This window comes from Hippopotamus amphibius, chromosome 15 (genome assembly GCF_030028045.1).
Source record: "Hippopotamus amphibius kiboko isolate mHipAmp2 chromosome 15, mHipAmp2.hap2, whole genome shotgun sequence".
NCBI lineage: Eukaryota > Metazoa > Chordata > Mammalia > Artiodactyla > Hippopotamidae > Hippopotamus > Hippopotamus amphibius.
The window spans coordinates 9,816,344-9,888,432 of record NC_080200.1 but is presented as its reverse complement, the minus strand read 5'-3'; the positions used below and the strand labels follow the sequence as shown (position 1 = coordinate 9,888,432).

General features: G+C 38.0%; 3 protein-coding genes and 1 pseudogene across 3 annotated transcripts; 1 reads left to right on the top strand and 3 right to left on the bottom strand.

Annotated features, from left to right (window-relative positions):
• Positions 1–26,406: 26,406 nt before the first annotated feature.
• On the bottom strand, positions 26,407–27,336 carry LOC130837047 (olfactory receptor 18-like). The gene has a single exon (XM_057709813.1). It carries the CDS (start codon positions 27,334–27,336, stop codon positions 26,407–26,409), a length of 930 nt encoding a protein of 309 aa, XP_057565796.1.
• A 9,755-nt stretch (positions 27,337–37,091) lies between these two features.
• LOC130836913 (olfactory receptor 18-like) lies at positions 37,092–38,056 on the bottom strand. The gene has a single exon (XM_057709569.1). It carries the CDS (start codon positions 37,920–37,922, stop codon positions 37,092–37,094), a length of 831 nt encoding a protein of 276 aa, XP_057565552.1. The 5' UTR covers positions 37,923–38,056.
• A 4,278-nt stretch (positions 38,057–42,334) lies between these two features.
• LOC130837444 (acyl carrier protein, mitochondrial-like) lies at positions 42,335–42,769 on the top strand (annotated as a pseudogene).
• A 5,709-nt stretch (positions 42,770–48,478) lies between these two features.
• LOC130836834 (olfactory receptor 18-like) lies at positions 48,479–49,450 on the bottom strand. Its single transcript, XM_057709430.1, has one exon. It carries the CDS (start codon positions 49,406–49,408, stop codon positions 48,479–48,481), a length of 930 nt encoding a protein of 309 aa, XP_057565413.1. The 5' UTR covers positions 49,409–49,450.
• Between the last annotated feature and the right edge of the window lie 22,639 nt (positions 49,451–72,089).

The window sequence follows — 72,089 nt, the reverse complement described above, 5'->3', positions numbered from 1 at the left end:
TCTCTTTCAGTGCCTGCAACAGGCAGCAGAGAGACGCCCTGTGAGCCACCTAAGGCGCTCAGGGATAACAAGCACCCTCAGGCACTCGGGCAAGACTAGATTAAAATCCTTTGGAACATTGGCAGCAGGGAGGCTGCCGAGAAAAAAATAAATAAAAAATAAAACCGAAGAGAGGCCCAACTCTAAGACTTTCTGTTTACACCTGAGCCACCGGAGTCCCTCTGCAACAGGCACCTCCAAGCCCGACTGAAACAACAGTGTGCCACTGCTCACTCATTCCCAGGGGAAGGAGCCACTATTGTACCCTCTCCCTCCCCACACAGTGACGCTTACAGACAAACAATAAAGGAACCTCTGCTGGTCACAGAATAATGCAAAAAAAACCCAAGGCAAGTAGAAGGACACTTATAGCTGAGGCTCCAAGGAAACAGAAATATTAGTATCAATCCTAATGAACTGGTCCATTCTGGGATCAGTTCTGGATTTTTTTTTTCTTTCTCTCTCTCTCTCTCTCTTGTTTTTCTTTATTAATTATGATCTTAGCCATAAGGGATCTATAAGTTTTATAACATAATGTTTTTAATGATATTTTTTATTCTATTTTTACTTTTCTGCCTTTTTATATACTTCTGTATCTAGCTAAGTTTTTGGTAGTATGGACAATATATCTCTCATACTTTCCTTTCATCCCTATCTTTTATACATTTCTATTATTTTCTTTTTATTTGCATATTTCCAACCACACTGTGCTCTTCTGTTCCCCTTTCTTCCAGCCTTTTTAAGTTTATTTTATCTTAGCATACTTATAAGCAACACTATCGATTTGCTCAGATTCCTTGCTCTATTCTCCAGATGATGCATCACCTTGGTATTTAATATTAGGTTTTTGTCTTTATCTTAGTTCTCAGTACAATTGTATAATTTCATTCTGAGTATCTCCATCCTGTCTGGTGGTACTCGAGCTCTTTTCTATATTTGATCCTAGCTTACAAAATCTCCCTGGATTAGTGTTTGTATGTGTAAGGTGTTATTTGTTTGTTTGTTTGCTTTTGTTTTTGTCACTGATTTGTTCTGTTTCAGTTGTCAATTTCTGTTGGGTTTCTCTTTGAATATCTGATAGCACACTGGGGTTCTCTCAGGTCTTTCCAGAGCCTTATGTCCTAATGGATTCAGTAATTGTGTGTCTTATACATGTATGTGTTTCCTAGATTTTGTATCTGTTTAATCCAATACTTGGACATTAGTCTGAGGCTTGGGCAGTCTGCTATAAACACCTCTATCGCCAGGACAAACAATTCCAAAAGTTTGGACAACCATGAGGAAGCAAAGAAACACCATGCAGGCAAAGGAGCAGGAAAAAACCCACAAGACCAAATAAATGAGAAGGAAGTAGGAAAAATGCCTGAAAAAGAATTCAGAGTAATGATAGTAAAAATGATACAAAATCTCAATAACAAAATAGAGAAAGTACAAGAAACAGTTCATAAGAACTCAGAAAAACAAACAGCAATGGATAACAAAATAACTGAAATTAAAAATACTCTAGATGCTATACCCAAACAGAATGACTGAGGCAGAAGAACAACTAAGTGAGTTGGAAGATCATATGGGGGAAATAAATGCCACAGAGCAGGAAAAAGAAAAAAAGAATAGAAGACAGTCTCAGAGACCTCAGTGATAACATTAAGCACACCAACATTTGAATTATAGGCATCCCAGAAGAAGAAGAAAACAAGAAAGGGTCTGAGAAAATATTTGAAGAGGTTCTAGTGGAAAAATTCCCCAACATGGGAAAGGAAAGAATTAACAAAGTTCAAGAAGCACAGAAAGTCCCATACAGAATAAACCCAAGGAGAAATACACCAAGGCACACATTAATCAAACAAACGACAATTAAACACAAAGAAAAAATAATAAAAGCAGCAAGAGAAAAGCAACAAATAACATATAATGGAAAACCCATAAGGATAACAGCTGACCTTTCTACAGAAACTCTGCAGGCCAGAAGGGAATGGCAGGATATCCTGAAAGTCCTGAAAGAGAGAAACCTACAGCCAAGAATACTCTACCCAGCAAGAATCTCATTCAGATTTGAGGGAGAAATCCAAAGCTTTCCAGACAAGCACAAGTTAAGAGAATTCAGCACCACCAAACCAGCCTTACAACAAGTGCTAAAGGAACTTCTCTAAGTAGGAAACACAAGAAAAGGAAAACACCTACAAATACAAACCGAAAACAATTCAGAAAATGGTAATTGGAACACACATGTCAATAATCACCTTAAATGTAAATGGATTAAATGCTCCAACCAAAAGACACAGACTGGCTGAATGGATACAAAAACAAAACCCTTCGATATGCTGCCTACAAGAAACCCACTTCAGAACAAGGGATACATATAGACTGAAAGGAAAGGGATGGAAAAAGATATTCCATGCAAATGGAAGTCAAAAGAAAATGGAGTAGCAATACTCATATCAGACAAATTAGACTTGAAAGTAAAGACTATTACAAGAGACAAGGAAGAACACTACCTAATGATCAAGGGATCCATTCAAGAAGAACATATCACAATGGTAAATATCTATGCCCCCAACATAGGAGCACCTCAATACATAAGGGAAATGCTAACAGCTATAAAAGGGGACATCGACAGGAACACAATAATAGTGGGAGACTTGAACACCCCACTTACATCAATGGACAGATCATCCAAACAGAAAATAAAGACACACAAGCTTTAAATGACACATTAGGCCATTTCAACTTAATTGATATTTATAGGACATTCCATCCAAAAACGACAGACTACACTTTCTTCCCCAGTGCACACGGAACATTTTCCAGGATAGATCACATCTTGGGTCACAAATCAAACCTCAGCAAATTCAAGAAAATTGAAATCATATCAAGCATCTTCTCAGACCACAACGCCATGAGACTAGATATCAATTACAGGAAAAAAACTGTAAAAAATACAAACACATGGAGGCTAAACAATTCACTCTTAAACAACCAAGGAATCACTACAGAAATCAAAGAGGAAATCAAAAAATATCTAGAAACAAATGACAACGAAAACACAAGAAACCAAAACCTGTGGGACAAAGCAAAAGCAGTTCTAAGTGGGAAGTTTATAGCAATCCAGTCCTACCTTAAGAAACAAGAAAATTATCGAACGAACAATCTAACCTTACACCTAAAACAATTAGAAAGAGAAGAACAAAGACACTCCAAAGTGAGCAGAAGGAAAGAAATCATAAAGATCAGAGCAGAAATAAATGAAAAAGAAAGGAATGAAATCATAGCAAAAATAAATAAAACTAAAGTCTGGTTCTTTGAGAAGATTAACAAAATTGATAAACCATTAGCCAGACTCATCAAGAATAAAAGGGAGAAGATGCAAATCAACAGAATTAGAAATGAAAAAGGAGAAGTAACAACAGACACCTCAGAAATACAAAACATCATGAGAGACTACTACAAGCAATTATATGCCAATCAATTGGATAACCTGGAAGAAATGGATACATTCTTAGAAAAATACAATCTTCCAAGACTGAACCAGGAAGAAATAAAAACCATGAACAGACCAATCACAAGTACGGATATTGAGGCAGTGATTAAAAATCTCCCAACACACAAAAGCCCAGGACCAGAGGGGTTCACGGGCGAATTCTATCAAACATTTCGAGAAGAGTTAACACCTATGCTTCTCAAACTCTTCCAAAATATTGCAGAAGGCGGAACACTCCCAAACTCATTCTACGAGGCTACCATCACCCTGATACCAAAACCAGGCAAAGATGTCACAAAAAAAGAAAACTACAGACCAATATCACTGATGAATATGGATGCAAAAATCCTCTACAAAATACTAGCTAACAGACTCCAACAGCACATTAAAAAAATCATACACCATGATCAGGTGGGGTTTATCCCTGGGAAGCAAGGATTCTTTAATATATGCAAATCAATCAACGTGATACATCATATCAACAACTTGAAGGATAAAAACCATATGATCATTTCAATAGATGCAGAAAAAGCTTTTGACAAAGTTCAATATCCATTTATGATCAAAGCTCTCCAGAAAATGGGCATAGAAGAAAATTACCTCAACATAATAAAAGCCATATATGAAAAACCAAAAGCCAACATCGTTCTCAATGGGGAAAAACTGGAAGAACTCCCTCCAAGAACAGGAACAAGACAAGGGTGTCCACTCTCACCACTATTATTCAACATGGTTTTGGAAGTTTTAGCCACAGCAATCAGAGAAGAAAAAGAAATCAAAGGAATCCAAATTGGAAAAGAAGAAGTCAAATTGTCACTCTTTGCAGATGACATGATATTATATATAGAAAACCCGAAAGACTACCAGAAAACTGCTAGCACTCATTGATGAGTTTAGTAAAGTAGCAGGATACAAAATTAATGCACAGAAATCTCTTGCATTCCTATACATTCACAATAGAAGAGCAGAAAGAGAAATTAAGGAAACTCTCCCATTCACCATTGCAACAAAAAGAATAAAATACCTAGGAATAAACCTGCCTAAGGAGGCAAAAGATCTGTATGCAGAAAACTTTAAGACATTGATGAAAGAAATCAAAGACGACACAAACAGATGGAGGGACATACCATGTTCCTGGATTGGAAGAATCAACATCATGAAAATGTCTGTAGTACCCAAAGCAATTTACAGATTCAATGCAATCCCGATCAAATTACCAATGGCATTTTTCACAGAACTAGAGCAAGAAATCTTACGATTTGTATGGAAACGCAAAAGACCCCGAATAGCTAAAGCAATCTTGAGAAGGAAAAATGGAGTTTGTGGAATCAGGCTTCCTGACTTCAAACTATACTACAAGGCCATAGTGATCAAGACAGTATGGTACTGGCACAAAAACAGAAAGGAAGATCAATGGAATACAATAGAGAACTCAGAAGTAAGCCCAAACACGTATGGGCACCGTATCTTTGACAAAGGAGGCACGAGTATACAATGGAAAAAAGACAGCCTCTTCAATAAGTGGTGCTGGGAAAATTGGACAGCAACATGTAAAAGAATGAAATTAGAACACTTCCTAACACCATACACAAAAATAAACTCCAAATGGATTAAAGACCTACATGTAAGGCCAGACACTATAAAACTCCTAGAGGAAAACATAGGCAGAACACTCTAGGACATGCATCAAAGCAACATCCTTTTTGACCCACCTCCTAGAATCATGGAAATATAATCAAGAATAAATGAATGGGACCTCATGAAACTTAAAAGCTTTTGCACAGTGAAAGAAACCCTAAACAAGACTAAAAGGCAACCCTCAGAATGGGAAAAAATAATTGCCTATGAAACAACAGACAAAGGATTAACCTCCAAAATAGACAAGCAGCTCAGGAAGCTTAATACCAAAAAAGCAAATAACCCAATCCACAAATGGGCAGAAGACCTAAATAGACATTTCTCCAAAGAAGACATACAGATGGCCAACAAACACATGAAAAGATGCTCAACATCACTCATCATCGGAGAAATGCAAGTCAAAGCCACAATGAGGTATCACCTCACACCAATCAGAATGGCCGCCATCAGATAATCTGGAAACAACAAATGTTGGAGAGGGTGTGGAGAAAAGGGAACTCTCCTGCACTGTTGGTGGGAATGTTAGTTAGTACGGCCACTATGGAAAACAATTTGGAGGTTCCTTCAAAAACTACAAATAGAACTACCATATGATCCAGGAATCCCACTCCTGGGCATATACCCAAAGAAAACCATAATCCCAAAAGAAACTTGTACCATAATGTTTATTGCAGCACTATTTACAATAGCCAGGGCATGGAAGCAACCTAAATGCCCATCAACAAATGAATGGATACAGAAGATGTGGCATATATACACAATGGAATATTACTCAGCTATAGAAAGGGATGAGATGGAGCTATATGTAATGAGGTGGATAGAACTGCAATCGGTCATACATAGTGAAGTAAGTCAGAAAGAGAAGGACAAATATTGTATGCTAACTCACATATACGGAATCTAAAAATGGTACTGATGAACTCAGTGACAAGAACAAGGATGCAGATACAGAGGATGGACTGGAGAACTCGAGGTATGGGAGGGGGCGGGGGGTGAAGGGGAAACTGAGACGAAGCGAGAGAGTAGCACAGACATATATATACTACCAACTGTAAAATAGTCAGTGGGAAGTTGTTGTATAACAAAGGGAGTCCAACTCGAGGATGGAAGATGCCTTAGAGGGGGCAGGGAGGGTGGGGGGGACTCGGGGGTGGAGTCAAGGAAGGGAGGGAATATGGGGATATGTGTATAGAAACAGATGATTGAACCTGGTGTACCCCCCCAAAAAAATTAAAAAAATAAATAATAAATAAATAAATAAATGGAAAAAAGGAAATCTATGATTGGAAATGAAAAGTGTAAAAATCACAAACACATGGAGGCTAAATAATGTTACTAAATAACCAATGTATCACTGAGGAAGTCAAAGAGGCAATAAAAAATACCTAGAAACAAGTGACAATGAAAACATGATGATCCAAAACCTATGGGATGCAGCAAAAGTAGTTCTAAGAGGGAAGTTTATAACAATACAATCTTACCTCAAGAAACAAGAAAAATCTCAAATAAACAACCTAATTTTACACCTAAATCTATTAGAGAAAGATGAACAAAAACAAACACAAACAAATAAACAAAAACAAAATTAGTAGAAAGAAGGAAATCACAAAGATCAGAAGAGAAATAGACAAAGAAAACAATAGCAAAGATCAATGAAACTAAAAGGTAGTTCAAAATTGATAAGCCTTTCACCATACTGATCAAAAAGAAAAGAAAAATATATATACAATGGAATATTATTCAGCTATAAAAAGGGATGAGATGGAGCTATATGTAATAAGGTGGATAGAACTACAATCTGTCATACATAGTGAAGTAAGTCAGAAAGAGAAGGACAAATATTGTATGCTAACTCACATATACGGAATCTAAAAATGGTACTGATGAACTCAGTAACAAGAATAAGGAGGCAGATACAGAGAATGGACTGGAGAACTCGAGGTATGGGAGGGGGCTGGGGGTGAAGGGGAAACTGAGACGAAGCGAGAGAGTAGCACAGACATATATATACTACCAACTGTAAAATAGTCAGTGGGAAGTTGTTGTATAACAAAGGGAGTCCAACTCGAGGATGGAAGATGCCTTAGAGGACTGGGGCAGGGAGGGTGGGGGGGACTCGGGGGGGGTAGTCAAGGAAGGGAGGGAATATGGGGATATGTGTATAAAAACAGATGATTGAACCTGCTGTACCCCCAAAAAAATAAAAAAATAAAAAAATAAAAAAAAAGAAAAGAAACGAAAAGAAAAGAACTCAATTCAGTTAAACTATAAATGAAAAAGGAGAAGTTACAATGGACACCACAGAAATACAAAGGATCATAAGAGATTACTAAAAACGGTTATATGTCAAAATAATGGACAACTTAGAAGAGGTGGACAAATTCTTAGAAAAGTACAACCTTTCAAGGCTGAACAAAGAAGAAATAAAAAATATGAACAGATCAATCACAAGTAACTAAATTGATTCTGTGATTAAAAATCTTCTGACAAACAAAAATTCAGGACCAGATGGCTTCACAGTCAAATTCTATCAAACATTTAGGGAACAGCTAACACCTACCCTTCTGAAACTCTCCCAAAGTATTGAAGAGGAAGAGACATGCCCAAGCTCATCCTAAGAGGCCACCTGGTACCAAAAACAGATAAAGATATCACAATAAAAGAAAATTACAGGTCAATATCACTGATGAAAACAGACACAAAAATCCAAAACAAATCGCTAGCTAAATGAATCCAAAAACACACTGAAAGGATCACACATCCTGATCAAGTGGGATTTATCACAGGGATACAAGGATTCTCCAATATATGCAAAACAATCAATGTGATACACCATATTAACAATTTGGAGAATAAAAGCTATACAATCATCTAAACAGATGTGGGAAAGGCTTTTGAAAAAATTTACACCCATTGATGATAAAAAAATTCTCCAGAAAGTGGGCATAGAGGGAACCTACCTCAACAAAATGAAGGCCATATACAACAAACCCATAGCAAAAATCATTCTCAATGATGAAAAACTGAAAGCATTTCCTCTAAGATCAGGAACAAGACAAGAATGTCCACTCTCAGCACCATTATTTAACATAGTTATGGAAGTCCTAGCCATGAAAATCAGAGAAGAAAAAGAAATAAAAGGAATCCAAGTTGGAAAAGAAAAAGTAAAATTTTCACTTTTTGTAGATAAAAGTATATACTATACTTTCATATACCATGTGTAATACTATACATAGAAAACCATAAAGATGCCACCAGAAACTACTAGAGTTCATCAATGAATTTGGTAAAATTGCAGAATAAAAAATTAATACACAGAAGTCTCATGCATTCCTATAAACTAACAGTGGAAGATCACAAATAGAAATTAAGGAAACAATCCCATTTACCATTGAATCAAAAATAATAAAATACCTAGGTATAAACCTACCTAAGGAAACAAAATACCTGTACTCAGAAAAATATAAGATGCTGATGAAGGAAATCAAAGATGACACAAACAAATGGATAGATATACCATTTTTTGGATTGGAAGAATCAATAATGTTAAAATGATTATATTACCCAAAGCAATCTACAGATTCAATAGAATCCCTATCAAATAACCAAGGAATTTTTTTCAGAGAATTAGTACAAAAATTTTACAATTTGTGTGGAAACACTAAAGACCCTGAGTAGGACTTTGTAGGTGACGCAGTGATAAAGAATCTGCCTGCCAATGCAGGGGACATAGGTTCGAGCCCTGCCCTGGGAGGATTCCACATGCCGTGGAGCAACTAAGCCTGTGTGCCACAACTATTGAGCCTGTGCTCTAGAGCCCGTGAACCACAACTACTGAGCCCATGTGCCACAACTATTGAAGCCCACGTGCCTAGGGCCCGTGCTCCACAACAAGAGAAGCCACTACAATGAGGAGTCTGTGCACCACAATGAAGAATAGCCCCCACTCACAGCAACTAGAGAAAGCCCATGTGAAGCAATGAAGACCCAATGCAGCCAATAAATAAAATAAATTAAAAAAAAACAAAAACAAAAACAAAAAAATGCTGAGTAGCCAAAGCAATCTTGGGAAAGAAAAATGGAGCTGGAAGCATTAGGCTCCATGACTTAAGACCATGCTACAAAGCTACAATCATCAAAACATTATGGTACTGGCACAAAAAGATAAATATAGATCAAAGGAACACAAATACAAAGTTTAGAGGTAAACCTACATGCATATGGTCACCTAATCTATGACAAAGATGGTAAGAATATACAAGGGACAAAAGATAGTCTCTTCAATAAGTGGTGCTGGGAAAACTGGACAGCTACATGTAAAAGAATGAAGTTATATCATTCTCTAATACACAAAAGTAAACTCAAAGTGGATTAAAGACCTAAATGTAACAGAGGATACTATAAAACTTTTAGAGGAAAACAGGGAGTACACTCTCTGACATAAACTTCTGTGAGGTCTTTTTTGATTGTCCTCTTAGAGTAATGAAAATATAAACAAAAATAAACAAGTGGGACCTAATAAACTTAAAAGATTTTGCACAGCAAAGGAAACCATAAACAAAATGAAAAGGCACCCCTCAATGGGAGGAAATATTTGCAAACAAAGCAACTGACAAGGGTTTAATTTACAAAATATGCAAAGAGCTCATGAAGCTCAAAAGAAATCCCAATGAAAAAATGGACACTAGACCTAAACAGGTATTTGTCCAAAGAAGACATACGGGCAGACAAAAAGCACATGAAAAGATGATCAACATCACTAATTATTAGAGAAAAGCAAATCAAAATCACAATAAGGTATAACCTCACACTGTTCAGAATGGCCATCATTTAAAAATCTACAAACAATAAATGCTGGAGAGGGTGTGGAGAAAAGGGAACCCTCATACACTGTTGGTAAGAATATAAATTGATATGGCCACTATGGAAAACAGTGTGGAGGTTCCTTAAAAAACTAAAAATACAGCTAACATATGATTTTGCATTCCAACTACTTGGCATATATCCAAGGAAAATATAATTCAAAAAGATACATGCATCCCAATGTTCATTTCAGCACTATTTACAATAACCAGGACATGGAAGCAACCTAAATGTCCATCAAGAGAGGAATGAATAATGAAGATGTGGTAAATATATACAATTTAATATGTCAGCCATAAAAAAGAACAAAATAATGCCATTTGCAGCAACATAGATGGACCTAGAGATTCCCATACTGAGTGAAGTAATTCAGAAAGAGAAAAGCAAATATACGATATTGCTTATATGTGGAATTTGAAAAATGGTACAGGCATTACATTTAGGTTTTGATCCATTTTGAGCTTATTTTTGTGTATGGTGTTAAGGAATGTTCTAAATTCATTATATTACAAGTGATGTCCAGTTTTCCCAGCACCACTTATTGAAGAGGCTGTCTTCTGTCCATTATATTGTTGCCTCCTTTTTTGAATATAATGTGACCATGTGTATGTGGGTTTATCTCTGGGCTCTCTATCCTGTTCCACTGATTTATATATCTGTTTTTGTGGCAGTGCCATACTGTCTTGATTACTGTAGCTTTGTACTATAGTCTGAAGTCAGGGAGCCTGATTCCTCCAGCTCCATTTTTTCTTCTCAAAATTGCTTTGGCTATTTGAGATCTTTTGTGTTTCCATATAAATTGTATAATTTTTGGTTCTAGTTCTGTGAAAAGTCCCAGTGGTAATTTAATGACCGAAATGTAAGGCCTGACACTATAAAGTCTTTAGAGGAAAATATAGGCAGAACACTCTCTGACATAAATGGCAGCAGGATCTTTTTTAACCCACCTCTCAGAGTAAAGGAAATAAAAACAAAAATAAACAAATAGGATCTAATGAAACTTGAAAGTTTTTGCACAGCAAAGTAAACCATAAATATGATGAAAAGACAACCCCTGGAATGGGAGAAAATATTTGCCAATGAAGCAACTGACAAAAGATTAATCTCCAAAATATATAAGCAGCTCATGCAGCTCAATATCAAAAACACAACCCCATCCAAAAATGGGTAGAAGACCTAAACAGATATTCCTCCAAAGAAGACATACAGGTGGCCAACAAACAAGGATATGGAGATATATGTATAAATACAGCTGATTCACTTTGTTTTACAGCAGAAAGTGGCACAACAGTGTAAAGCTATTATACTCCAACAAAGACAGAAAGAAAACAAATACATTGCACAAAAATAAAATAAATTAAATAAATAAATAAAATACTCTGTAATGGTATAGATGGGAAAAGAATTTTAAAAAGAGTGGATATAGGTATATGTATAACATATTCACTTTTCTGTACACCTAAAACTAACACAACATGTTTAATCAGCTATACACCAATAAAAATAAATTAAAATACTTCTATATATACCCACATATATAATTGAATCACTTTACTGTAAACCTGATACTAACACAACATTGTAAATCAATTATACTTTAATAATTTTTTTAATTGAGAGGGTGTATCTCCCTCTCTATGTATTTTATTTAGAAACTGTCTGTTTGAATACTACCTATCATTAATATAGTGTGCTTTTGGGTTATATGGTGGGGATGCATGCGGTGATGGTCTGTTGCAACTTTTTATATCTTGTCTTTGCCATTCTCTTGGCTCAGAGTCTACAAATAAGCAACTCAAGTTTTATCTCTCATTAACTGATGTGTAGAAAACTAGAAAATATACCCAATTCTGAATGAGATGAAGACAAAATGCTAATTACATGTGTGTGCATAAAGTCAGCTGAAAAACTGAGGAGTCCAAATGAACAAATGGCAGGAGTGTACAGAATTATTAGAAATAGAGAAGAGTGTATCAAGATATTTTTGAATGCTAGAGTGTTAAGAAAAGTGTAATAAGAAATGGAAATCATTTCATAGTGGGAAAAGGAGATCAGATACTAGGATCACTACCAAAATGAGTTTAGAAGCCATAGAATATGAAAGTGAAAGATATGTTTGTGATTTATTTTTTGATTTTTCCAATCCTCCCACCCTGCTATGATGAATATTCTTGAAGGAAACAAAAAGTCAACACCTTCCTATATCCTCTTTTTAGATGTGCAATTGAGAAATAGCTATCCTCATTTTTTATCCCTTTGTTATTTGTGAAAATTATAAACCCATTCTGTATTTTGTGACTTAATCTTGTGCATAATATTAGATGGGCAAAATTAGACTCTATTGAACATTTGTACCAATAGAAATAAAATACATATTCCTTCTCTCAGGAGTTTATAGAGCACTCTATATAAGGTGCAATGCTTCAGGGAAGAAGGAAAATTGTGAATGTAATTATTATTATATTTTTGATTTTTTAAAAACTTACAGAAGGGCATATGTATAGTAAGAAATTTGACCTCACCCAGAGCGAGGTATAGCCTTCATCCCAACTCCTGGAATGTTTCCTTTAAACCCTTGAAATTTCCCTAGTAATAGGAGTGATTGCTTATTCATTGTAGGCACTATGGACAATATCTTATAGTTTATGCTAATGAAATGACTCCAAATAGGGGCTAGTCATGCCAAAATACAAACCATTAATGGATTCAAGCTTTGTGCAAAGTGACATCAACCTAACCTCTAGGGTGGGAGGCTGGAAATTGAGTTCAACTGTATGGGAACAATTCAGCTAATCATGTTTATTTAATGAAGCCTCAATAAACATTCTACACACTGATGCTCATGTGAGATACCTAATTGACAGTATTCTTTTTGAGTTTTGTCACACACTGCAGCCAGGAGGAGGTAATGGGTCTGGACTCTGTGGAGGGAAGACATCTAAAAACTTCACCTATGGAACTTCCAGATCTTGCATATGTGTATCTTCCCTTGTCTGGTTCTAATTTGTGTTCTTTTGCTATAATAAAACTATCATCAGAAGTGTAACACTTTCCCGAGTTCTGTGAGTCATTCTAGTGCATTATTGAAACTGAGGGCATCCCACCAGTTTGAATTGTTCTACAGAATTATTGAATGTTAGGGATCTCCAGAATTTGTAGCCAACTGGCATGAAGTGAGGGTGGCCCTGGGAACCCCTGAACTTATAGCTAATATATGAAGTGATGGCAGTCTTGTGAGGAGTGTTTCCCTAGACTTTGTGATTTGGCCAACTCTTTGTAGAAAGGAATGGCAGTGAAAAAATTCAAGCCAAGTAGAAACCTATCAAAGGCCTCTGAAAACCATGAGGGAGCTCTGGAGCTAGAATGATCCCTTAGAGATGGCTTGAGTTGGGGCAAAGGAGCCAAATGCTTACACACAAACCCCCACATCATATAATCAACGGATGTGGAATGTTAGGTGCCTCTCTGTAGCTGAGGGAGATGTTTCTACGAGTTGATTCCTGAGGGCTGAGTAACACCCAGAATTTGGAGCAGTATGTCTCTCATTCCTGAAAGGAGATTTTTTTTTTTCCTGTGATAAAATAACATAACATAAAATTTACCCTCTTAAAAATGTTTAAATGTGCAGTCCAGTTGCTTTAAGTACCTCTGTTAGGGGAACCACTCACCAAAACCACCTGCCCTGGCCAGGCACAATAGTAAGCACTTGCATAAGCAACATTACAATAAGAGTTCCTGGTAAGGAATGTGGGACTAACAAGCTATCACCAACTGAAAGAATTCAGAAAAGGTCAAAAGGAGAGAGGAGACACCAGTCTATATGTCTCACCAACAACCAGAATCCTTCTCACTGCTTCTCACTACAATCCACCTTGGCTGAGTAATGCACACACCGCCAGGAAGGACCCTGAGTCAGAATGATTGGCCAGAGACAACCCAGAAACTAATGCCATTACCGTAAAACTTCAGTCTGCAAGCCATGAGGCAGAACAGTTCTCCTGTGTTCCCTTACCCTGCTGCTCTCCACCTGGGCACCCCTTTCCAATAAAGTCACTTGCTTTGTCAGCACAAATTTCTCCTCAGACAAATCATTTCCAAGTGTTAGACAGGAGCCCACTCTGACATTGGAAAGGGTCTTCCTTCCTGCAACAAATGGCGACTCTGGCAGGACCTCTTCTTCTCTACAACTGACATCCTGACCACTCAGTGTACTCAGGGACCAGCTTGTCCTCTGAGGAACTAGACACAGCAGTCACAGCTGGGATTCTTTTGTTCCTGGTCTCCTGATGTGGATGACTAGCCAGAGTGCCCCAATCGGGTAAGGAGCAAGAGACTTTGTTGACCTCTTTCCCCTTCCCTTTCCTCTTTTCAGTCCTTCCTATCCTACCCTCTTTTCTCTGTCCTAACACAGGAGTCTGGTTGAACTGTCTCAGCCTGATCTGAGGGTCAGAGCCTGATCACCTCTAGTGGACAGAGAACTCAAATTCTGGTCTGGTGTCTGGTTTCTGGTAGGGCTGCATTCTGGTCCTCAATTCCTAGAAGACCAGAGAAAAGTCCTGAACACTTGGGTGTCTGCAGGTGGCAGGAAATGTCCATAAGGTCACCCATTTTGTCCCTCTTCTATCAACCTGGCCTCCTATCTTCCCTTTGAAATCTTTGAGGACCAAGAGTACTTATTCTGTCAGTATTTGGCTGTATTTCTGTAGGAGCAGTTTTTGAGAGATCACAATCTTATATTTAAGGGAGTGTCTGATTAGGATGGCCAGGCCTGTATGTGTATGTGTGTGGGGGGTGTTGTTTTGTGGGTTTTTTCTTTTTGTTTTGTTTTTATTTTCACTTTTTGTTTTGTTTTGTTTTTTGAGTATATTTGCTTTACATTGTCGTGTTACTTTCTGATATACAGCAAAGTGAATCAGCCATACCTTTACATATATCCTTTTTTTGGATTTCCTTCCCAAATAGGTCACCACAGAGCACCAAGTACAGATCCCTGTGCCATACAGTAGGAACTCAGTTATCTATTTTTAAGTTTAATTAGGTCCCATTTGTTTATTTTTGTTTTTATTTTTATTACTCTAGGAGGTGGCTCAAAAAAAATCTGGTGGCAATTTATGTCAAAGAATGTTCTGCTTATGTTTTCCTCTAAGAGTTTTATACTCTCCAGGCTTATACTTAGGTCTTTAATCCATTTTGAGTTTATTTTTGCATATGGTGTTAGGGAGTGTTCTAATTTCCTTCATTTACATGTAACTTTCCTGTTTTCCTTGCACCAGTTATTGACAAGACTGTCTGTTTTCCATTGTATATTCCTCTCTCCTTTGTCATAAATTAGGTGACTATAGGCGCATGGGTTTATCTCTGGGCTTTCTATTCTGTTCCATTGATCTATATTTCTGTTTTTGTGCAGCTTCCACACTGTCTTGATTACTGTACTTTTGTAGTACAGTCTGAAGTCAGGGAGCCTGATTCTTACAGCTCTGTTTTCTTTCTCAAGTTTGCTTTGGCTATTCAGGGTCTTTTGTGTTTCCATACAAATTTTAAGATTTTTTTTGTTCTAGTTCTATGAAAAATACCATTGGTGATTTCTTAGGGATTGCATTGAATCTGTAGATTGCCTTAAGTAATATAGTCATTTTGACAATATTGATTCTTCCAATTCGAGAACATGGTATATCTTTCCGTCTTTTTTGCCATCTATTTCTTTTTAAAAGCATCTTACAGTTTTTGAGTACTCTTTTTGTTTTGTTTTAATCTCCTTTAGGTAGATTTATTCCTATGTATTTTATTATTTTTGTTGAAATGGTAAATGAGGCTGTTTCCTTAATCTCTATTTCTGATCTTTTGTTGTTAGTGTATAGGAATGCAATAAATTTCTGTGCATTAATTTTGTATCCTGCTACTTTACCAAATTCTTTGATTAGCTCTAGTAGTTTCCTGGTAGCATCTTTAGGGTTTTCTATATAGAGTATCATGTCATCTAAAAATAGTGACAGTTTTATTTCTTTTCCAATTTGCATTCCTTTTATTTCTTTTTCTTTTCTGATTGCTGTGGCTAAAACTTCCAGAACTCTCTTGAATAATAGTGGTGAGAGTGGACACCCTTGACTAGTTCCTGATCTTAGAGGAAATTCTTTCAGTTTTTCACCATTTTTTTTTCAGTTTTTCACCATTAAGAATGATGTTTGTTGTGGGTTTGTCGCATATGGCCATTATTATGTTGAGGTAGATTTACTCTATGTTCACTTTCTGGAGAATTTTCATCATAAATGGGTTTGACTTTTGTCAGAAGCTTTTTCTGCCTCTGTTTAGATGATCACATGGCTTTTATCCTTCAGTTTGTTACTATGGTGTATCACATTGTTTGATCTGTGTATACTGAATAATTCTTGCATACCTGGGATAAAACCCACTTGATCATTGTGTATGATTCTTTTAATGTAGTGTTGGATTTTGTTTGCTAGTATTTTCTTGAGGAACTATGCATCTATGCTCATCAGTGATATTGTCTTATAATTTTCTTTTTTGTGATATCTTTGTCTGGTTTTGGTATCAGGGCCATGGTGGCCTCATAGAATGAGCTTGGGAGTATTCTTCCCACTGCAATGTTTTGAAAAAATATCAGAAAATTAGGTGTTAACTCTTCTCTAAATATTTGAAAGAATTTGTCTGTGAAGGCATCTGGTCCTGGACTTTTGTTTGTTGGAAGACTTTTAATCACCATTTCAATTTCAATACTTGTGATTGCTCTGTTCATATTTTCTGTTTTTTCCTGGTTCATTCTTGAAAGGTTGTACCTTTCTAAGACTTTGTCCATTTCTTACAGGTTCTCCATTTTATTGGTATTTAGTTGCTTGTAGTAATCTCTTATGATCCTTTGTATTTCTCTGGTGTTCATTGTAACTTATTTTTCATCTCTAATTTTATTGAATTGCATCCTCTCTCTTTGTTTCTTGGTGAGTCTGGCTAAAGGTTTATAAATTTCTATCTTCTCAATGAATCCCCATTTAGTTTCACTGATCTTTGCTGTTGGTTTTTTATCTCCATTTCATTTACTTCTTCTCTGATCTTTATGATTTTTTTTTCCTCCTACTAACTTTGGGTTTTGTTTTCTTCTTTTTCTAGCTATTTTAGGTGTAAAGTTAGGTTGTTTATTTGAGATTTTTATTGGTTCTTGAGGTAAGATTGTATTGCTATAAACTTCCCTCTTAGAACTGCGTTTGCTGCATCCCATAAGTTTTAGGTTGTCATGTTTTCATTGCTATTTGTATCAAGGTACTTTTCTATTTCCTCTTTGATTTCTTCATAGATCTCTTGGTTATTTAGTAATATCTTACTTAGCCTCCAGGTTTTTGTGTTTTTTAAAGTTCTTTTCCCTGTGATTGATTTCTAATGTCATAGTAGTTTGGTTGAAAAAGATGCTTGTTAGCATTTGCCTTATGTATTGAGGTGCTCCTGTGTTGGGTGCATACATATTTACAGTTGTTATATCTTCTTCTTGGATTGATCCCTTGATCATTATGCAGTGTCCTTCCTTGTCTCTTGTAACGGTCTTTATTTTAAAATCTGTCTTTTCTGAGATGAATATTGCTATTCCAGCTTTCTTATGATTTCCAGTTTCATGGAATATTTTTCCATCCCCTCACTTTCAGTCTGTATGTGTTCCTAGGTCTGAAATCAGTCTCATACAGACTGCATATATATGGGTCTTGTTTTTGTATCCCATCTCCCATCTATGTCTTTTGGTTGTGGCACTTAATCAATTTATATTTAAGTTAATTATTTATATGTATGTTCCTATTACCATTTTCTTAATTTTTTATGTTTATTTTTGTAGCTGTTTTTCTTCTCTTATGTTTCCCACCTAGAGAAGTTTCTTTGGCTTTTATTTTATAGCTGGTTTGATGGTGCTGAATTCTCTTAGCTTTTTCTTGTCTGTGAAGCTTTTGATTTATTTGTCAAATCTGAAAGAGATCCTGTTTAGGGTTATCTTGGTTGTAGGTTTTCCCCTTTCATCATTTTAAGTATATCTTGCCACTACCTTCTGGCCTGCAAAGTTTCTGCTGAAAAATCAGCTCATAACCTTATGGGGATTCCTTTGTATGTCATTTGTTGCTTTTCGCTTGCTACTTTTAATATTTTTCCTTGTATTTCATTTTCGTTAGTTTGATTAATATTTGTCTCAGTGTCTTATTCCTTTGGTTTATCCTGTATGGGACTCTCTGTGTTTCCTGGACTTGGGTGAATATTTCCTTTCCCATGTTAGGGAAGTTTTTGACTATAATCTCTTCAAATATTTTCTAAGACACTTTCTCTTCCTCTTCTTCTTCTGGGACCCCCATAGTACAAACGTTAGTGGAGTTAACGTTGTCTCAGATTTCTCTGAGACTGTCTTCTTTTCATTCTTTTTTTTTTCCCTTTTTTCTGCTCTGTGGCAGTGATTTCCTCCATTCTATCTTCCAGCTCATGTATCTGTTTTTCTGCTTCAGTTATTCTGCGATTGATTCCTTCTAATGTATTTTTAATTGCAGTCATTGTGTTGTTCTTCACTGATCATTTGTTCTTTAGTTCTTCTTGGTCCTTGTTAACCATTTATTTTATCTTCTCAATCCATGCTTCCATTCTATTTCTGAGACCTTGGAATATCTTTGCTATTATTAACCTGAATTCTTTTCTGGGTAGATTTCCAATTTCCTTTTCTGTGTTTGGTCTTGTGGGTTTTTACCTCAGTCCTTTGTCTGCAACCTATGTCTTTGTCAGTTCATTTTGTCTAATTTACTCTGTCTGTGATCTCCTTTCCACAGGATGCAGTGTTGTAGTTCCTCTTGCTTCTGTTTTCTGCCTCATAGTGGGTGAGGTTGGTCCAGGAGCTTGAGTTGGCTTCCTGTTGGGAGAGGCTTGTGCCTGACCTCTGGTGAGTGGAGCTGAGTCTTTTCCCTCTGAAGGGCAGGGCCATGTCAGGTGGTGGGTTTGGGGGTGTCTGTGAATTTAGTAGAACTTTAGGTAGCCTGTCTTCTGATGGTTGGGGCTGTGTTCCTGTCTTTCTGGTGTTTGGCATGAGGTGCCCATCACTGGATCCTTCAGCTTCCTTCCAGAGCTGCTGGTACGTTCCAGATTCTTCTTTTCTATTTTTCTTTCTTTCATCCTACCCTGTTGCAAGGGGATTTTTCTTGTCCTTTTAGGTGTCTGAAGTCTTATGCTAATGTTCAGCAGGTGCTCTGGTAGAATTTTTCCATTTGTAGATGTATTATTGATGTTCTTGTGAGGAGAGGCAAATTTTGCATCCTCCTTTTCTGCTGTTTTGACTCTTCCCCCCGTGTGTTTTGTACTTTGTGTTCTGTATTGTGATTTGTGATGTCCATTCTATCTTGTGAAACTGGAAATTCTGGTTCTGTTCCACTTCAGAGCCCTCTTAGATGAATGCTTTCTGACTGAGCCTATGACTCAGAAAAAGAGGATATTTTTATTAAAACATTGTGTGGCTGCTGCAATATTCTTTAGATTTCAGAAAAAAAATTGATTGAAATAAAAATCTTGATAATTCCAAAAGTGTTTTTTTTGCATATACAATTAGCAAAGGCAAGCTTGATAAGATGTCTTTTCAGAACTCTGACCCTGAAGGAACAAGTCCTTCTAGGAGAACATGCTATTTTTGCCCTGTACCTTGAGACCAGGGCTCTCAGGATCACTTATCCTATCTAGACCATCTCCAATTCCTGAGACTGAGGGAATAAATCAGGTATGAAGACTTTTTAAAATTTTACCTATCCCAACTGTTATCTAAGCTAGTGAGTTTTATATTGTAATACCTAATACATGACTAATTTTAGAAAATCAAGCTACGAGACTTGGTTGTGTTTGTCTATATGTTTATGTGCATTACATATATGTCCATTATCAAAATTAATTTGTTAATGAGCTATACTTAATTGGCTTAAAGGAAGTTAAGTGCTTATAAAAATTCTCAAAAATATAGAAGGTAAATGGACAGAGTTAATTTCAAGTTCATGTGAACTGGAAAATATTTAGTATTAAATTAATATCTGGTATTAAACTTTGTTAGAGTTTGTTAATTTGATTAATATAGACATGTCTTTAAAGTCATTAACTTTAAGTATAATACCTTTATTGTACCTAGGCTTAATAAAAGTCAAATAAGATCTTATCATATCTGTTGCAAATTTGTCAGCAAGAAAAATTCCTTGGTATGATGACATTTTCATAGGTGAATTAAATGCAAGTGAGATAAGAGCTTTTGAATGAACTCTAGGAATAATTATATTTTAGGAATTTCTACTTTAGTCATCTCTCCAGATATTTGGAAGTTTACTTGAAATTTGGAGTTGTTCTAAATTAAGTGATGGAAGTTTATTGAATAGCTAGGTCATTCCCAATTAAAATAAGATACTGGGACCTCAATTACTAAACAGAGAAACTAAAGGTATTTAGGACTATTAATGAATATATTTAGTGCCACCCTGAGATATTCTCCATAAGAAAGCAAACCTCTTTAGAAATTATCACTAGTATTTATGTTCACCAATCTGCAGAATGCTAATGTAAAAGATAGTTCTTAATTGCTTACTTCTTAGTTTTCACTAGAAATTAAGGTTTTTATGAGTTGAGGACTCTAAACATGGAATCAGGGCTTATAAAATAATAAAGGAATCATTTCAGTATAGAGTAGGAAACTAGGACATATGTTTTCAGTGAAGAAGGTATGGGGAATGCAATCGTATTTTAATAAGGGCAAAGAAAGAAGTCTGTCCTAGAGATTGTTGTTTCTGGAGGAGAAGAGAATGGGAGAAAACTCATAAGGAATGAGTTTGGGAGTGTTCATCCTTCTGCTATATATTTTGGAAGAGTTTGAGAAGCATAGATGTTAGCTCTTCTCTAAATATCTGATAGAATTCTCCTGTGAAGCCATCTGGTCCTGGACCTTTGTTTGTTGGAAGATTTTTAATCACAGTTTCAATTTCAGTGCTTTGATTGGTCTGTACTTCCTGGTTTACTCTTTGAAGCTTGTACTTTTCTAACAATTTTCCCATTTCCTCCAGGTTGTTTATTTTGTTGATGTACATGCTTGTAGTTGTCTCTCATTATCTTTTGTATTTATGCAGTGTCAATTGTTATTTCTATTTTTTCATTTCTAATTCTGTTGATTTGAGTCTTCTCCCATTTTTCCCTTATGAGTTTGCCTGATGGTTTATCAATTTTGTTTATCTTCTCAAAGAACCAGCTTTTGGTTTTATTGATTTTTTTGCTATTGTTTCCTTCATCTCTTTTTCATTTATTTCTGATCTGATCTTTATGATTTCTTTCCTTCTGCTAATTTTGGGTTTATTTTGATCTTCTTTCTCTAATTGCTTTAGGTGTAAGGTTAGCTTGTTTATTTGAGATTGCTAACTTTTAATCTGTGTTTTCTAGATATAAATAAACCCTTCCCCTCAAACTAATTATGACTTACAGCAATTTGGTAACTTTGAAAGCAGAATTGAATAATTTCTCTTTTCTCTTTACCTGACCTCTCCAGATATTGGTAACTCTTAGGTTCCCAGCAGCTTTATCATATAAATTAGAAAGGCCACTCCCTCTTTTCTATCAGATAAATTAGAATTGGTGCTGGAATCTGAAGGTATTTTTTGGACCTCATAAAAGGAGGAATTCACCTAAATCTATAAGGTGAAATCTGTGCCAAGCCCTTGGAGGCCTTTTATCAATTAATCAGACAATTTGTGGACATATTAATTTTGATTTGGCTATATTTGATTAAAAATGAGGGTGATTTTACAGAAAAACAGATGTTTGAACAGATATCAAGTTCTAATTTTGTTTCTTGATTTCTAAGTCACTAAGACTCACTTCTCAGACAATTCCTTGTTGTTAGGTTACATTGTTGCAAAGGTTAATTGAATTATTAAAAGGGCACTCTAAGTTTGTTTCTGAAACCTAACTCAATAATCTATCTTTGCATGAAGATCAGATGCTCCATGATCTACAACCAGGAGGTTAAACCAGGTTATGGTCATTTAAATTTAAAGACTCCCTTATGTTGGGGACAATTAAACCATACTAGGGATAACCAGCCTAGTAATACTAGGAAATTGGGTTGGGTGTCTTATGGAGAATGCCAATATATGTTTTCCCTAAAGATAAGTATTGGTACAGAGCAAACAGATTCAGACAACCTTGGATATACTGGGTTGCATTTAATGGAATTTCTTGACATAAATTCTTATTTAGGGCCTTACTAATAGTGCTAGCTATAGTATTTTTTATATTACCTGTTTCATAAAATTGTAGTTTCTTTTATTACCAAATGTGTAAATGAGCCTCTGATAAAATCATGATATATAGGTCCATATGAGATCAATGTTTGTAATCGTGTATCTCTAAATATAGGAAGAAGCAACAAGAAGGAATATTTTCCTGGACCATAAGAGACTAGTAAGGCAGGTGGTCCAGAGATTTTGGCTACTGTTAATAAGGCCTAGTACAATAATAGCTCACAGAGTGGTCTATCAGCAAAATCTTCACCAGACCTGGGAATGAACATTCTTGGCACTGTGGGAAAAAATGGTCATGAAATGCCACCTAAACCATTGTCAAATTCATGACCCTGAAGAGACCCTGACAAATGAAAATTAGCACTTCCTGACTGATTCTATAATGATTAGGTCAATGGCCACTGCAGTCACTGACCTCTAACACACCCTGAAAGGAGTTCAGGGTGGAGAACAGGAATGAGGCACTCTGTGCTTTGGAAAAACTGGCAGAAAAGGCCTTCAGATAGTTACATACTTTCAGGAAAGATTTTATGAGGCCAAATTCTTGCATGTTCTCATATGTAGAAAAACACTAAAATTATTAGTGATGACATCTGCTTTGACCACTAAGGAGAGAAATGTAATTGAAAGTCAAAATGGAATAGCTGTGGTTCAGACATCCAAGGTAATACTAGGTGTCATTACGGACATGGTTTTTGACAAGTCTTTGTATTGCTAAGAACTTCAGTTTTCTGAGCTGTGTCAGACTTGGAATGCCACCAGCCATTCTCAAAACAATGTCTGCTGGCAGCTGGTAGCTGCAACCTTATAGTTTCAAGGTATCCTCCTGTAACTATTGAATCTTTAGAAAATGAAATTTCTTTGGTCAGATATTAGTAGAAAAAGGAGACATGTAATGGCCAATAGCTCTTGTTATGTATATGTTAATACCACATTGCAAGTTAAAACCTGCTTAGATAAAAGCAAACAACTGCCTACAAATCTCCTCAAGGTGTGAGGTCCAGACAAGGTTTCTGGCTTATTCTTCTGAATTCCGCAGGGAATGAGTTCTATTTTGTCTATTAAAATTCCAGTTGTCACTCCTCCAACAAATTCTAATTGGGTCTGTCACACCAAAATAACCGACAAGGGAATGAAATTTTAATCATACAAGTCTCAGATCCAGGACTTGAAACAAATATTTCCAATTCACTGTCTATTCTCCAAATTGAGGCAGGACTATGCCCCATTTTAGAAGGAAGTGGCCAGAGCTGTCATCACCCAGTTCCCTGAATTGAAACTAAGCAGGACTCTGTGGGGTTCCAGAATACAAATTATTTCTGTGTCCCCTGTTTCTTGTTTGTAGGATATAGACTTCACTCAGCCTCCTTGACCTTCCCTGAGTTCCAAAGGGTAGGTTGAAATAGTTGCTAATCAGGGAAGGGAGGGGATGCAGAAACAGGGGAGGGATATTCAAATGATGGTGCAGCCTTGGGACAGGTTCCTGGTTCCTCCTAAAGAAGTATGCATGACAATATCTCTGAGTTCTTCTGCAGAACTGGGGTCCCCACCCAGGTGGAGGATGGTAACTTCACGCTGAATACAAGATTCCTGGAGCACTGCCCTGTTACCTCACCACCAACCAATCAGAAGAAAGTCACACAACTTGCAACCCTCACCCCAAATTTTACCTTCCTTTTCTGGACCCAATGATGACCATACTGTTAGACCTTCTGTTTGGCACCTGTCTGTTTCAACTGTTTACATGGTTTATCTCCATCAGGGTCCAACAGTTTTAGGATAAATTTTTGTTACTACAAGGGTGGATCCTGGTTTGGGGCAAGGAATACCTCAATTTAAATCAGGTGGAGAGAGAGGACTTCCCTGGTGGCACAGTGATTGAGAATCCACCTGCCAAAGCAGGAGACACAGGTTTGATCCCTGGAAGATCCCATAAGCCACAGGGCAACTAAGCTTGTGTGCCACAACTACTGAGCCTGCACTCTAGAGTCCACAAGCCACAACTACTGAAGGCCTCACACCTAGAGCCCATGCTCCACAACAAGAGAAGCCATCACAATGAGAAGCCCACACACTGCAGTGAAGAGTAGCCCCTAGTTGCTGCAACTAGAGAAAGTCCACATGCAGCAACAAAGACCCAAAACAGCCAAAAAATAATTAGCTAATTTTAAAAAATCAGGTGGAGAGAGACTTCTACTCTACTAAGCAGGATTATTCTCACTCTCAGGAGGAAGTAACTACAGAAGAAAGGACCTCTGCCACAATTCCCAAGGAATATCTTCAGTATGAAGTTTCTTGGAGTGGGGGGGAATTGTTAGGTGAACCAGTGACTGAAACCAACCACCATGCCCAGGCATGATAGCAACCACTTGCATGAGTTATCTTACAACAGGAGGCCCTGGTAAGGAACACGAAACTAACAAGCTACCACCAATGGAAAGAATTCAGGAAAGGTCAAAAGGAGAGAGGAGGCACCAATCCATATGTTCTACCAACCTCCCAGAACCCTTCTCACTGGAGTCCATCTTGGCTGAGAAATATATGTGCCACCAGGAAGGACCCTGAGTCACAATGATTGGCTAGAGACAACCCCAAAACTAACCCCATTACCATAAAACCTGAGACTGTGAGCCATGTGGCAGAACAGTTCTCCTGGGTTCTCTTACCCTGCTGCTCTCTACCGGGGAGTCTCTTTCCAATAAAGACTCTTACTTTGTCAGCACATGTGTCTCCTTGGACATTTAATTTCTGTGTGTCAGACAAGAGCCCACTCTTGAGAGTTCCAGGGTCTGACCTGGCCAGGGAAGGGGTGGAAGAACTGGAAAAATGTGACTAAACCTCACTCATTCTTTAAGACTGATTCTTATGACTCTAGGATGGGGGTTACCTGGGAAGTCACACGATCACTGAGTAATGAAATTCTTTGAATATCAAGAATGTTTCTAAAGAAACAATCAATCCTAAGGTGGGGACTGTAATTAACCCTTCTCTGAAGGTATAAAATTACTCATGTAAGACCCCCTCTCAGGTCTCTGCACTCACTTCTGGTATCTGTGCCAGAAGCTGTTGTACTTTCTTCTTAATAAACTGTTATTCTGTTACTTAAACCTGAGTGGCAGCTTCTTATTGATCCCAAGGAGAAATTATTTTCCTTCAGAAATCATGAATCCACTACCTAGGTGGATTCTACGGCACCACTCTCAAGCCCTGAAAGGTGTCCCCCTTCCTGCAACATATTCCTATTGTTTTGCAACCATCACCACCATCCATCTCCAGAACTTTTTCATCTTCTTCAACTGAAACTGTATTTCCAATAAACACAAACTCTCCATTCTTCCTCCCAAAGCCTCTGGCAGCCACCATTCTACAGTCTCTCTAGGAGTTTGACTACTTTAGGTACCTTCTATAAGTGGAATTATTCAATTATCAGCCCTTTGTGTCTGACTATGTAATATGAATGGGGATAAGTTAGATGGAATGGGAAGGAAAGTTATCAGAAAAATTGGGAATCAACTTTGCTCTGGTAGTTTCTCTCCCATCATTTGTTGGGAAGCATACATTCACACTTCTGCTAGGATATTTCCAGTTGAATCTCAATATTAATAGTGTCTCACTTCAATTTCAAAACATCCTGGTTTGGACAGGGAATTAGTTATCTTACTTGCTCAAAAATCTGGGCAAGATCGTTAAAAGAAATATATAAATAAGGTAGGGTTTAGATCCAAGTAACAAATAGTGGGGGGAATAATATGAAAACTACATAAACAATAAATAATAAAAAAAGAACTATGATTATTATGGAATGGTAGAAACAATACTGCTCATGACCAAGGGTCCTGGATAATACACAAGGAAAGTGAGGAAGGTATATTGATGTGCTATGCAAAATCCTGGAAGGGCTAAGACTCATTTATGGCATACAAATAATCTCCCAATTCCATTAGATCTGTTCTAAGTCGAAAACCTGTATAAACAGAAAGCATAAAACCAGATAGATAAATATACAACATAAGACTAGAGATTCAGAATCACTTGTTGCACATAAATGATTTTATTGCCTTTTCCACTCATATGAACCAAAAAAAAAAGACACAGGTATTGAAACTAGGCTATTCTGCTGATGATCCTCCACAAGGCACTCTTGATGTCCTTGTTCCTTAAGCTATAGATGAGGGGGTTCAGCATAGGGGTGACCACAGTGTACATCACTGAGGCCACTGCACCCTTCCTGGGGGAAGGTGAGACAGTTGAACTGAGGTACACACCAATACCTGTTCCATAAAATACGCAAAGGACTGACAGGTGAGAGCCACAGGTGGAGAATGCTTTGTACTTAACATCTGGGGAGGAGACTCTCAGAATGGAAGAAATAATTCGAGTATAAGAATAAAGGATCCCTAAGAGTGGAGCTCCACCCAGGATGGTACCAATGAAATAGATTAATAAGTTATTGGTGGAGGTGTTGGAACAGGCAAGGTTGACAAGTTGAGGAGGGTCACAAAAGAAGTGAGGAATTTCTACATCTGCACAAAAGGTTAGCTGTGACATCATCAAGTAGTGCAGCAGGGAGGTCAAAAGGCTAATGGAAAATGACACCAGGGCCAACAAGCCACAGGTGCGGGGGTTCATGATGACCAGGTAGTGTAGCGGGTGACAAGTGGCCACCAACCGGTCATGGGACATCACTGTCAAAAGTAGACTCTCCAAAAATGCAAAAAGAGAAAAACAGGTCACCTGAGTTAGGCAGCCTGCATAGGTGATGGATTTGCTGTGTGTCTGGAGGTTCACTAGCATCTTGGGGATGGTGGTGGTGCTGAAACTGATGTCAGCCAAGGACAGATTGGAGAGGAAGAAGTACATGGGGGTGTGGAGGTGGGAATCAGAGGTGACAGCCAGGATGATAAGCAGGTTCCCAAGCACGGTCACCAGATACATGGCCAGGAAGAGCCCAAAGAGAAGGGTCTGTAGTTCTGGATCATCTGAGAGGCCCAGGAGGAAGAATTTTGAGACATGTGTAAGATTCTTTGGTTCCATGTAGATTGGGGCACCTTCTGAAATAGAAGAGAGTCCTGAATAAACAGAACAAATGTAGAGGAACCCAGACAAGTGTCCATACTTTGGACTGAAGCAATTCACAAGTAGTGTATTCACACTTGAGGACCACACACCCAAGCAACTTTAGCAATATTCTCAGTGTGAGCTCTTCTTTATTGATACTTAGGATATTCATTTGTTTCTTTATACACCCACTTTAGAGTCATGAGGCCAAAAATATGAGAGAAGTAAGGATATTTTGAGATCACAAGTCCATGAATACAGTAAGATATCTGCCACTTACTTTTGAAGGAAAAATATGGAATAAGAAGTATTCTTTTCCCTTTAAAAATATTCTAATTAAAGGACACTAAAGAGCACTCAAATGTACTGTATCTTATTGAAGTATTGTACAAGAAAAGCCCTTAATTTGCAATGTAGTCCTAAGCAGCTAAAACCACACTCACTGGAGTATAAATTAAAATCAAATATTCACAATTAGGTAATATTTTTCATGCCAATTATTTTTTTTTAATTTTTCTTCTATTCATTATTCTTTTTCTTTAAGCTCTTTATTGGAATATAATTGCTTTACACTCTTGTACCAGCTTTTGAGGTACACCAAAGTGAATCAGCTGTATTTATACCTATATACACATATCCCCTCCCTCCTGCGACTCCCTCCACTCCCTATCCTGACCCTCTAAGGCATCACCCATCATTGAGTTGATCTCCCTTTGTTATACAGCAACTTTCCACTAGCTATCTATTTTACAGTTGGTAGTGTATATATGTCTCTGCTACTCTCTCACTTTGCCCCAGCTTCCTGTCGCCGCCCCCCCAACCCCGTGTCCTCCAGTCCATTGTCTGCATCTGCATCCTTATTCTTGCCTTGTCACTGGGTTCAACAGTACCATCTTTTTAGATTCCATATATATGAGTTAGCATACAGTATGTGTTTTTCTCTTTCTGGCTTACTTCACTCTGTATGACAATCTCTAGGTCTATCCACCTCATTACATATAGCTCCATCTCATTCCTTTTTGTGGCTGAGTAATATTCCATTGTATATATGTGCCACATCTTCTTTATCCATTCATCTGTTAATGGGCATTTAGGTTGTTTCCATGTCCTGGCTATTGTAAATAGTGCTGCAATAAACATTATGGTACATGTTTCTTTTTGGATTATGGTTTTCTCTGGGTATATGCTCAGGAGTGGGATTACTGGATCATATGGTGGTTCTATTTTTAGCTTTTTAAGGAATGTCCATATTGTTTTCCATAGTGGCTGTACCAACTTACATTCCCACCAACAGTGCAGGAGAGTTCCCTTTTCTTCACACCCTCTCCAGCATTTATTGTTTCTAGATTTTTTGATGATGGCCATTCTGAGTGGTGTGAGGTGATACCTCATTTTGGCTATGACTTTCATTTCTCTAATGATTAGTGATGTTGAGCATTTTTCATGTGTTTGTTGGCCATCTGTATGTCTTCTTTGGAGAAATGTCTATTTAGGTCTTCTGCCCATTTGTGGATTGGGTTATTTGCTTTTCTGGTATTAAGCTTCATGAGCTGCTTGTATATTTTGGAGGTTAATCCTTTGTTGGTTGCTTCATTGGCAAGTATTTTCTCCCATTCTGAGGGTTGTCTTTTAGTCTTGTTTAGGGTTTCTTTCACTGTGCAAGAGCTTTTAAGTTTCATTAGATCCCATTTGTTTATTCTTGATCTTATTTCCATTATTCTAAGAGTGGGCCAAAAGGATCTTGCTTTGATGTATGTCATAGTGTTCTGCCTATGTTTTCCTCTAGGAGTTTTATAGTGTCTGGCCTTACATGTAGGTCTTTAATCCATTATGAGTTTATTTTTGTGTATGGTGTTAGGAAGTGTTTTAATTTCACTCTTTTACGTGTTGCTGTCCAATTTTCCCAGCACGACTTATTGAAGAGGCTGTCTTTTTTCCATTGTATATTCTTGCCTCCTTTATCAAAGATAAGGTGCCCATATGTGCTTCAGTTTACCTCTGGGTTCTCTATTCTATTCCATTAATCTTCCTTTCAATTTTTGTGCCAGTACCATACTGTCTTGATCACTGTGGCCTTGTAGTATAGTTTGAAGTCAGGAAGCCTAATTCCACCAACTCCATCTTTCCTTCTCAATATTGCTTTGGCTAGTCAGGGTCTTTTGCTTTTCCATACAAATCGTAAGATTTCGTGTTCTAGTTCTGTGAAAAATGCCGTTGGTAATTTGACAGGGATTGCATTGAATCTGTAAATTGCTTTGTGTAGGATAGTCATTTTCACAATGTTGATTCTTCCAATCCAGGAGCATGTTATGTCTCTCCATCCGTTTGTATCGTCTTTGATTTCTTTCATCAGTGTCTTATAGTTTTCTGCATACAGGTCTTTTACCTCCTTAGACAGGTTTATTCCTAGGTATTTTATTCATACCAATTATCGTTAAAGGTTTTTCATGTTTGTTTGGTTTTATGTTATCCATCTTCCATGGAGATAAGGGCTCATTGAAATGCATGGGTTGTGTGGTCAAAGTCTTCTCACATATAACTGAAATATAAATATTTGGTGTTGGTGGACTTCATATTTTGATAAATGTGTTTTTGTTAGAAGCACAAAATCATACAGCATCCCTGATCCTAAAGATAGCATTCATATGTGATGCATAGGTGAATAAGTAGTAATTAACTTTTCATAAATACTTGACTTTTTCATTTTTGCAGAGTTTTATCTATCAGTGCTATACATTCTCAGAGGAAGGTCTGAGGTTGAGTTTGCTTTTTGCTGCTTTTGTGTGTAGTGGCTACATTTGTGAAACATTGATTTCTCATCAAAACCAACCTTCTAATGAACAGTTGAGAAATTTAGGAGCAAAGCCAGGTTTTGAAACTTATGTTTGTCTTCTTATGCTAGCTTTAGAGCTTTTCAAATAATTCTTCTATATTGAGAAATCACATTTCTCCTACATTGAACTTTCTAGGGTAATCCAGGTCTTCATTTCTCCTGACAGGTAAAAACATGATATAATATTGGAAAAATCAAAAGGGAAAAAAAAAAGCAACAAAGACTAATATTACAAACACCTGGATAGTGCGTTCATCTCTAAAATACATATGTTTAGAAGCAACCTAAATGTCCATCAACAGATGAATGGATAAAGAGGATGTGACACATATATACAATGGAATATTACCCAGCAATAGAAAGTAATGAAACTGAATTACTTGTAGTGAGGTGGATGGACCCAGAGTCTGTCATACAGAGCAGGGTAAGCCAGAAAGAGAAAAACAAATACCATATGCTAACTCATATATATGAGATCTAAAAAAAATGATATTAATGAACTCAGTGGCAGAGGAAGAATAAAGATGCAGCTGTAGAGAACAAACTTGAGAACATAGGGAGATGGGGAAGGGGAAGCTGGGACAAAGTGAAAGATTAGAATTGACATTTATATACTACCAAATGTAAAATAGATAGCTACTGGGAAGCAACTGCTTAATGCAGGGAGATCATCTCGATGATTGCTGATGACTAGAGGGGTGGGATAGGGAGGGTGGGAGGAATGCTCGGGAGGGAGGCTTAGGAGGGAGGGGATATGGGGATATACATATACACACACACACACATATATATATAAATACAGCTGATTTGCTTTGTTGTACAGCAGAAACTGGCACAACAGTGTAAAGCTATTATATTCCAATAAATATTGAAAAAAATAAAATAAAATGGGTATGTTAATTTAACTGACCTAATCGGTGGCTGTAAGATATTAAGTTAAAATAAAGTACTTCAACAGTAGTTGTCAATTCTAGCTGATCATTATAATTACCTTTTGATCTTTTGAAATTTAACTATGGACCCTCCACAACCTAGAACCAATTAAATCAGTATCTCTACCCATAAGTTCTTTTGGAATACTAACATATTGCCAGGGTAATGTACAGTTGCTAGGCAATTAATTAATTTTGCTCTCATGTTGTCTATTATTAATACCATTATTACCCACTACCCATATTAAAATATACATATTTAACAACAGTTAAGTGGTCATGTAGTAGATAATTTCTCATTTACCACAGTATTTTACTCTGTATGAAGTATGTATATCTACTTCAACACATAAAATAATGCATAGTATTACCTGAGAGTTAAACTTCATTTATTTATCAACTTCTCACTGTGACACAGATAAGAAATTCTCATGCCACCGTCCATACTACACAAGTGAGTATTTCCAAAATATATATGCCTACAAAAGTATTGTTTCAGTTTGAACAACTGATACATGTGCAACTTTACTATTAATTACCTAGACTTATTTTTTCTGACAGAAATATCAGGCAAAAGTAAGTGCATGCTTCCATTGTCAAGGTATAAAATTAGAAATATCCATGAAATCTGGCTAGCAAGACTTTTCATGATAGAACCACATGAAAATTTCTGTTTTGCCTAGAGAATGATATTTCCGTAACTCAGATTTACAAAATGGTCTAGAAAATACATTACTATTCATAAGAAAACCTATAATCCATAATGTTCATGTAACTAGGCCCCTGGAAACCACTTGGTCCATTCTGCTAATTCACAGATGAACTCACCAAATCCCAGTAGAAGGAATCCATGGTTCTAATTGCATTTGCTTGTCTGGGAGTAAAGATTTCAATAGAAAAGAATCATTCCACTCTGGTGGGGCAGAGCCCTGGGATTGGAATCAGGAGACCTATGTCTGAATCCTACATCTTTCACTCATTAAATGTGGAATGAGTGTAAATCTCTCCACCTCTCTATTCTGGAATCCCTTACGTTGAAGTAGGACCAACAACATCCATTTGTAGGACATGGGGTGTCGAGGAAGGGAAATTTCCCCTTCTACCTCTCTTGAGTTCTTGTGGCTGAAATAATAACAAAATTGACACAAGATAGGTTAACAGGACAAAGAGAAACAAATTTTAATTCCTGCAACAGGAGGTCTCATAGAAATGGGAACCAAAAAGTGGCCATAACAAGGAGATTTTATACCTCTTAGACAAAGAAACAATAATTTGTAAGGAATTGACAGGACAAAGAAACTTAAGGTTTGAGTGCTTCATTAGTGAAAAATGTAAATAGCTTGGGTTTGGGGGAATAAATTAAAGAAATAATGAGTTTTGTTTATATGGGCTTCTAGGCTCTCAATTTCCTGTCTCTGATGATAAGGATGTCCACCTTCCTTTAGATGCAGAGAGTGCACATTTGTATGAAGATTTATTTCCTCCTCCTCTGGGAGACTGACCAAGGTCAGAGTTCCTTCTTGCATCAGCTGCTTCTCAAACAACTTCAATTATGCCATGTTTTGGTATAGCCCACCGTGATCGCCAGTAGTGGAATCTAAGAGAGGTCAGCACTTAATAAATATTCAGTCATGGTTTTTAAATCAGAATTTAAATCATTATTGGATTAGTCAGTTTATTGATGCAATACAATTCTAATATTGGTTTAATGATCTTATATTCTACTACATAAGGGAAATTTAAAAGTCTATCATGTCTCAGGGAATCCGTTCACAGAATGAGTAGAAATCTTAAAATGTTTCTCAATCCACCCAATAAGATTAAATTTCCTTTCTCCCTCTTTTTTAATTTTAAGGGTTTTTTTCCTTTTTATTGTTATTGACAAAATAAAGTGCTTATATGGTAAGTGTACAGCTTGCTGAGTTTTCAAAGTCTGAACTAACCCTATAAACAAAATCAATACTAAGTAGAATATTGCCTGTACCTCAGGTGACTTCCCTAGACTTTCTTTTCATCACCATCTCCCCTACAAGACAATCTCCATTCTGAAGCAAAGATTAAATTATGTCATAGCTAGTTTTAAAAATTAGGGTTATCATGTTTTAATACAAATTCACCATTTATAAGTGCCAGTTTTATGAATGCCAAACACATGCATTGGCATAACTAAGGCAAATTCCAAAGTTTACAGACAACATGACTCCACTTATATCACATTCTGGACAAAGGGAAAATAGAAAAATGAAGACTATCTGTGATTGCCAGAACTGGATGGGGCTTTGTAGAATGATGGAACTATTCTCTCTTTTTAATTTTTATGATCCAGTCTTTTTAAAAATAAGTGAATATTGTAGATTCTATTAAAGGGGCAATGATAGCTCCTACAGAAAGTGATACAGAGGCACACAAGCACCGTTTCATCTTTAGTCCTGCAAGACATCACTGGAAGGACGGAAAGTCAGGCAGGAAAGTGCACAGCATGCGCAAGCCATATAACCTACACTCCATTTCTGTGAATCAAGGAGGTGTCTATTCAATATCTAACAGATAGTTTTGTTCTTGTAGCCTATTTTGTGCCAAGTGGTTAGAGGCTCTGAGGATTCAGATATGTATGAGACTCAGTTGCTTTCCTCCAGGCATTTAGAATCTACTAGCATAAAGACAAAGATAAAATGTTCTCAGGATCTAAGGAAAACCGAACCTCAGCTAACAGGATATTGTAGTTGAGTAATTGGTAGTTAAACCTGATGAAGATGAAGAAGAAGATGAAGATGATGTTAACGGTACCTAAAGTATACTTCAGCTTTACTATAATGAAGTCATCATACACTTGTCACACGCTTCCTGCCCATTTTGTTTAATTCTTACTCAACTCAGTTATATGAACTGGATATCCATTTACAGAACTGCATTGAGGCTCAAAGATATTAGGAACTTGCTCAGTGCCATTCAGAAAATAAGTAGAGCAGATAAGATCCAAAATTAAACTGTGGGTCTCTGAGGCCCATGCACTGAACGTATGCACTCTGTTTCCCTATACTTCAGAGAGTTTAAGCAGAGTTTCAGAAGCCTCCTCCATACTTCCTAAAACACAACTTTAATCCATTTCTTGTTTCCTGCCTAAGAATAGAGCCCAACACCCTGACTCTACACTTTTATATCCCCTTAGAGATCAAGTGGGTATAAGTTACAAGGATCAATGGGGAAGTGGACAGGGAAGCAAAATCTAAGAGCAGGGGCAAGAGAGAGACCTGCCTTGAATTGCCATGAGCTGATTCCTTCTGGGATCCCCGCCTTCAACTCAGACTTGCTTCTTGTAGTTGATGTAGCAGGTGTCACCTGTCCTCACCACTGTGATGTACCATGAACCCCCAAAGGGAGGAGCACAGCCAGCATGGGGTCCCAGACTGGGATTAACAGGAAGAGGGTTTGCTTTTTTCCTGTTTTTGTTTGTATCATCTAGGTAAAATTTCTTTAAGATGTCGCTAATCCTAAACATTTGTGAAGGGTTGATTTCTCATAAAATCCAACCCTCCAATGAACAGTTGGGAAATTTGGGAGCAAATAAAGGTGTCTCACCCAAAGTTACCCTTCTTATGTCAGATTAAGAGGTTTTCAAGTCATTTCTTCCTTATAGAGGGTTTTCATTTTTTCCTAAGTTCAATTCCCTGAGTGCAAGTTGTGTTGGCAGGAGAGGATGCTGTCTAGGTGCCCTGTGAATGGAATCTTGCTTTCCACATTCAAATCTGACTTTACCCTCCTTATACATCAAGGCCTGATCAAAATTACATTAAAATAATGTGTTCTTATCCTAACTAAAATAATTAGAATGCATGTTGCTTTCCATTGGGGGTGATAATGCAGATAATAGGAAACAAGTTACATAGTAAACATAGTTCAGAACTTGGCACTTGGAATCCTTAGGTAATATTTTGTGATACTGTGGTTACTGTCACCATTTTCATCATCAATAACTTCACAATCATTTGGAGCATTTAGGGGTCAGTTTAGAGGGATGTAGTCCCTGATCAGGTAGAAAAGATGCCCAAGGAAGATAGAACCAGTGTGGGAGGGAAAAAAAAAAATTTAAATAAGACTTTAGGATTTCCACCAGTACAAACAACACAACCTTCATAAGCCTCTGAGCTGAATCTTTGCATTTTGGTGCCATCCCACTGGCTATCCTAACTGTCCCACTTTTTCGATGATGAGAAAACAAGGCTCCCCCAATCCCCCCTGCATCCAGTGTTTCCCACTGCACTTGGCACTCACCGGGCTGGACTGTGTCTCTGCTGGAGCAGGACTGAGGAATGCAAATACACTGCCTCTCCCCTTCCTGGTGTTGGATGAAGGCTGCTTTGTCCTCAGGACTGACAGGAAGACAGACTCGGGCATGGGCCTCTTGGTGCAGACAAAAACTCCGGGATGCTGAGACACACAGGTAGGGAACCCATTGCGCTGGAGCTTTGTAACTGAAGGGCTGGGAAGCACAAGCTGATTATTTACAGTGGTGCAGCCTTGAGACCCCAATGCACATAACAGATCATTAGCCAAATTGGTCCATGGTCTCTCCATCTCTGAGGATTTGCTCATTTAATGGAGGAGGAAAAGGAGAAAACTGAATGTATTAGGAAAGATCTAGGCCCATCTTCTTCTCAGGCTGACTTCTTTGCTTCTCCTCTGATTTCCAAGTTGTTTATCTCATCATAAAATTGAGACTGTTTTTTTCAGTTAGAGAAAACAATATGTGACTTTGATATCTGCAAATCCACTGAATTAGTCATGTAATTTAGAGAGATTTAGGTCTTCCATACTAAGATTCTGATAGTATTTCTATTTTCTTAGGTAATATTTATGTCTCTGAAAACTTCTTATTTTTCTTTCTAGAGTCCTGATTTGGGGTTTTGGATATTACACCTTGGAGATTTATGTCTTTTGCTATTTTGTATATCAATCCCAATTCTATTTCTAATTTTATTGAAATGTTAAGTTCTAAGTAATTTAAAATTCTAACTCTAAGTTTTCTCTTAAGGTGATGTGTGCTGTATGTATATCTCCCTTTGGCTGGTTCTGATTTGTATCCTTTTGCTATGATAAAACTATAATAAGTAGAGTGCTGTCCTGAGTTCTATCAGTTATTCTAGTGTATTATTGAACTTTGAATCAGTTTGAATCATTCTAGAGAATTACTGAACATGAGGCAGTCTCCAAATTTGTAGCAAACTGGCCTGAAGTGAGGATGGCCCTGGGAGCCCCTGGACTTGTAGCTGGTGTCTGAAATGAGGTCAGTATTGTGAGGACATCTTCAGAATCCTTGGCATTTGTCCATGAGCAGTTAGTACGCAAGGTGTACAGGTCACCTTTGAAGGAAAGATCAGACTTGCATCAGTAGTTCTCAACCTTGGCCACACACTAGAACCACCTGAGTGCTTTTAAAAATCCTCAAGCTCAGACCACATCCAAGCCCAGTTAAATCAGCATATCTGGTGGTGAGACCCAGTGGTCAATATTTTAAACTTCCCAAATGATTTCAATAAAATACAAGATTGAGAAGCAGTGACATGCATTGTCACACACAACCTACATTACACAGATTTAAAAAATAGAATTCACTATGGAAAATACAAAAGAGTTGTGGAAAACTTGTACATTTTCAATATATTAAAAGGGAAATATCCATCTTTTGAGGATGCACAGGCTACCAAAGATAAACTATAGCAACTCTGCGGATATAATAAGATTCAGTCAAGGAAAGGTTATTATGCATGAAGGATCCTAGAAATCTCACCTAGTCACATTAAAGACATAAAAGAGAAGCAATATTTAAGATATTAAGCAGGAGAGAAGTGAAGCCATAAGAGTTACAAAAAAATGATGTGATGAGAGAAGTAGAATTTTCAGGTCTAGATGTTAATTTTGCTACATTTTGCAACCTACACTCCAAATGGATGACACAGGTACTAAGACTAGAACATTTTGCTGAGGAACCTCCACATGGCTCTTTTGATGTCTCTGTTCCTCAGACTGTAGATGAAGGGGTTCAGCATGGGGGTGACCACAGTGTACACCACTGAGGCCACTGCATCCTTCCTGGGAGATTGTGAGACAGCTGAGCTGAGGTACACACCAAGCCTTGTTCCATAAAATAAGCAAACAACTGCTAGGTGAGAGCTACAGGTAGAGAAGGCTTTATACCTCCCACCTGATGAGGGGACTCTGAGAATGGAGGAAATAATTTTATAGTATGAGAAAATGATCCCCGAGAAAGGGAGAAAACCAAAGATAGCACCAACAAAATACTTGACTGTGTTATTGGTGAAGGTGTCAGAACAGGCAAGCTTGAGGAGCTGAGAAGGGTCACAGAAGAAATTAGAAATTTCCACATCCCTGAAGCAGGTAAGTTGTAACACAATCAAATTGTGCAGCTGGGACTCCAAAAGACTAACAAAAAATGACACAAAAACTAGGAAGCAACAGAAGTGTGAGTTCTTGATGACCTGGTAGTGCAGTGGGTGACAGATGGCTACAAACCGATCATAGGCCATTGCAGTCAGAAGTGTACAATCCATGCCCCCAAAAAGAATAAAAACAGACATCTGTGTCAGGCAGCCAGCATAGGAGATGACTCTGCTGTGAGTTTGGATGTCCACAATCATCTTGGGGACAGTGGTGGAGATGAAACCAAAGTCAACTAAGGACAGGTTGGAGAGGAAGAAGTACATGGGGGTGTGGAGATGGGGGTCAGAGGTGACAGCCAGGATGATGAGCAGGTTCCCCAACATGGTGACCAGGTACATGGACAGGAACAGGGTGAAGAGCACAGGCTGCAGTTCTGCATCATCTGAGAGGCCAATGAGGAAGAATTCTGAGACACTTGTTATATTTCCAGTTCTGTGTAGCTTGGATACCTTTGGAAAAAGAAAAGAGGGCTAGAGAAAAAAAAAAAAGAAAAAAGTAGATAGGCATGCAGCACTCTGTCCATATTTTGGATTCCAGCAATTAATTTCTAAAATTATACAACCCAATTCCTTCAGCAATATTTCACAGTGTGACAAATTCTGTCTACTTACAACTCTTTCCTCATTGTATTCTGTGTTATTCACCTAATTCTAATGCACTCTTAGTTTATAAAACTGAACTGAAAAATGAAGGGGAACAAGAATATTAGAGGTAATTCATCCATGATCTTAGTGAAATACAGCCTACATCTTTAGAATTAATACAGAGGAATTATGATGGCAGCTGAGTAGAAGGATGTGGAGTTCATTTCTCTCCCTGGATGCATCAGGAATACATTCATAGATGCAACAGTTCTCACAGAAAACTGGCTGAACACTAGCAGAAGATCTTGGACACTGGAAAAGACTATAAAGATCCCTGCATAACTGGGTAGGATGGAAAAAAAAAAAACATGAAGGGAGAAGGAGGAGGAGAGGAACCATGACAGGACCTGCACCCCAGTGTGGGGGACCTGAAGCAGAGGAGAGATTCCCAAATTCAAATTCAGGGACACCCCCTATCTGATGGGGAAAACCCCTCTCTGATGGGGAAATCAATTGGGATAGAAGGGATGCATTTGGGGCTGTCAGAAGAGGGTGAAGTGGCTGATCTGTGGTAGGTGGGTCAGAGTGAGAAATACACACATTGTCTGTAACACAGCCCTACACGCTCCGGAGTGAGATGTGTGTTCACAGGTCTGCAAGGGTGCTGGGAGCTGGAGCATGGGGGTGGGAGAAAAGGCCCAGGGTGAGAACTGCTGTTGGCTGTGGGAAGATGAACTGAGGGGATGGGAGGGACGAAATCCACAGCAGGGAATGCCTGCAGAGGAAGACCAGACTGCCATGGAAGCAGGGCATCACTGCTGAGTCACACACAGGTGAAGAAGCTGCTATCATAGCCTCTCTCTCCCCACTCTCCAGTGGCTGCTGATGAACAATAAAGGAAGCCCTCTCAGGGCAGGCTCTCGTGCCTCAGTCACTGAGTAATAGAAAAAGCCCCATCAGGGCTAGCCCCACATGTTGGCTGAAGGACAATAAAAAGAGAAAAGAATAAAGGCCACTCAGGTCTGACCTTCATGTGCCTGCTGTCGGGCACCAGAAAAACCCTGGCTGTGGCTGGCCCTCACACGCATAACACTGGGTGCCAGAAAGGGCCCTCAGTAGGGCCATACCTCTCGCGCCCATGGCTTCTGGCTTCCCTGACCATTTGGCACTGCTGGGGCTCCCATGATCCAAGCAGTATTAACACCTCTGCACACTGTCCTCACTGGGACAAACCCAAGAGCTCCAAGGCAACCTCAGGACCAGACTCCTGTGGGCAAACTACATGGAGAGGTGGGGATAAAAACAAAAGTTGAACCCTAGGGATGGGGGTACTAAGGAAGAGAATCAAAAATCTTTCCATCAGCTGTACAAGCTGCAGATTAAATACCCGTGATCAGCTAGGTAGACCCTGTGTCTGTGGAAAATCTGAGTAGACAATGAGTATTCCCACAAATGTAAAAGGTTTGGTTCTGACAGCTGTGGACTTTGGGGGCAAGCACACATAGGAACTGGGCCATATCAGAGTCTGAGTGAGTCAGCTGATCATAAGCACAGAGGAGGAAATGCACAAGTGAAGATAAATCCAGGAACAGGGTCAGCAGAGAGATCTACCCTGAAATATCAGGTGCCAATTATTTCTATGGTCTCACCTGTGACCGCAGACATTCTTCCTGTAGTTGATGCAACAAATGCTACCTACTTCCCTCCACAGTGTCCTCCAGAAAACTCCAAGGAGAAGAGCACAGTGAGCAGGGAGTCTCTGCCAGGACTGACAGGGAGGTGACATGACTGTTTGGGGTGGGGGGGACTGCCCAGATGCCCTGCGTCTAGAGTGAGTCTGCCCAGAATGACTGACTTCAAACTTGCCTTTAACACTTTCCAACTCATCAGCTGGTACATATTACATAAAATTCCATGCTTCTTTCCTCTTATTAAAATAATTATAATGTATCTACTTAAAGTTTGGGAGAGATTATGCAGATGAAATCAAACAAGAACCATAAAACACATACCTCAGAGCCTGACACTTAGGAAGCCTTCAGTAACTCACATGATGTTATGGTTCATGTCATCCTCCTCATCCTGGACCTTACCACCACTTTTATAATGATTTGAAGTATTTAGGGGGAAGATTACAGAGACCCATTTGCTGCTACGGTGGGAGGGATGCCAGCCAAAACCAGTGAGGGTGGAAGCAGAACTCTGAATGAGAGTTCTCACACCTCAACCAGAAACAAGAACATACACTTCAAAGGGCTCTATTCCAAACAACCATGGATATTGGGGCCCTCTCATCATTCTATACCAAGTATCAGGTTTGTTCCTTTTGCAGAGGAAATAATGCTCCCAACAGTCCCTCTTAAATCACTGTCTCCCTCAAAACTTACTGGGCTGGGATGCATCTCTCCTGGAACATGACCAAGGAGCACAGATTCACTGCCCCTCTCCTGCCTGGTGTGTGATGAATTCTCAGGACCCATCCTCAGGACTGGAAGGAAGACAGGCTCAGTTTGGGACCTTCTGATGCAGGTTCCTACAAAGGACGGAGGCACAATATTAGAACTGGTAAAATAAAGAGCTGGAGGCACATGGCCAATTATTTACAATGGTATGACCTTAGCACTCAACACCCAAAGCTCATAATTAGCCAATTGGCCCAGAATGTCCCAATCTCTGGGGACTTGCTAATATTAATGGAACAGGACGAAGGGAAAAGTGAATGTCCTGGGAAGGGTCTGGGTCTTTCTTCACTTCAGGAGGATGTTCATCTGTACTCTTGCTTCTAACTTTCAACTTGCAGGATTTTAACATGAAATTCAGACTTTTCTCAATTTAAACACTCAATGGGTGACTTTACATTTGTAAATCCATTTTATTAATCACGAATTCTATGCAGCATTAGGTGTTCCACACCAAGAATGTGCTTCACTTTCCATTTTCTCAATTAATATTTGTCTCTAAGGATAATTTCTTATTTTCATTGCCTTAGTTCTTTGGATGGCATTTTATATCATGGAGATTTACAGGGTTGTTTTTTTTTCCCCTAACTGGAAATAGTTTAGACTTCTAAGTTTTTATCTAATGGAATTACATTGCTATTTTAGGAAAATCTTAATTTTTTTACTTATCATTTGTTAACTTATATTTTGCTGAAATATTTCAGAGGGCCTCCTAGAAGGTTGCAATTAGGATGTTGGTCAGGGCTGCAGGCATCTGAAAACTTGATGATCAGAGTATCACTTTCAAGCTCACTCACGGTGATGTTGGTGGGATTCACATGTACCCAGGATATTATCCAGAGATTTTCCAAAGATCCTTGATGTATGGGCCCCTGATGGAGCAGTGAACAACATGGTACTTAGGTTCTATTAACCAGGATTGAAAGAGAGAGGTAGCAAGAAGAAAGCCAGATTTTTTTTTTTCACTCATCCTTGATGTGGCTTCACCACACTTATTCCACATTCTTACTGTGTGATTGAGTCACTATGTACATCTCATAGTCAACATACAAGGCAAGGCATGAAAGCCAGGAGTTGAAGTCACTGGGAGCATCTCAGATACCACCCACCACACAGGCTTCATCCCCTGTAAGAACTTTGTGCACATGCAATTCAGGACTCAGCTACTCTCCATCTGCTTTCCAGCATATTCCCAAATTCATCACATTACCAGGATCTCGAAAAAATTCCCTGGATACAAACTAGTATATGCGTAGAACTTCCCCTCCACTGGGTACTTCTGCAGACCCTACTCTCCTGCTCTGGTTGAGCAGACTCAAGTAGAACCCCTGGTCTTTTGATGCACGAGGAGACCCCCTCCAACAACATCAGGAAAATCTGCAGCCATTCCATGGACAAATTTCACAAATGTTCCCCATGTTTCTGACTTCTACTAACTAGAGTGGAATCCATTCACTCCAGAATATATTTTCTTTAGGTTTCTTTGTGGTCTAGCTCTTGAAGACTTTAATGAAATGTGGCTTTGGTTTACCTGTTTTTTTGTAGTGGATAAAGTGGGATGTATGTGGATAGTGGTGTGATGTAACCACCTAAATCCTATCCATGCAACCTTCCTGACAGAGAGGTCTCTCCTAAGGAACACAGATTTGTTTTTCATTAAGTGATATGAAAAAAATGATTGGCCATACTGGATCTAGCCATGTAGCTATGGCCCCTTATGTTCTTTTCATCTGTGTTCTCTGACTGCCCGCGGCCTCCATTCCTCTGCCCAGGCTCCACACCCTGGACCTGGTTCAGTGCCACCCTTTCCCCACGGGGGCCCAGACGAGGCTCCAGCAGGTTCCGGGTGGAGTTCCACAGCTGTGCCGCTGGCATAGTTACATGCCCCCTTTGACATTAGAGGGAATCAAGGACCCTATTCTTTACTTCCTGAAACTCTGTAACAAGATTGACCCAGAAGAGCTCTCAGTTAATTCCCATTTTATGAAAGAACTGGACTTAGGCAGTTTGAACCTAGTGGAAATTATCATGGCCATGGAGGACGAATTTGGATTTGAAATTCCTGATATCGATGCAGAGAAATTAATGTTCCCACAAGAAATTGTAGATTATATTGCAGATAAGAAGGATGTGTATGAATAAATATCAAACACCTTTCCTTCACTCAAAGAAGACTCAGAAGATGCTGGTGTGTGTCTGGAAGTGAGAACACATTTCTGCATCACTGCTGACTTTGAGAGAGTAATTCTGTTTAGACTTGTCTTTAAATTATCCTGGAAATTCCCAGGTTATTCAGTGGTTAGGACTGGGCACTTTCACTGCCGAAGGCCTGGTTTCAATCCCTGGTCTGGGAACTAAGATCCCTTAAGCCGCTCTGTATGGCCCAAAATTTAAAAAAAAATTAAAATAAAAAATGATGAATTGTCTTGTGTTTTTGCTCTTTGAAAATAAATCTAAAAAACAAACAAAGAAAAGAGAAGACTTTAATGTAAATGAAATCAAATGGGATATGGAGGAAATGATGTTTTTCACCCATGTGTGGATAAGTTAGAGAGCATAGTTTTAGGGGAGAGCACATGGCAGATATTTACAGGTGGATATGAGAGGGAGGAGCAGGTGTTAGGGCATTTAAAGTAATTAGTCCACAGCAAAAATGTATCACTAAACTGAAATGGTTTTATAATAAGTTCAAGGAATATAATTCTAGAGTCAGTGACAAAGATGGAGTTATAGGACCTGAGACATGAAAGCTAAAGGCAGTTCTGTTTGTACTGTAAAATGTGATATATGTTTTGTTCTTTTCCCAACTCCAATTCCCACTTTTATGATGAGTATGACCAAATAGCAAATAAGTAGAGTTGATTAGAGAGAGAGAAGTTGATTGTTGGGACCTTTGAAATATGTGGGCAGTAGTGAAAATATTAAACTGAAGTCATATGGTATGTAGATGGGATCAAATATTAGGGTCCCTGGCAAAGGTGAGTGTAGAGAATACAGTGCATGAAAAACATAGATACTGATGTTTATGTAGTAAAATGAATGATTTTCCTTGTGCTTTTCCCAATTTCTCCACACATGATGACTATCTTTGAAGGACAAAGGAACCTTTTCACATTCAGTGTTTGATGTGTAATTGAGAAATTACTATACTCCCTTTTTTGTTCCTTTATTATTGTAGAACTTTTCAAATCCCAACCTTTATTCTGTGAATCTTAGCCTTGCAGTGACCACTAGAGAAAAATAAGTCTCATTGAGGGTCCTGATAATAAAAACAAACAAACCAAACATTTCTTTCGCTCTCAGGGGTTCTTAGACAGGTCTGTAGAAGGCAAGGGCTCCAGGGAAGAAGGAAAATAATGAATGTATAAATGTTAAGTGGTCTTCAGTCTTTCTGATAATATAGAGACTGATTTATTTAATGTTATACAAAGCAGAGCTGTGCCTAAAATCTGCCCTCACTGTGCTACATTAGAGTACAAATAAATGATGTTCAGTCCCTGATCTCGATCTGCTCAAGGTTGTTTGTGTAAGCAAAAAATATAATGGTCAGTTAGACATCCAGGATAAAGTATTAATGATGTTTGATAAATTTAGTTGAAGTGTATCAGCCTCAGAGTAGATAACAAGAATGATATTGACATTTAGTGTTCTCTTACTATGTGCATATATTATATTTTAATCTTTAATCCTAATAATGCATATATTATCTTTCTAACTATTTTTAACCACACAGTGTGTAATCTGCTTTACACACTGTGTGGTTAAAATAGTTAGAAATCATGAGAGTTTTTTTTTTAAATGCTGGTTCACAAAGCTAACAACTTTAAGGGGCTGATGCTTAAAATGAAATTTACTACCTGAAGAGCCCTTTAGCTGAAACACTGCACTGGCCGATTAACATAGTGTATATAATAGTGTGCACTTACTGATACATTGCTATGTCCAAACATTGTCCTAATAATTACTTTTGGTTAACTTGTCTCAATCACCCTCTCAATTAAAAAATTTTGTTAACACTATTCTACAGATGAGGATGTTGGAAAGATGTTTTGTGACACACTCAAGGTCAAAGTTTGCAATATTAGGTAACAAATAAATTCCAAGATGCTCACTTACATTTAACTTCATTTTCAGGAGTAGGTGAAAATGATGGAGTAAGAGGACACTGAGCTCAGCTCCCTGCAGGAAAACATCAGAAAACATAAAAAATACACCTACAAGGGACTTCCCCAGTGGTGCAGTGGTTAAGGCTCTGTGCTCCCAAAGCAGGGGTCCCAGGTTTGATCCCTGGTCATGGAACTAGATCCCACATGCATGCCATAGCTAAAAGTTTGCATGCCACAACTAATACCCAGCATAAATAAATAAATAAATAAATAAATAAATAAATAAATAAATATTTTTTAAAAGAAAAATTATTTAAAAAATACATCTACAAGTGCCATTGGCAGAGACGTGGATGGACCTAGAGATGGTCATAAAGAGTGAAGTAAGTCAGAAAGGGAAAAACAAATATCATATAATATCACTTATATGTGGAATCTATAAAAATAGTAGAGATTAACTTATTTGCAAAGCAGAACTAGAGTCACAGATATAGGAAACAAACTTAAGGTTACCAAGAGGGGGTGAAGTGGACGTGGGATGAAGTGGGAGATTGGGACTGACATATATACACTACTATGTATAAAGTAGATAACTAATGAGAACCTACTGTGTAGCACTAGAAACTCTACTTAATGCTCTGTGGTGACCTAAATGGGAAAGAAATCTAAAAAAGAGTGCATATATGCATATGCATGACTGATTCACTTTGCTGTACAGCAAGAAACTAACACAATATTGTAAAGCAAATACTCCCATAAAAATAAATAAAAACATACAACTACATGTGGAGAATTTCTCACTGAAAACAAACTGGAAACTGTCAGAGAGACACTTCTACCAAAACTGTAAAGAATGATCTGCACGTAATTGGATAGGCAAGGGAGAGAGAGTGATTAGGTCAGAAACTGAGCCCTCAGGAGAGGACAGAGAAGAGGAGGGGGTATCATGGGCTTGGATAGTCTACCTGGAGAGTGAGGGTGAGGGATTCACACCACGTATTGGGCACCCCAACCTGGGGTCCAACACCGGGAAGACAAATCTCCACCTCACACCTGTTAGCCTGGCTATTATCAACCAGAGGTAACAAACGCTGGCAAGGGTGTGTACAAAATGGAATCCTCATACACTGTTGATAGGAATGTATAGCCACTATGGACAACAGCATGGAGTATCCTAAAAAATGTTAAGTAGAACTGCCAGATAAATTGGCACTCCCAATTCTGGATGTGTGTCCAAAGGAGAGGACATATCTATCTCAAAGAGATAACTGCATGGACAAGTTCGTGGCAGAATCATCCACAAGAGAAAAAAAAATGGAAAAAACCTCATAGCCATCAAGGAATTAGGGATAAAGAAAAGGTGATAGACATTCAGTACCTACATAGGAACAATACTCAGTCATAAGAAAGAAGCAAATCCTACCATTCGATACAATATGGATGAAAGTTGAGGGCATTATGATAAGTAAAATAAGTTAGACAGTGAAAGACATGGAACATGTGATTTCCCTTACACATGGAATCTAAATTACTGAACTCATAACAGAGCGTATTGACTCTCGTTTGACCAATTGTGATCCTTGTGGAAAGACATTTCATGAATGCTGCAGAACATCTAGGGTTAATATTCAGTGTGTACTCTCTATTATAATATTTTTGGAGGTATTAAATTTAACACAACATAAAATGGAAATTAAACCACATACACACACACACACACACACACAGCATTACTTTGGCCCTTTCCAAGATTCTTTGGCTATTACTTAGGTTTGCATAAATGGATATGCCAGTATAATATCTTAGCAATTTTACTAATTTTTTATTGGGCAATATCTCTTCCTAAAAACTAATAGGATGGAAGATGCCTTAGAGGACTGGGGTGGGGAGGGTGGGGGGGACTCGAGGTGGGGGAGTCAAGGAAGGGAGGGAATACGGGGATATGTGTATAAAAACAGATGATTGAACCTGGTGTACGCCCCCCCCAAAAAAAAAGACTGTGAAAAAAAAAACAGTTGATTGAACTTCGTGTACCCCCAAAAAAATAATAAATAAATTAATTAATTAAAAAAAAAACTAATAGGAATTTAGCCTCTGTCAAGTGTATTCTTCTCCTCAACATCAAAGTTTCTCATCAATAGAGTTGGTAGGTGATTTTCCTAAATGGTGAAATGCAAACTTAAACTAGTTTTGCACAGCTTTCAAACAGCAAAGATTACTACTAAAAAAAATGATATGTGACACATCTAAGAAGCAATGGATACTCATCTTGTAGAACTCAACAGGAGCCCTAAGATGTACTTATTGTGACAGACGACCGGAAGGCATGATATTCAAGTGAAGTCCTAATCGGGCTGTTTCTCGTAAAAGGAAAAAGCACCTCTTTGCTGACAACATGGTTCTTTGCAATCCTAAAGCAATGTAAAAGAAGGTAACTTTATTGTGAAAACATGGGCGATACAATGTACCTCAATCACCATTGAAGCCGCACAGTAATTGGAATAGAATATCATCACCTACTTTCCAGGTGCATCCCCAAAACTAAGACATAACCTTGACAAAGACTTTTTTCCCTATGAATATTTTGCAATCTTCCATTTGCAGGTACCTCACAACACAATTTTATACCCCATGTTAAAGAATCAGTCAAGATTCAGTCATGACAAAAATAAACCAATTAGTAATTTTAATGAAGAGAGTTTAACAGGGAGTTAGTTAAAAGCTATTGAAGGACTGAATGCCAAAAAAACAAAGCATAACATAGCGATTATAAGTGAAGGAAGACGCTACTAACCCAAGGGCTTCAGAGGTATAAAGGGAAGAGTTGAGCATTTAGGGCAAAGAGAACCTTACTAACCAGTATTGAATGTGTATAAGATGATCACAAGATGGAGAATAGAGCAGTGATTTCAAGAGCACCACCCCAAAGCAAAATATAGAAGTGTGAGTTTGGAGCAGAGACAATAGCTTCATAAAGAGCACACACACCCAGTTTACGGTGAAGAGAGAGACTATATGTGCAAATCATTTTCAGCAATAATGGGGAAAGAAAACTGCCTGGTACTGTAGTTGGCTCTTCATATTGTCCACCTTTGAGCTGTGGTCTCCTTAGGATCTTGGTCCATGATCAGTTAGGACCCAAGGCACACAGGTCACCTTTGAATGAAAGTGATGAATTAGATCAGTAGTTCTCAGCCTTGGCCACGCACAGGACCATCAGAGTGCTTTAAAAACTCCTCACTACTGAGGCCACACTCAAGTCCAATTAAATCAATATCTCTGGTGTTAATGCCCAGTTGTCAGTATTTTTATGCTTCTTGGGTGATGTCCATAAAAGCCAAGGCCAAGAAGAGGTGATATGTATCCTCACACATAAACTGCATACACAGAATTGATAAACAGGAACTAGTGTGGACAATACACAAGAGCTGTGGAGCAGATGTAAATTTCAAATAAGTAAAATTGGAGCTGTTCAACTTTCCAGGATGCGTGGGCCACCAATGATAAAATATAGCATCACCATAATAAAATAATATTCAAAGTATTCAGAGTATTCAGAATACTCTCCCTGCCCCATTAAAGGCATATAAAACTAAGCGATACTTAGGTGTTAAGCAAGGATAGGTATGAAGGCCATAAGAGCTACAAAAATGATGCAATGAGAGAGGTAGGATTTGCAGGTCTACATGCTTAGCTTTGCCACATTTTCCAACCTACACTCCAATGGGTGGCACAAGGACTGCGGTTAGATTGTTTTGCTGAGGAACCTCCACATGGCCCGTTTGATGTCCCTGTTCCTCAGACTGTAGATGAAGGGGTTCAGCATGGGGGTGACCACAGTGTATATCACTGAGGCGACTGCATCCTTCCTGAGAGATTGTGAGACAGCTGAACTGAGGTAAACCCCTAGGCTTGTTCCATAAAATAAGCAAACAACTGCCAGATGAGAACTACAGGTGGAGAAGGCTTTATACTTCTGACCTAATGAGGGGACTCTGAGAATGGAGGAAAAAATTTTAGAGTAAGAGATAAAGATTCCTGATAAAGGGAGAAAACCAGAGATGGCACCAACAAAATGCATGACTATGTTATTGGTGAGAGTGTCAGAACAGGCAATCTTAAGGAGCAGAGAAGGGTCGCAGAAGAAATTAGAAATTTCCACATCCTTGAAGCAGGTAAGTTGTAACATAATCAAATTGTGCACCTGGGAGTCCAAAAGGCTAACAAAAAAAGACACCAAAATGAAGATGCAACAGAGGCATGGGTTCATGATGACCTTGTAGTGCAGTGGGTGACAGATGGCCACAAACCTGTCATAGGCCATCACAGTCAGCAGCATACTATCCATACATCCAAAAAGGATAAAAATAGACATCTGAGTCAGGCAGCCAGCATAGGAGATGACTCTGCTGTGAGTTTGGATGTCCACAATCATCTTGGGGACTGTGGTAGAGATGAAACCGATGTCAGCCAAGGACAGGTTGGAGAGGAAGAAGTACATGGGGGTGTGGAGGTGGGGGTCAGAGGTGACAGCCAGGATGATGAGCAGGTTCCCCAACATGGTGACCAGGTACATGGACAGGAACAGGGTGAAGAGCACAGGCTGCAGTTCTGGATCATCTGAGAGGCCCAGGAGGAAGAATTCTGATACATTTGTTAGGTGTTGTGGCTCCATGTAGATTAAACACCTTTTAAAATGAAAAAATGGTTGGAAAAAGGAAATGAGTAAATGGGCATGAAGCACTGTGTCCATATTTTGGATTCAAACTATTCATTTCTGACATCATACACCCCAGGACCTTCCGCAGTGTTTCTCACTGTGACAAATTCTATCTGCTGAGAACTGTTCCCTCATTTGTTCGTTTGTTCATCTCTGTTAATACACCCTTACTTTATAGAAACTGGACTGAAGTGTGAAAGAGGTGCAAGAATGTTGGAGATAATAAATACCTGATGTCAGTAAAATACAGTCAACTCTTTAGAAAAAAATCTAGGATGAGAAATACATTCCCCCTTTCAGAAAAAAAAATCAAACTTAAAGAAATTAAGACATCATTATATAAATCTTATTTTCTTCAAATAGATTTCTATATATTTCCTTCATTCAGAATATTTATTGGGCTTCCCTGGTGGTGCAGTGGTTAAGAGTCCACCTGCCGCTGCAGGGGACGTGTGTTTGATCCTTGGGCCAGGAAGATCCCACATGCCGCGGAGCAACTAAGCCCACGTGCCACAACTACTGAGCCTGCGCTCTAGAGCCTGCGAGCCATAACTACTGAGCCCACACACCACAACTGCTGAAGCCCACATGCCTAGAGCCATGCTCACAATAAGAGAAACCACAGCAATGAGAAGCCCACGCATTTCCATGAAGGGTAGCCCCCTGCTCTCTGCAACTAGAGAAAAGCCTAAAAGCCTGCGTGCAGCAATGAAGACCCAACACAGCCAATAAAAAGAATGCTAAAAGAAAAGTGAATATTTATCAACACTCTATGAAATGCTGTACTCTACCTCTCTCTGAATTCTAAACTAAAGCTTAACACTCATAATCAGAAAACCTTTCTGTCACAGTTATCTTTAAAATTTTTATTATTCTTTGATTTTCTTTCTTTTCTGTTTCATACAGTAAGTATTTACCCAAATATGGGGTTGTCTTTTAAAACTCATTAAGTATATACTTCATACTGTTGGCTTTGCTGGAATTCAAACTACAATAAGTATAGTTTAGTTAACTGCACATAATCATACAGAATTATGACCGTGAAAATGACATTAATATACAGAGCTTGACAATAATTAAACAATATTGAAATTTAAGAAACATTCGACTTTTTTTTTTTTTAATTTTACATGGGGTTATATGTTTCAGTCCAATACAATCTCAGTAAAATGTATAGTGTGTGAGACCACTCCTCATTTTTGGGACTCTATTCTGTAGTGGCCTGATAATACTACTTCATTATTTTTGTATTTTTCCAGTTCATAGAAGTACGATTGACAAAATTACACTTTAGGGGTGGTACAACCTGAAGATTTCTAACAAAGGAATTGCAATTCTTATACGTTTGCTTCCTGAAGGTAATTCTGGATCATTATTTTGGCATGCACTTGGAAGTTTCCCTATCTATAACATTGTGATAATAATTGAACTTACCAATAGGCATATTTTAGTAAAATTTTCATAAATCAGTTACATTACTTAGACCAGTGGATTTCAGTTCCATTTGATCAATAATTTGCGTGTGCTTTAAAATACAGGGTTACCCCAGCCACAGCCTAGAACCAATTTCAAGATTTTTATAGGTGAGTTTCTTCATCAACAGGATGTACAGCTGGGCCTGATAAACACTGCCTTAGAATAATGCCCAAAACTTAACGAAAGGTTTGTTAATACAACTGATTGATACTATCATCAATAACAATGACCTCTTTTTAAAAATAAACAATAATATTTGCTTCAGATATCATGTTTTGTAGATTTTGAAACATTACTAATAAAATTTGACTCTCTTAGTATCTCAGCTCCATCCCATGCCTCTGCATACCTGTCCCCAATAGTAACCATTGTCATGAAGTTGAGGGGTGTATTTTCTCGTCAGTGTTTCCAAGATGTCAATATTGATTTATGTAGTCATAACCAGCTTGCTTAAAATCCTACCTAAAATGAGTTCTACCCTTATGGTCTCTAAAATATACTTGTTTACCACAATTATGAAGTTAAATATTCTTGTGAAGTACACACAGCTGTTTTTTAACGATGTACATTATTATGTAAGGAAATATATCATTTGCTTCAGCTCACACATTTATACTTATATATTTTAATATAAATTTAACAATATTAAAATATATATTTAACATATATTAAATGCAATGACACAGTTTAATATTTTATTATCTAGCAATGATTTAACTTATATCATATTATATTATTATTTATATCAGTTTGTTCTTACTACAATCCCATGAAATTTCTTGTACCTCTCTCTGTATCATACAAATGAATATTATATACAATATGTGAGTGGCAATTACTGTTCAATTACTAAGAATTTGTGCATGTTCAGTTTTACTAATATTAATTGCCTATATTTGTTTCAATACAAAAAATCATTTTCTATCAACTACATTCTCTTTTATTAATATATCATTTGAAAATATTCTTAAAGTCTATCTTGTAATAATTTCATTATACCTGCACATGATTTTTCATCTTGTATAGAAGAAATTTTCAACCTTAGATTTCAAAACTGGACTGTAAAACATGATTATTCGTGTAAAATCCTATATTCCATTATCAGTGCCATTATGGTCCATATAAAATACTGGCTCATTCCCATCATTCACAGGTTAGCTCATTGAGTCAAAAGAGGATGAAACAATTGTTCTACCTTCATTTCACATCTGGGACCAAAGAAGATTAGAATAGAAACACTTATTAGCTACAGTAGAGGAGGTGACTGAGAACTGGTGCAGAAATGAGCATATCATTGCTTGAATCCTGGGTCTTTCAACCCCTATATGTGGAGTGTGTGCAAATCTCTCAATCTCTCTGCACTTCTGTTTCTTCCTGGAAAATAAAAGAGTCTGAATAGCACCTTTAGAACATACATGGTACTTAAGAGAACTTTGGAACTTAAATATTTCATCACTTTTTGTAAAGAATTTCAATCAATTTGGGATAGTGTGTTTAGTAATCAAATGCAGGCCTCAAAATTTAATGATATTTAATGGATTATACAGCAGAGAGATTGAGGCATTTCCTGTCTCAGGGCTCTGGAGCATGAATGACATGAAATCCTAAAATGTGCCTCAGCCCATGCATTAAGATATAAAGTTCCCTTCTTTTCTGACTCTTTCCTTTCTCCATATTTATAAAAAACCTCTGCAGTGGTTTTCCAATCATTGAATGCTGCAGATGCTACTAACTGGAAAATAATAGGTCCCATGGAAAGTCCATGACCTAGACACAAACAAGCACTATTTTATCTTGTCTCTAGTCCTATAGGGTATTCCTGAAAAAGAAGAACTGGCATGAACGGTCCAATACATGGAAGTCATATTGCCCACACTTTGTTTCTATGGAAAGTGGAAGGATTTATTCAACACTTAACTGTTTTTTTTTTGTTGTTTTGTTTTGTTTTGTTTACTCTTGGTGTTTCCTCTATGACATTATAGTATAGGTTCTGGGAAATCAGAAATAAATGAGCCTCACTCATTTCTCTACCTCTATGTAAAAATACATGTATAAACAAAAATAAAATATTCTGTCAGGAATGTTGGAAAAACACAACATCCACTCACCAGATATTTAAGCCAAATGATGTGAAAAGTAGCTTTATCCCTAGAAATATCTAAAATTTATCTTACCCTTTCAGTAGGCATCCATCATGTAGTTATTTTAAAGAGGGCATCTATTATTCATTTAGTCCTCATTCACAGAACTTGTATCAACAATTTATTAAGTCAAAGGACAATCCTAAATTCCGGTATACTAAGAACTTGTCCCCAAATAAATTGTGAAACAAACAGGATTCAAAATGAAGTTGTCAGTCTTAGTCCTATGTACTAAATTTCACTATATCCAGATATTCTGAAAGTTTTAAGCAGAGGTTCTGAGATCTAACCACAGATATTTGTGAAGTACATTTTTAAACTGTTTTCAGTTTCCTAAGCAGGAACAAACCCTAAGACTCTGACTTTATGTCTCCTTTTGTGATTGAGTAGGCTAATTGTGAGAATGAAGGGGGGAGTGGACAGCTGAAATTAAACCCAGGAGCAGGATCGATGGAGAGATCTTTGCTGAATTTTTTACATGAACAAAACTAACAGTACATGATTCTGTTTAATGTCATTCTTCCTCATCCTCCTCCCCATCACTGCTTTCAGGATCATCTGAAGTGCTAAGCGGGAAGTTTAGAGACCCATTTGCTACTACAATTGGGGAGGTGCCAGCCAGGGCCAGAACCAGGGAAGGTGGAAGCAGAACTCTGAATGAGAGCTCTCACACCCCAACAAGGAAAAATAATATAAAGTCATAGGTCTCTGAACTAAAATTTGTATACTGATGCCCTCCCATCTGTCTATCCCAACTGTCATGTTTGTCTTCTTGGAGAAAAAAGTCATGTTCCCAACACTCCCTCCATTCATCACTGTGTCCCTCCACACTTACTTGGCTGGGCTGCATCTCTGAGCATGACCAGGGAGCACAGATTCACTGCCCCTCTCCTGCCTGGTATGTGATGAAGTCTCAGGGTCTGTCCTCAGGACTGGCAGGAAGACAGACTCAAGCTGGGATCTTCTGATGCAGGTTCCAACAAAGGGTGAAGACACAGTTGTGCAGCCACAATATTAGAACTGGCAAATTAATGAGCTGGAGGCACTGGCCAATTATCTACAATGGTTTGACCTTAAGGCTCAATGCCCATAGCTCATAATTAGCCAGTTGGTCCACATTGTCCCAATCTCTGGAGACTTGCTAATATTCACAGAACAGGAAAAGGAGAAAAGTGAATGTCCTGGGAAGGGTCTGCACTCCTCCTCTCTTCAGGAGGAAATACAACTGTATTCTTGTTTCCTACTTCTAATTTCCAGGATCTTAACACAGTATTCAGACATTTTCCTCAATTTAAACACTGTTTTTTCCTTTTTTTTCCTTGTGTCAGGTCTTCCTTGCAGCGCCGGGATCTTCCTTGTGGCATGCGGGATCTTTCCTTGCTGAGGGTAGGATCTTCACTGTGGTGTCTGGGCTTCTCTTTAGTTGTGGCGTTGGGGCTCCAGAGCACAAGGGGTCTGTATTTTGTGCCACGTGGGCTCTCTGGTTGAGGGTGTGGGCTCATTAGCTGTGGCACAGGTCTTAGTTGCCCCATGGCATGTGGGATCTTAGTTTTCTGACCAGAGATCGAATCTGAGTCCCCTGCATTACAGGATGGATTCTTTACCACTAGACCACTGGGAAAGTCCCTCAATGTGTGGTTTTGGTATCTGCAAATCCATTGTATCAATCATGAAATCTATGCAGCTTTAGATCTATACCAAGGATGTGATACACTTTCCATTTTTACAGTTAATATTTGTCTCTAAGGATAACTTCTTATTTTCATTTCCTTACCCTTTCTCCTCTGGCATTAGATATGGTAGAGATTACTGTTTTTTTTTCCTAATTTGAATCAATCTTCATTTATAAGTTTTTTCTCTGAATGAAATACATCGGTGTATTAGAAAACTATTGATTTTTACTTATTATTTAATAACTGATTCTTTAATTAAATATTCAGATGGCTTCCCAAAAGGTTGTAATCAAGATGTCAGCCAGGGCTGCAGGCATCTCAAGATATGACCAGTAGATGTTCACTTTCAAGTACACTCATGAGGCTGTTGGCAGGATTCACCTGTTCGCAGAATATTCTCCAGGGAATTCCTTCAGTTCCTTGACACATGGCCTCCTGGTGGGGCTGTTGGGTTTTATCAATGTGAGCCATCCATAATGCAAGAGAGAGGCAGCAAGAAGAAAGTCAGATTTTTTTACTCTGTTCCCAGAAGTGACTGCCCAACATTTTTCCAAATTCTCATTGTTGCGAGTGAGTCTCTACATACATTTCACACTCAGTGGGAGGGAAATACACAAAGCAATGAAAACCAGAAGTTGGGATCAGTGAGAGCATCTCAGAGACTGCCCACCACACAGGCCTCATCCTCTATAAAAATTTTGTGCTGCAAGCACTTCGAAACTCAGGCCCTATCTATCTCCTTTCCAGCATATTCCCAAAGTCATCACACCACCATGACCTCAAAATATTTCCCTGGACACAAACTAGCATTTGAGTAGAACTTCCTCTCCATTGGGTACTTCTGCAGACAGGAATATTTTGCTTCAGGTCATGCAGTTTCAAGTAGACCCCTGGTTTCTAATGCACTAGGAGAGCCCCTCCATCAACATCAGGCCAATATGCAGCCATTCCATGGACAGATTTAACAAATTTTCCCCATGTTTCTGATTTCTTCTAAGAAGAGAAGAATCAACTCACTCCAGAATATATTTTCTTTAGATTTCTTTGTGGGCTTAGCTCTTGAAGACTTTAATAAATAAAGTGTAGTCGGGCTTACCTTTTTTTTTTTCTACTGTATAAAGTGTGATGTAGGTGGAAAGTAAAGTGATGTAACCTTCTAAATCCTGTCCATGCATCCTTCCTGACAGATACCTCTCTGCTGAAGAGTGCAGAGGTTGATTTGTCATTAAATTATATGAAGAAAACTTTAAGCTGAAAAGGAGGCATTGGGATTGTAATATCATGGAGAGGGAACCATTAGAATGTTGTGTATTATATGTTAGTGTTACATATTTTCTGGATGTTTAAAATATTTCATAAAGAGTAAATTTCTTTTCTTATATTTTTATTAGAGTATAATTGCTTTATAATGCCATGTTAGTTTCTGCTATACAATGGAGTAGATCAGCTATGTGTATACCTACATCCCCTTCCTCTTGAACCTCCCTCTTCCCCCCATCCCATCCATCTAGGTCATCACAGAGAACCAAGATGAACTTCCTATGCATTATAGCATGTTTCCACTAGCTACCTATTCTACACATAGAAATGAATATATGTCAATCTCAATTGCCCAATTAGTCCCACCCTCCCCTTGCCATCCTGTGTCCACATGTCTGATCTCTACATCTACATCTCTATTCCTGCCCTGCAAATAGGTTCATCTGTACCATTTTTTTAGATTCCGTATGTTTTTCTACATCTATTGAAATGATCATATGGTTTTTATCCTTCAAGTTGTTAATATGGTGTATCACATTGATTGATTTCCATATATTGAAGAATCTTTGCATCCCTGGGATAAACCCCACTTAATCATGGTATATGATGCTTTTAATGTGTGGTTGGATTCTGTTTGCTAGTATTTTGTTGAGGAGTTATGCATGTATGTTCATCAATGATATTGGTCTTAATTTTCTTTTTTTTTTTTAAATATCTTTGTCTGGTTTTGGTATCAGGGTGACGGTGGCCTCATAGAACAAATTTGGGAGTGTTCCTTCATCTGCAATTTTTTGGAAGAGTTTGAGAAGTATAGGTGTTAGCTCTTCTCTAAATGTTTGATAGAATTTGTCTGTGAAGCCATCTGGTCCTGGACTTTTGTTTATTGAAAGATTTTTAATCACAGTTTCAATTTCAGTGCTTGTGATTGGTCTGTTCATATTTCCTGTTTCTTCCTGGTTTAGTCTTGGAAAATTGTACCTTTCCAAGAATTTGTCCATTGCTTTGAGTTGGTCCCTCTTATTGACATACAGTTATTTGTAGTAGTCTCTTATAATCCTTCATATTTCTGTGGTGTCAGTTGTGACTTCTCCTTTGTCATTTCTAATTTTATTGATTTGTGTCCTCTCCCTTTTTTTCTTGATGAGTCTGGCTAAAGGTTTGTCAATTTTGTTTTTCTCAAGAACCAAGTTGTACTTTTATTGATCTTTGCTATTGTTTTTTCATTTCTATTTCATTTTTTTTTCTGCTCTGATGTTTATGATTTCTTTCTTTCTACTGACTTTGTGTTGTTCTTCTTCTTCTTCCTCCTCCTCCCCTCCCCTCCCCCTCCTCTCCTTCTTCTTCTCCTTCTTCTTCTCCTTCTTCTTCTCTTCCTTCTCCTTCTCCTTCTCCTTCTCCTTCTCCTTCTCCTTCTCCTTCTCCTTCTCCTTCTCCTTCTTCTTCTTCTTCTTCTTCTTCTTCTTCTTCTTCTTCTTCTTCTTCTTCTTCTTTTCTCTATTTGCTTTAGGCGCATGGTTAGATTGTTTACTTGTCCTTAGTTATCTATTTTATATATAGTATCAATGTATGTCAATCCCCATCTCCCAATTTATCCCACCCCCCCCATTCCCCCTTGGTATACAAATGTTTGTTCTCTACACTCATGCCTTTATTTATGCTTTGCAAATAAGATCATCTATACCATTTTGTTTTTTTATTCCACACATATGTCAGTATACAATATTTGTTTTTCTCTTTCTGATTTAACTTTACTCTGTATGGCAGTCTCTAGTTCTATCCACATCTCTACAAAAGACCCAATTTGCTCCATTTTTAAAGGCTGAGTAATATTCCATTGTGCATGTGTACCACATATTCTTTATCCATTCCTCTGTTGATGGACATTTAGATTGCTTCCACGTCCTGGCTATTGTAAATAGTGTTGCAATGAATATGTGCCCTTTTGAATTATGGTTTTCTCTGGGCAGATATACAGTAGTGAATTGCTGAGTCATATGGTAGCTCTATTTTACTTTTTTTTTTTAAAGAAACCTCCTTACTGTTCTCTATTGTGGCTGTACCAATTTACATTTCCACCAACAGTGAAACAGGGTTCCCTTTTATCCACAGCCTCTCCAGAATTTATTGTTTGTAGACTTTTTGATGATGGCCATTCTGACCAGTGTCAGGTGATACCTCATTGTAGTTTTGATTTGCACTTCTCTGATAATTAGTGATGTTGAACACATTTTCATGTGCCTCTTGGGAATCTGCATATCTTCTTTGGTGAAATGTATACTTAGGTCTTCTGCCCAACTTTTTATTTTATTTTATTTTTTGATAATGAGCTGCATGAGCTGTTTGTATATTTTGGAAATTGATCCTTTGTCCATTGCTTCATTTGCAAATATTTTCTCCCATTCTGAGTGTTGTCTTTTCATCTTTTTTGTGGTCTCCTTTGCTGTGCAAAAGCTTTTCAGTTTAATTAGGTCCCTTTTGTTTATTTTTGTTTTTATTTTCATTTTATTTTGTTTTTACTCTGGGTGGTGGGTCCAAAAAGATCTTGCTGCAATTTATGGCAAAGAGTATTCTGTCTATATTTTCCTCTAAGAGTTTTATAGGGTTTGACCTTGCATTTAGGACTTTAATGCATTTTGAGTTAATCCATTTTTGTGTATGTTGTTAGGGAATGTTCTCATTTCATCCTATTACATGTAGCTCTCCAGTTTTCCCAGCACCACTTATTGAAGAGACTGTCTTTTCTCCACTGTATATTCTGGCCTCCTTTGTCATAGATTAGGTGACCACAGGTGCATGGATTTATCTCTGGTCTTTCTATCCTGTCCCTTTATCTATGTTTTTAATTTTTTTGTGTGCTCCAGTACCATACTGTCTTGATTGCTGTAACTTCATTGTATAGTCTGAAGTCATGTTATATAGTCTGATTCCTCCAGCTCCATTTTTCTTTCTCAAGATTGCTTTGGCTATTCAGGTCTTTTGTGTTTCCGTACAAATTATAATTTGTTAAATCTAATTCTGTGAAAAATGACCCTGGTAATTTGATAGAGATTGCATTGAATCTGTAGATTTTTTTGGGTAGTATATTGACTTTCACAATGTTGATTCTTCCAATCCAGGAACATGGTTATCTCTCCATCTGTTTGGGTCAGCTTTGATTTCTTTCATCAGTGTCTCATAGTCTTTGGAGTACAGGTCTTTTGCCGCCTTAGGCAGATTTATTCCTAGGTATTTTATTCTTTTTGTTGTGATGGTAAATGGGATTGTTTCCTTAATTTCTCTTTCTGATTTTTTGTTATCAGTGTATAGGACTGAAAGATTTCTGTGTATTAATTTTGTATCCTGCAACTTTACTAAATTCATTGATCAGCTCTAGTAGTTTTCTGGGGGCGTATTTAGGATTTTTTGTGTATAGTATTATGTCATCTGTGAACAGTGATGGTTTTACTTCTTCTTTTCCTATTTGGATTCCTCTTACTTCTTTTTCTTCACTGATTGCTGTGACTAGAATTTCCAAAATATGTTGAATAATAGTGGTAAGAGGTTGCAAACTTATCTTGTTTCTGATCTTAAAGATTTCCTGAAATCAGAAAACATTTGGCTTTCAGTTTTTCACCATTGAGAATAATGTTTGCTATGGCTTTGTCATATATGGCCTGTATTATGTTGAGGTAGGTTCCTTCTATGCCCACTTTCTGGAGAGTTTTTTTTTATCATAAATCGGTGTTGAATTTTGTCAAAAGCTTTTCCTGCATCTATTGAGATAATCATATGGTTTTTATTCTTCATTTTGTTAATATGGTATATCACATTGATTGATTTGTGTATATTGAAGAATCCTTGCAAATTAAAGGGGTAAATCTCACTTGATCATGGTGTATGATCCTTTTAATGTATTTTGCATTTAGTTTGCTAGTATTTTGTTGAGAATTTTTGCATCTATGGTCATCAGTGATATTGGTGCGTAATTTTCTTTTTTTTGTGGTATCTTTGTCTGGTTTTGGTATCAGGGTGATGGTGGCCTCATAGAATGAGCTTGGGGGGGTGTTCCTTCCTCTGCAATTTTTTTTTTTGGAAGAGTTTGGGAAAGATAGGTATTAGCTCTTATGTAAAAGTTTGATAGACTATGCCTCTGAAGCCATCTGGCCCTGAACTTTTGTTTGTTGGAAGATTTTTAATCAGAGGTTCAATTTCAGTGCTTGTAATTGGTCTGTTCATATTTTCTATTTCTTTCTGGTTCAGTCTTGGACGATTGTACCTTTTTAAGAATTTATCCATTTCTTCCAGATTGTCCATTTTGTCAGCATTTAGTTGCTTATAGTAGTCTCTTATAATCCTTTGTATTTCTGTGGTGTCAGTTGTTTCTTCTCCTTTTTTCATTCCTAATTTTATTGATTTGTGTCCTCTTCCTTTTTTTGTTGTTGATGGGCCTGGCTAAAGGTTTATCAATTTTGTTTATCTTCTCAAAGATCCAGCTTTTAGTTTCATTGATGTTTGCTATTATTTTCTTCCTCTCTATTTCATTTTTCTCTGCTGTGATCCTTATAATTTTTTTCCTTCTATTAAGTCTGGGTTTTGTTTGTTCTTCTTCCTCTCTTTGCATTAGGTATAAGGTTAGGTTATTTGAGATTTTTCTTGTTCCTTGAGGCAAGAGCGTATCACTATAAAATTCCCATTTAGAACTTTTTGCTGCATTCCATAGCTTTTGGGTCATCATGTTTTCACTGTCATTTGTTTCTAGTTTTGTTCTTCTGTTTTTCCTCAGTGATTTATTTGTTATTTAGTACCACATTGTTCACCTTCCATGTGTTTGTGTTTTTTTCAGAGTTTTTTTTTCCCTGTAATTGATTTCTAATCTTATAGTGTTGTGGTTGGAAATAATGCTTGATATGACTTTAATTTTCTTAAATTTTCCGAGGTTTGATTTGTGACCCAAGATGCAGCCTGTGGAGAATGTTCCATGTACACTTGAGAAGAAAGTGTATTCTGCTGCTTTCAGATGGAATATCCTATAAATATCAACTAATTCTATCTGGTTTAATATGTCATTTAGGTCTTGTGTTTCCTTATTAATTTTCTGTTTGGATAATCTCTTCATTGTTGTAAATGGTTTGTTAAAGTCCCCTACTACTATTGTGTTCCTGTCAATTTCCCCTTTTATGTCTGTTAGCATTTCCCTGATGTACTGACATACTCCTGTGTTGTATGCATAAATATTTTAAATTGTTATATCTTCTTGGATTGACCCCTTGATCATTATGTAGTGTTCTTACTTGTCTCTTGTAACAGTCTTTTTTTTCAAAGTCTGTTTTGTCAGATATGAGTATTGCTACTCCAGCTTTCTTCTGATTTCCACTTGCATGGAATATCTTTTACCTTCCCATAATTGTCAGTCTGTATGTGTCCCTAGGTCTGAAATGGGTCTCTTGTAGATTGCATTTATATGGATATTGTTTTTGTATCCATTCAGCCATTCTGTGTCTTCTGGTTGGCATATTTAATCCATCTACATTTAAGGTAATTATTGATATATATATTCCTGTTGCCATTTTCTTAAATGTTTTGGTTTTGCTTTTGTAGGCCTATTTTCTTGCTTTCCTGTTTTGTTCCTTTCTCATGTGTTTCTTGCCTAGAGAATTTACTTTGCTAATTGCTGTAAAGCTGGTGCAGTGGTGCTGAATTTTCTTAGCTTGTGTTTGCCTGTAAATCTTTTAATTTCTCTGTTGAATCTGAATGGGAGCCTTGCTGGGTAGAGTATTCTTATTTGTAGGTTTTTCCCTTTCATCATTTTAAATATATCCTTCCACTCTCTTCTGGCCTGCAGCATTTCTGCTGAAAAATCAACTGATAACCTTACATGGATTCCCTTGTGTTATTTTTTGTCTTTTCCTTGCCACTTTTAATGTTTTTCTTTGTATTTATTTTTTGTTAGTTAGATTAACATATGTCTCATCATGTTATTTCTCCTTGGGTTTATCCTGTATGGGACTCTGTGCACTTCCTGGACTTGGGTGACTATTTCCTTTCCCATATTAGGGAAATTTTCAATTTGTTCTCTTCAAATATTTTCTCAGGCCATTTCTTTTTTTTCTTTGTGTTCTGTTACTCCTAAAACTTGAATGCTGCTGTGTTTAATATTGTCCCAGTGGTCTCTGAGACTGTCCTCATTTCTTTTCATTCCTTTTTCTTTATTCTGCTCTATGGCAGTTATTTCCACTTTTCTATCGTCCAGCTAACTTATCTGTTCTTCTGTCTCAGTTATTCTGCTATTGATTCCTTCTAATATATTTATCATTTCAGTCATTGTCCTCTTCATCTCTGTTTGTTTGTTATTTATCTCTCCTAGGTCTTTTTTAAAATTTTCTTTTATCTTCTTGATCCATGCCTCCATTCTATTTCCAAGATCTTGGATCATCTTTCCTGTCATTACTCTAAATTCTTTTTCAGATAGATTTCTTATCTTCTTTCATTTAGTTGTTATAGTTTTTTATATTGCACCTCTGGAGTCCAAGTTGGTGGCAGCAACTCCCATCCACCTCCAGATCTCTTGTAGGAGGTGTCCTATTATCTGGCAGTGCTCACAGGGATAGAAGTTCTTATGGTTGTCCCACCCCTCTCCTCATGCACATCCCAATAATGGTGCCTTGGCTCTCTGGCAGGCCCAGGCTTCTTCCTAGTACACCCTCAGTTGCCATAGCCCAGGATTTTTAGGCTGTTTCTGAACCTAACCCTGGTTTTCTCCCTGGTACCGAGCTTCAGAGTCTGAGCTTCAGCACTCGAACATCACCTGCAATAACAGAGGAGTGTCTGTTTGGGGAGTGCAGGGTGGCTGTGCCATCCCTTTGTGCAGGTTACTCTTTGTTTTTGCTTCCATAAATCAGTTCCTATTCTCCCCTTTTAGATTCCAAAACTCCCCTTATGTCCAGTCTAATTTCTATGCTGGTGAGGAGCCTTCCCAAGGTGCAGGAACCTTTCCTCCTTCACAGCTCCCTTCCTAGGGCAGAAGCCCCATCTTGATTCCTTCTTTTTCTTATTCCTTTTGTCCTACCCAGTTACCAGGAGGTTTTATTGTCATTTCAGACATCAGGTCTCTGTCAGTGCTCAGTAGCTATTCTGTGTGAATCATTCCACTTGTAGATGTATTTTCAATACTTCTGTGGAGGGCAGTGAACTCTGCTTCATACACCTCTGCCGTCTTGATGCCATCTCTATCCATTCATTATTGATGGACACGTGGGTTGTTTTTATCTTTTGGCTATTGTGATTAATACTGCTATGAATATTGTTGTGCAAGAATCTATCTGAATTCCTGCTTTCAATTATTTGGGGCATATACTAGACAGAATTGATAAATCCTGAAATCTACCTTTAAAAGCATGCCAAATGATCAGATGTTTGAGGAAACACCATCCTAGGACATTGAAGAACAAATCCTGGAAAGTCCCAATGACCCCTATTCTGCACTGTGGGAGTCCTGAAGAGGGAAAGCATCAGGATGTCAGATATGTGGCCCTGGACATATTTGATAGGGGCTTTGCACCTAGGTGTGTCATTAATTAATTGCTCAAATTCATTACTGAGTGATTTAGGCCAAGTACTATGTAAGACCCCAGCATTAAATGCTGAACAAGACACCAGATGAAATTCCACCAAAGTGAAAAAAGGTCACTGCTAATGCCTGGAGAGAGGACCAGATGTGTTTTCCAAAGAACAATATAAGTAGAAATAAAAACTCTACTAGCAGATATCAGACAGACTCTTTCTTTACTAAGTCACATTAAAATTCTAAACTGAACAAAAATATACTTATAGTAGGCTTTAAGACAACAGAGGTGATCTAAGAGACATATGAACTCCCATGATAATTGCAGCATTATTCACAATAGCCAAGATATAGAAAAAACCTAAGTTCCTAGATGAATGGATAAAGAATATATAATTAGATTTATAGATACACAAATACATACATAAAGATACACACACACACACACACACACACATACACACATACCCCGCAATGGAATATTATGCAGCCATGAAAGAAAAGGAATCTTGCCATTTGTGACAATATGGGCAAACCTTGAGGACATTATGCTAAGTAAAATAAGTGAGAGAAGGACAAATTCTGTGTGATATCACTTATATGTGAAATCTAAAAAAGCCAAACTTGTTAAAACAGAAAGTTAAATGTTGTATACCAGGGGCTGGGGTGGGGGGTAGAACAGAAGCTTTGTAAGGGAACAAACTCACAACAAGTATGAAGTAGATCTAGAGATATAATGAACAGTATATTGAATATAGACAATGCTATTCTATTATAATCAAACTTGCTAAGCAACTAAAACTTAATTATTTCAACCACTTAAAAGAAGTGACAATTATATAATGTGATAAAGATTGCTACACTGGTAATGTATTGAAAAATATAAATGTATAAAATTAACAAGTTGTACACCTTAAATTATACAATGTTACATGTCACTTTTTCTTTCTTTCTTTCTTCCTTTCTTTTTTTTTTAATAGATATAGGATACAGTATTGTGGGAGAAAGCACAGGCAAACATCACTGGATACAAGACATCCAGGCATATACAAATACTTCTCTCAGACACCCAGGGTGTATTTCTTTAAATTACAATACCAAGATAAATGAAAATACCTCAGTGTCAGGGAAACAAAGGAATTACATCCCATTGGTCACATAGCCAAAACCAGGCTTGTAAACCAGTTGCAGATGGTCAATCTATAAATTTTCAATAAACTATGGAGACGAACTGATACAGGGGCTTCTGGGGAGGTTTCTCTAAACAGAACACTAAATGTCATGATGTAACTATATTACAGTTCTATCCCAGGAGTTACTATGCTTATTCTAAGTGACCCTGGAAATAAGCCTAGAGCTACTAAGGCCAAGTTGCAAGTTAATCCTATCCTTGCATGTCCATCTATTTTTTTAAAAAACACAATACAAAATCACACATTTTCCATGGTTACATATTTATGTATGTGAAAGCAAAGAAAATATTTTCAAGCTTGATGAGGGATTGTAATTGAGCAGGACCCTATGGGAAAGACACCCTTCCACATGTCCTCTGCTTGCCTCTTGTTTATAGAAAACAATTAGCCTCCTAGGCCTTCCCTGAATTCCAATGAGCAAATTTAATCAGAGAAGTGAAAAAGTGCAGAAACAAAGGAAAACACTCAAGCAAGACAATCAATAATGGTTTAACCATCAAGCAAAATCAAAGACTTTTAGTTCCACCTCAAGAACTGTAGATAATATCCTGAGCCATATCCTTGAACTGTTTTGCAGATCCTGAAACTCCCACCAGATGGAAGAATTTAACTGCATGCTGAACACAAGCAGGAAGACCCCAGACTGGTTGGAACCAGAAGCCTGAGGATGCTGTCTCTTGATTACTTCACCACCAGGTAACCAGAGAATTGTGCTAATCATTCACCCTGCAACCTGCTCCCTCACCCTGTCTTTAAAATAATTTACCTGAAGGCCATTAGAGAGTTTGGGATTTGTGTGTGTGTGTGTGTGTGTGTGTGTGTGGGCTTTCTTCTTAGTTGCGGTGAGTGGGGGATACTCTTCGTTGTGGTGCATGGGCTCCTCATTGATGTGGCTTCTCTTGTTGTGGAGCACGGGCTCTAGGCGTGTGGGCTCCAGTAGTTGCAGCACATGGGCTCAATAGTTGTGGCTCATGGGCTCTAAAGCACAGGCTCAATAGTTGTGGCACATGGGCTTAGTTGCTCCACAGCATGTGGGATCTTCCCGAAGCAGGGATCAAACCCGTGTCCCCTGCATTGGCAGGCAGATTCTCAACCACTGCGCCACCTAGGAAGCCCAGGAGTTTGGGATCTTTTGAGCACTAGCTACCTATGCTTCTTGCTTGGCTTTGCAATAAACACTGCACTTTCCTTTACCACCACCTGAGGTCAGTAGATTGGCTTTACTGCATGCAGGCAAGAGGACCCAAGTTTGGTTCAGTAATAAGATGGCCACCCTGACCACCCCTCCCTCCAGCATGCAGAACCTTTGGAAAGTATAAATTGGTGCTAAGAGAGGGCTAAGTTGGACAGTGTAAGAGACAGATGGACCATCTGTTTCCTGTCTCTCCCCAAGAGTTTGATCTCTTAGGACTGGCAGAGAGAAGAGAGAATTGAATATCTTGAGTTCTAGAGATTGTATCTTTTTCTGAGTCATTGCCCTGGAAATGGAATGACCTTCAGTTGGGATAATTAATGCCTGCTGGGACAGAAATAAAGCCAAGCCCTGTGGTCTTGGGCACAATTGCATAGACACTGGCAGGAATGGACTGAAGATCCACATGAGCCACAGGTGGGACCATAATGCCCAGAAACATGGAACGCCATCTGTTTCATGGATGGAAAATAAGAACAGTGGAATTGGGTGACTGCCTTGTATAGAGGTGAACAGTTTGCCAACTTCTTTCTTTCTCTCCATCTCCTACATCTTACCAATTTAACATCAATGTAGAAACAATGTGATTTTCCATGTAGCACCCTTGGTAAAACTATATAAACTCAAGTCATGGCAGTTTTAAAATGCAGCTCCCAAATTTTTGATATTACTCTCATGAGACTGTTATTGTCACATGCTACCACATTGAATGGCACAGGTATAGATCACTTTTCTTATCTCTGTCAACTCTATACAGCTTAATTTTTATTTCATGCAAGCAGATTCTCCAGGGACTAAAGGTGCAAAACTGGGAAGATATTGGTCAAAGGGTACAAACTTCCATTTAGAAAATGAATAAACTCTGGAGATCTAACTAGAGTCAGCATGGTGACTATGGTTGACAATACTGTGTTATACACTTGAAAGTTGCTATGAGACTAGTTCTTAAACATTCTCACTACACATTAAAAAAGGGTAACGATGTGAGGTGATGAAGGTGTTAACTAACCCTACTGTGTAATCATTTTGCAATATATGCCTATAGTAAATCATCACATTGTATACCTTAAATTTACACAAGTCAATTATGTATCAAGGAAGCCAAAAAAAATTTAAACTGATTATAGCTCATGTAAACAGAGGAATTTTCATAGTAATTTTTTTATTCTGGCCAAAGTAATGTTTCCAAAATACAAATTTGATCAACTCATCCCATCACCACGTGGATCAACAAGTCGCATCAGTGCTTCCAGTTGCTCTTAGGAGGGATGTCAATTTAGTTGCCATGGCCCATAGGGCCCTGCATGAAATTGAGGCTCTTCACTCAGAAGAGAATGCTTTTTCATTCTTCCCACCCCTATCTCCACTCATACCCATCATTTATTTCTTTGTGTGTGTGTATGTGTGTGTGTGTGTGTTTGTGTTTATTTATTTATTGGCTATGGTGGGTCTTCATTGCTGCGCTGGGGTTTTCTCTAGTTGCAGTGAGCAGGGGGCTACTCTTCATTGCAGAATGTGGGCTTCTCATTGCAGTGGCTTCTCATTGCAGAGCAGGGGCTCTAGCCATGTAGACTTCAGTAGTTGTGGCACCTGGGCTCAGTCGTTGTGGCTCACGGGCTCTAGAGTGCAATCTCAGTAGGTGTGGTGCATGCGCTTAGTTGCTCCATGGCATGAGGGATCTTCCCACCCCAGGGATCGAACCCATGTCCCCTGCATTGGCAGGCAGATTCTTAACCACTGCACCACCAGGGAAGCCCTCATCACTTATTTCTATGTCATGCCTGACTCCCATCACCCACCTCCCAGTCACCTTCAGTTTTGCTTTTCTTGCACCACTTGCAATTGAAATATTATAGTACTTTAAGAACTTCTTAAATTCATATATTCCCCCTCCATCATCCTAACTATAAACTTCATGTGGCCAGAGACTTCCCTTTTAATCCACCATCATATTCCCATGATCTTGCAAATTAGGTGCCCAGTAAATATGCACTAAATAGTAAATGAAACAAGGCTTAAAACTGTCAAATATAATACAAAAATAATTAATAACTAGTATCATGAATAGAGCTGTAATATACAATATAAAATGCGTTTGTCTGTATTGTAAAAGTAAAAATTGCATGAGACAAAGTGAAGTAGCAAAGATTTTCTTTAAGACTCCTGCAAAAAAGGAGAGAGCCTGAAATGAACTCTGCTGGAATAGAAGGCAGGAGGGGTTTTGGTGCTGCGTGAGCTAGTGCAAAAGTACTGGAAGATGTTGGTGGGGAAAGGTAATCAAAGGGATGCATCAAACATATTGAGTTAGTCCTCAGTTTGCAAATGTTTTTCTCTATGCTTAAGCAATCTGTATTTACTAATTGATGTCCATTGAAGTTAGTTTCCTAGCCTCCTACAGACACTGGGAAACGGGGTGCTATCTTTTTTCATGTTTACATTCCAGAGATGGGTCCTAAGTCATTGAGAGAGGAATTTTCTGGGCTGTAAAACTTGCAAAAGTGTGGGAAAAAATTTACATGTATGTCAAAAGACAGAGAAAAAAATTACAGTTGAAAGTTTTCTAAAGTAAATGTTCTAAGAAAAGAGAAGTCAGAGGTCTAAAGTCTGGAAGAAACCTGTCTACAATTTATTTAAGTTGAGGGGAACATTAAGGCAGTCTTTGTCAGTGTATTAAAGAACAATACACCATAGGCCAACAATGTCTAGCCCAGGAATTTAAATATGCTTCAACTTTAAGAAGTCTATTTACACAAATTTAAAGCATAAAAATATCAAAACGAAACATGGGAAATTTTGATAGGAATCAAAATGTATTTGTTAGTTTTAAAAGCTATTGTTGCAAACGTTAATGTGTATATGTGTGTGTATGTGTGTGTGGGGGGGGGAGCAGGCTGTTAAGCTGGAAAAATAAAGATATGTCTTTTAAATAAGAAATAATTTTGTTTTTTAAATGAGAGGTAGTGTTCAACTGAACAAGGAAGCATTATGAAATGACAATTAATGAACGTGCAAAAATTACTGCTATAAACCATAGTATTTAATGTCATTGTGATAATTCAAACAAATGCATAAGATGAAAAAGAAAGGGGGCATAAGCATTTTAAAGTAACAAACAAATGTATCATCATTTGTAGATCAGATTTTGGAAGTGGAGAGCTCTCAAATCTCTGAAGATGCAGCCCTGTGAGGGTCCTTCATTATCCATTCCAACAAATCTCCTAGGGCAAGTGTTTTCAAATTTTAGCCATGTGTAAGTGCCACCTGAATGGCTTATTAAACACGAATTGCTGGGCCTGACCCTGAAGTTTCTGACTTAGTAGATCTGGGATAAAGGTCAAAAATGTGCCTAACAAGCTCCCAGGTGATGCTGAGGCTGCTGGTCTGGAGACACCCCTATGAGGAACATTGTTCTTGTCTGTGTCCCTTAGGACTCTTTTTAATGAAAGTTTTCCCTCCACTGTTTACATCTCCCCTCCTCTATTGCACCCCCAGATTTACTAGGCTCTTTGAGATGGCATCATCAAAACCCCTGGAGGCCTTGGCTCTTTTCCTACAGTAGTTTTCCTTCAAGAAAGTACAGGGAGATTATCTAAGAAGGGAATTCATAACATATCTCTGAGAAGCCCAAGATGCTTTGCCATGGGGACACTGAAAGCTTATTTTAAAAGTTCCCAAGGACTTTGATCCTGAATTCTCAGACTGCCTCATTAAATACACTGTTCTGTCATCATTCTACTCTTTAAACAATTAAGCTCCCTTGTAGCAGAAGAGGAGTAATAGAAAACAAAATTTCTCCCACTGCTGTTTCCCTGAAGATAGCTGTGAAGAGAGACAAATTTCTTTCTTCCAATTATCCCTTCTTTATCTGATATGTTCAAACCTTTGCAGTCAAGATCATTCCCCTGGAGGTTACAAAGTCTTCTTTATGAATAAGTCTCCAAGAGCTCCCTCCTTAAGATACTGACCTACTTCTTGCTTCTCCCTTCACAGCATTTAATATCAGAGTTAGAAGTTTCTCCCTGAGGGATGTGTCAGTGTTACAAGTTGCCAAATGGACTTGACTCTGGAAATCCTATTGTAAAAAAAAAAATAAAGTGCATGAAAAATGTCCCTATTTCAAGGAAGGAAATGCGGCCATTAGTGATATTGCTACTGGAAAGTCATGCATTTTGGAGAATGGAAAGATCCCTTAGAATGTATATGTCACATGAGGTCACTGCAGACCTCAGGGAAGGCAAGTGTGATGGAGGTAGAAAGACTCCAGATGAGTTGGTTGAGGAGAGAGTTAGCAGTGTGGAAATGGAAGTAGCAAGTACAAACCAAATTCTTTACAAGTTTGGGGCAACACCCAAAGGGGAGTAAGGGTCTATGAGTGAGTTTTGTTTTCATTGAAAGAAATGGGAATGTGGAACATTGGGTACTATCACACTGCATGCAGATATTGGTATATAAAGGATTAAAAAAGGACGTGATTACATAAGCTTCCCCAAACGTTAGAAAGGGATGGGATTCAAAATGCCGCTGAGGCTTTTAAAGATGTAGTCATTAGTAAAATAATTGTACAAATAAGTATGTAATTACAATGGTGGCTAAAGTTGTGATGGGTGGTGTAGTGACCAATGAGATCACATATCCAGTGGACATCTATAACTGAGAACTGAAGCATCATGGGTAGGATTCAGTGAAGCATTGGCTTGTCTTTCTAACTCCTGACTCTCCGCAGGAACTTCTTCTGTCTGTGTAACTAATTGACCTGTGCAGAATGATGATAGCCAGACCAATACCTCTGATATCTAAGATAAAAATGGGGTGTTCTCTGCACCCCTCAACTCAACCTTACCAAGATTAGACTGATGTTTTTTCTTCCATAAAATGTTCCTTTTTGTATCATGCCATCTCTTTGAAATCATACACCATCAATTCTGGCACCCACTGCATTTTCTTTTACTCCAATATTCTCAACTGGGCTGATTTTGCTCCCTCTGGAACAATTTAAATGTCAGCGGACCTTTCTGTTTATCACAATTCAGTCCTGGCATCTAGTGGGTAGAAGCAAGTGATGCTTTTAAGTATCACACAATATACAGGACAGTCCCCTACGAAAAAGAACACAGACCAAAAGTGTCAATATTGTTGAGGTTGCGAAATCCTGGTCTAGACTGTTGAGGAATGATATTAAAACTTTTACCTAAAAAATTCCAACCAGGGCTTCCTAGATAGCTCAGTGGTTAAGATTCCGCCTGCCAATGCAGAAGACACGGGTTCGATCCCTGCTCCAGGAAGATCCCACGTGCTGCGGAACAACAAAGTCCATGCACCACAGCTATTGAACCTGTACTTTAGAGCCCGTGAGCCACAACTATTGAGCCCATGTGCTGCAACTACTGAGGCCCACGCACCTAGAGCCCATGCTCCACAACAAGAGAAGCCACGGCAATGAGGAGCCCATGCACCACAACAAAGAGTAGCCCCCACTCACTGCAACTAAAGAAAGCCCGCGCACAGCAACAAAGACCCAACACAGCCAATTTAATTAATTAATTAATAATTAATCCTCTATTATTTTATAATGGCATTGAAAACATCTGAAATAAATCTCAATCCGTCTCCATTACTTTGTACTACTTAATGTTTGTTTATTTGTTTGTGTTATTGTGGTTAATTTTATGTAACATAAATATAAAATATGAAACTGGAAAACTCTCTAACACTATATACAAAAATAAACTCAAAATGGCTTAAAGACTTAAACGTAAGACCAGGTACTAAAAAACACTTAGAGGAAAATAGAACCCTCTTTGACATAAATCACAGCAATATTTTTTTTGATCCATCTCTATCTTAACCATTTTTAAATGTTCAATTCTGTACCTTTGGCATTAAGCACATTCACATCATTGGACAACCATCACCACCATCTGTCTCCAGATCTTTTCCATCTTCCCAAACTGAATCTCTGTACCCATTGAACACTAATTCTATTTCCTCCCTTCCTCCAACCCCTAAAAATCACTGTTCTATTTTCTGTCTCTTGCTACTTCATAGAAGTGGAATCATGTAATGTTTATCAACTTGAAACATCTCAATTTTGACATTTCAAACCGGAATCTCTGATGTCCTCTTTCCTTCCCAAGTTTACTCCATCCTCACCCTCCCTGTCT

Excerpts from the sequence above, each read along its gene's own strand:
- LOC130836834 (XM_057709430.1), bottom strand. The coding sequence starts at position 49,408 with ATGGAGCCACAACACCTAACAAATGTATCAGAATTCTTCCTCCTGGGC.
- LOC130837047 (XM_057709813.1), bottom strand. The coding sequence starts at position 27,336 with ATGGAACCAAAGAATCTTACACATGTCTCAAAATTCTTCCTCCTGGGC.
- LOC130836913 (XM_057709569.1), bottom strand. The coding sequence starts at position 37,922 with ATGTACCTGGTCACCATGTTGGGGAACCTGCTCATCATCCTGGCTGTC.